This window comes from Amblyomma mixtum, chromosome 10 (assembly GCF_055824585.1).
Source record: "Amblyomma mixtum isolate Tamu chromosome 10, ASM5582458v1, whole genome shotgun sequence".
In the NCBI taxonomy this organism is placed as follows: Eukaryota; Metazoa; Arthropoda; class Arachnida; order Ixodida; family Ixodidae; genus Amblyomma; species Amblyomma mixtum.
In genome coordinates, this window is record NC_143021.1 from 135,980,388 (window position 1) to 136,052,293 (window position 71,906).

The following is a 71,906-nucleotide window of genomic DNA, read 5'->3' on the forward strand; positions in this document are numbered from 1 at the left end:
AGCTACGAAGTCCTCCGAAAATGATTGGAGTGCAGAGTTAATCCCATCGAAATTAGCGCGGTTGTAGCAATGAATTCGCTTAGTGGATGTTTTCTTTCTACCGAATGGACGAGTGATGTACCCGGTGATGATGTCATGATCGGATAGGCCTTGTAAATGCAAGATATCGAAACAAACCTCAGGGTTATTTGTTAGGACGAGATCAAGAATATTTGCCGTTGTGGAGGATTACAAGAAAGGTCTATGTAATCAAACAGAATAAAACATTTCAGTTCGTTGCGCACTCGACAAAGCTCCAAAGAACAGACAGAGCGCACTTCCACACCTTATTCCAAGTAACTATATCACTGTAGTGCTTAGTAATATTCTGTGTGCAATGCATTGAAGTGGCTCGGCGTAAAAAAGAAGACCATGACAAGTTTCTTCATGTGAAGACCCTGCTGCGAGTCATGCATGCATTGGTGCTATTTCTTTCACTCAGCTACCGGGAATTCCGTATCGGCACCAAAGTTGAGACTCTAGACGATTAGTTCCCGTATATCCCTTGAACTTTGTACCTACCTCCTAATAAGTGAGCATAGCCGCCGTCCGTATCCGTTGCTTCTAACTAGGAGAGGAGATGGAAGCCGATGCGCCGCTGTGTGACGTAGTTTCGTCCGGCGAACATGCTGAAATAGTCCTGTACATCTCTCTGGGCATCAGCAAAAGTGCTTCTGAACAGAAGATAGGCGCACGCTTTGAAGCATTCGCGTACGCGAGTTGAGTTCGAAGCTAGCCTCGCGTGGCGCAGTGTAGGCATGCTGTGTTGTAGCCTACACCCTGCTTGGGTCGCGACAGCCCCTTACAAAAATTTTTAGTAACATTCTTTAGAAAGTCTTTCGACAATTGTTAATAGAACCTATCAACATTGAATAGAAAGTCTTTTAAACGCCTTTGTACATTGTAGTAACAACCTATCAACCGTCTTCCGACAATTGGCCACCGATATCCAAAAGACTCAAGTACATAGAAAGTCTTTATACTTCCTATCATCCCCTTATCGAGTTTGTATACACTTCCTACTGACCTCTTACCGACAATGTCTACCAACACCCTATTAACGGTCTTCCGACAATTGGCCACCGTTATCCAAAAGACTCAAGTACATAGAAAGTCTTTATACTTCCTATCATCCCCTTATCGAGTTTGTATACACTTCCTACTGACCCCTTACCGACAATGTCTACCAACACCCTATTGACGGTCTTCCGACAATTGGCCACCGTTATCCAAAAGACTCAAGTACATAGAAAGTCTTTACACTTCTTATCAACCACATACCGACAATGTCTACCAACGCCCTATCAACGGTCTTCCGACAATTGGCCACCGTTATTCAAAAGACTCAAGTACGAAGAAAGTATAATTCCTACATCAACTTTTGGAAAAGTGTATGTTAACTACACAGTACAACACTTTTACCAACATAGTTTTATCACTTCAAAATCATTTTGTGAACACTATCCTGGAGTGCTTAAAGAATAATAGAAGCAAAATGCAAATTATTACATTTATTGTGCACAAGTGTACATACGCGCTACAACACATGCATGATGCATCAAAATATTTTATGGAGAACAATAGAGGAACAGAATATTGCCTTCGGCACGCTTCCCCTCAGTTCCCTCTGAGTAACAATGACTGACACACAGCAATTGAAAAACATAACAGGTTTTAATTCACGATGTTTCGGCTGGAGGACCAGCCTTTTTCGAGTATAGTATAGCATTCGAAACAAAAGCTGTGCGCTTCAAATGCTGTAGTACACTTGAAAACGACTGGCCCTCCAACCAAAACATCGTCAATTAAATCCCGTTAGGTTTTTCTTACATATATACGAGGTGTTTCAGGGAAGACTAAGTAATTTTCAAAAAACAGGTATTTTGAGATGAATGTATGGCTTTTTCAGCATAGTATTACCAGTGTTGGCAGGCACCAGAAAACTTGTGAAGAGTCTTACGTAATAAGCTGGTTAGCTAATTTTTATTAATGAACCTTTTCACTATCAGAAACCTTGTTAAAACATTAAGTTGGGCTAGTTGGTAACGGCTTGAAGGAATCATACTCTTAGCGGTAAGAACACACACAACACCAAGACACACACACACAGGACACCCGCTAGACTTCAACTATCTTTACTGGACACTTGTACGACATAAATATGTATCACTGAGCACACGCAGGTGCCTCGTCATCGGCATCAGGTCTAACTACGCCCTCCCCTCTCCTCCAAGGCATACGGTTGCGCCGATAAACAATCCCTTTTTCTGCCAATGCCAGGGAGGGAGTGCTTACACACATGTCACCCGCCTCTTGAATACGAAAGGCCTGGGAGCCGAGAAAAAAGAAAGAAAAATTATCGAAGTCTTTCGTATTCAAGAGGCGGGTGACATGTGTAAGCACTCCCTCCCTGGTGTTGGCAGAAAAAGAGATTGTTTATCGGCGCAACCGTATGCCTTGCAGGAGAGGGCAGGGCGTAGTTAGACCTGTTGCGGATGACGAGGCACCTGCGTGTGCTCAGTGATACATATTTATGTTGTACAAGTGTCCAGTAAAGATCGTTGAAGTCTAGCGGGTGTCCTGTGTGTGTGTGTGTCTTGGTGTTGTGTGTGTTTCTTACTGCTAAGAATATGATTCCTTCACTATCAGAGTTAGGCGTCTAGTTGCCATTAGAGATTTGTAGCAGTTACATGCACTGGAGGGGTTTCTTTCCCTGTGTGCTTTCAAAAGCGCATGTATTTTCGCACGATGCAGCCAAATTTTGTCGAGCCACAGCGGCGAAAGTAATCATGTTTTGTACATTCCAGAAACTGATATGGCTACTACGAACAACTGGCTAAAAGTCTCTAACTGCAACCAGTTGCAAACCTGTGTTAGTTAAAAAGTTAATTATCAGAAATTAGTCAACCAGCTTACTAAATACACCTCACCGGCTTTCTGGTGTCTGCTAACACTGGTAATATTATGCAGCAAAAGCCATATTTTTGAAAACTACTTATTCTTCCCTGAAACACCTGGTGCATATAAATACTGCTCACTTTCCTGTACAACACAGAAACGAAATAATTTCTTCTGTAACATGAAAGTTCCATGAGCCACATAACAAACCCGTGGAAAAAAACTGCATGCATACACACACATCTCTCCAAAACAGCTAAAAAATCACACACAGTGAAACAATGCTTACACTGTCTTAAGACCAACATTAAAGGCTGCAAACACTAGCGAATTAAAAGTCAAACAAATGCCAAACATATGCTAAATGTCCCCATGGATGTAGATATTAAGCTATGAGCTGATTTTAATAAAAATGCATCAGCACAGAAATGCTTAAGAGACTTTGTTGGTGCACTATCCTGACACTTGTCCTCAATATCAGGCAGCCTGCTTGTTGTTCATCATCATCATCAGCCTGACTATGCCCACTGCAGGGCAAAGGCCTCTCCCATGCCTCTCCAATTAACCCTGTCGTTACTTGTCTGCATCACCAGTGGAAGAGGTAGCGTCCTAGTGATGAGACGTGTGCACGAACAGGTAGCCTTCTCCATGGCAGAATGCAGCAGCAAGAGAACTGCACAAGAAAACATTCAAAGTATACAGTTATAGTAACTTCTAATAGAATCAAACACGGAGCAGCAACAATCAGTTAAATGTGCACTAAAATGCAGCACTCCGAGTGAGTTTGGTAAGGCTGCTGAGTAATAGCATAAGCAGCAGTCACAAGACTAGAACTAAATGTAATGCGTCCTTGAACAAGAAAAAGCTGTAACATGCTGTTGTGTTCAATTCTGCCCCCACATTCGAAGACTGAATGATATTCACAGGAACTGACATTAACGTGTTACACCTAATTAGGCAGGCTCGAGACAAGGCGGTAGGTGACTATAGGTTCTAGGAACAGTAGGGGAGAGATATTAGTAGAGTTCGCAGATAGAAATAGTTTACGGATTATGAATACCTTCTTCCGCAAACGAGCAAACAGGAAGTGGACGTGGAAGAGCCCCAATGGTGAGACTAAACATGAAATAGACTTCATACTGTGTGCACAACCTGGCATCGTAGAGGATGTGGAGGTCCTCAGTAAGGTCCGTTGTAGCGACCACAGAATGGTAACGTCTCGTGTTAGCTTAGATTTGAAGAGGGAACGGAGGAAACTGGTGAAGCGAAAGGCTATTAACGAGTTAGCATTAAGAGGGAAGGTAGAGGAATTCAGACTGTCGCTGCAAAACAGATTTTCCGCTTTAACTGAAGAAGACGACCGCAGTGTTGAAACAATGAATGATAATCTTACAGCTATCGTTACAGAGTGCGCCGCAGAAGTAGGTGGTAGGATGGTTCGACAGGATACCAGCAAACTATCTCAGGAGACTAAAGATCTGATTAAGAAACTCCAAAGCATGAGGACTTCTAACTCCACAGACAGGATAGAACTAGCAGATCTATCGAAGTTAATAAATAAGCGCAAGGTAGCCGACATAAGTTTAACATGGAGAAAATCGAGCATGCTCTAAGGAACGGAGGTAGCCTAAAATCAGTGAGGAGAAAACTGGGCATAGGTAAAAACCAGATGTATGCGCTAAAAGACAAACAGGGCAATGTCATCAGCAATATGGATAAGATAGTTGAATTAGCCGAAGAATTCTACACAAATCTATACAGTAGCGAATGTAATCATCAAGTTACTGAGGGAGGCAGTCAAGCACAGCAATGGGACATCCTGCCAGTAACGAAGGAGGAAGTAAAGAAAGCCTTAGGAGCAATGCAAAGAGGGAAAGCAGCTGGTGAGCATCAGGTAACAGCAGATTTGTTGAAGTATGGAGGAGAGATTGTGCTACAAAAACTAGCCACCCTGTGTACGCAGTGCCTTGTGACCTCGAGAGTACCAGAAGCTTGGAAGAACGCTAACATTATCTTAATTCATAAGAAAGGAGACGTCAAGGACTTGAAGAATTACAGACCAATCAGCTTATTGTCCGTTGCCTACAAGGTATTTACTAAGGTAATCGCTAATAGAGTCAGGAAAACCTTGGACTTTAGTCAACCAAATGATCAGGCAGGCTTTCGTAAAGGATACTCGACAATTGACCACATTCACACTACCAATCAGGTGATAGAAAAATGCGCGGAATATAACCAACCCCTATATATAGCCTTCTTTGATTACGAGAAAGCATTTGATTCAGTGGAAACCTCAGCTGTCATGCAGGCATTGCGGAATCAGGGTGTGGAAGAGTGTTATGTGAAAATATTGGAAGATATTTATAACGATTGCACAGCTACTATAGTTCTCCGTAAAGTCAGCAATAAAATTCCAATACGGAAAGGTGTCAGGCAGGGAGACATGATCTCGCCAATGCTCTTCAATGCCTGCTTACAGGAGGTATTCCGGGGACTGGAATGGGAACAGTTAGGGATAAGAGTTAATGGAGAATACCAGAGTAATTTGCGATTCGCTGATGACATTGCCTTGCTAAGCCACTCAGGACAAGCACTGCAAAGCATGATCAACCAGTTAGACAGGCAGAGCAGAACGGTGGGGCTAAGAATTAACATGCAGAAAACCAAAGTAATGTTCAACAGCCTAGCAAGGGAACAGCAGTTCGCAATTGGTAGCGAGGTGCTGGAAGTAGTAAGAGAATATGTCTACTTAGGGCAGGTAGTGACCGCAGATCCGGATCATGAGAGGGAAATAACTAGAAGAATAAGAATGGGGTGGAGCGCATATAGCAGATTCTCTCAGATCATGATTGGTAGCTTACCAATATCCCTGAAGAGAAAAGTATACAACAGCTGTATCCTACCGGTACTCACCTATGGGGCAGAAACGTGAAGGCTAACAAAGAGGGTTCAGCTTAAGTTAAGAACAACGCAGCGAGCTATGGAAAGGAAAATGATAGGTGTAACGTTAAGAGATCGGAAGAGGGCGGAGTGGGTGAGGGAACAAACGCGGGTTAATGACATCTTAGTTGAAATCAAGAAGAAGAAATGGGCTTGGGCTTGGGCAGGGCATGTAATGCGAAGGCAAGATAACCGCTGGTCCTTAAGGGTAATGGAGTGGATTCCAAGAGAAAGCAAACGCAGCAGGGGACGGCAGAAAGTTAGGTGGTCGGATGAGATTAAGAAGTTTGCGGGGATACAGTGGCGGCAAGTGACAAAGGACAGGGTTAATTGGAGAGACATGGGAGAGGCCTTTGCCCTGCAGTGGGTGTAGTCAGGCTGATGATGATGATGACCAAATTAGCTACCACGAAGAGATATTTAGCCATTCCAGTCATATGAAGATAACATGCAGGCCATAAAATATAAAAATTATTTTGTGTTTCTGATTTGTCTGCACGAAAATTCAGGCAGCTTTTGTTTTCAAAAGTGATGGCACAAAGACATTGCAATATAATGCACATGTTGCTGTGGATAATGTATCATTTGGAGCTATACCAGGTGTTAGGGGAAAATGTATGAACAAAGAGTACAAAGGTGAGCAAGTTCGTCAGGGCAAGAGTGGCACACTCTAAAGCAAATGAATCAAAATATTAAGGCACACACTGCGTCAGATACAATACTTGTAAGTAAAGCTGCATAGAACTACAAGCAATAAAAGCCTCAGAAACGTGCCCCTAAGGGAGCAGCTGGACTGGTAGTTTTTTATTTGTCCCGCAGCACATCCCTCTAGTGCTGAGGCCTGCTCATATCTGTTTAAGTTAAGAATACAAGGGAAACAAGCAAACAAGTGTTCCAAAGAAGATAAAAATGTGCACTTAGGTTGTTCTTTAGGAAATTACCTGTCACTAATTGCAGCAATAAATACCTCGAGAAAGAAAATAAGTTATTTACACAGCTTATTACAAACCTTGATGGCACGGGAGAAAGGCAACATAAATGCATCGGTTCAAGTAAAGCCAGGGGTCTTGTTAAGGTCACAGCAATATTTGTTGACTTAGGCTCAGCTAGTGTAATGCAATCAGTAACTGAACGTCGGCATGAATAAAAAAAAACAATGCACCAATACTCAATTCCAAATGCATTTCAACTGTACAGTGCAGTCAGTTGTGACAAAGGGAGTGTGAAAGAAAACCTCAGCAATGCTCATGACATCGAATAAGCACCTTTCTTCTGTACAGCTAAAATATAAGCTTTGCAGGGTTTCATGTAATGCAAGGATAACCTGGTAAGGTATCAATTATTGATGCTAGCAACAAATATGCTTCTAAAGCAGAGTGCTCCACTTCAACGCCAATATTCAATTATGCATTGCCCGTTAGGCCATGCCTATCACATCACTGGTTCACTTCAAACATGCCATACCTTGTAAGAGTAGGTACTGCTGAAGTAAACCTATAAAATTTATTTGCTGCTTTTAGACTGCTGTATAAAGGTCATGAAGCAGATAATTGTTTTAATTTGGTCTATACAGTGGTCAAGATTTCCAAGCACGAGAGGCATGAGGGAAAAAACTATAGAAAGCATTTCACACTATAACACAATGCACTTGACTAGGGGAGTGCTTTCATGACGCCCGCAATATCTTTTCCCTTTGTCTTGGTCCTCTTTTAAAAGAAAAAAAAACGAAAGAGAGAGGGAGCCTGGACCAGAAGATTTTTGGCAGGCTAAAAAAGACAAGGAAAATATACCCACTTGTCTACCTATCCTTTTACAAGTGGCACATGCTTGATATCCAGTGTCAATGGCTGATAGGCTGAACCAGCAGGTCTTGATGTCATTTGCCTCCGGTTGAGGTAGCATTGGCTCGATGACAGATGAAAGCTGGTGCAAAAGTAGCGTGATGATACCGGTGGAGCAGCTGTACAGGGCTTGACTGCGGGTGCATTTGAAGAAAGGCTGCATTAGAGCCATGCTTTCATAAACATCACAGAAGCCACATCCCATTAAAACCTCTAGCTGTTCAGTCCAATGTGTTCATGAGTGGAGGCTAATTATTAATTACCTATGCCTCCAATAGTTAGCAAAAAAAATGGTTTACAAAGCTTGTCATACGTTTCTTAAAGCTATTATTCGCGAATCACGTTATACTTTTATCGCTTCAGACTGAAAATGGGGGAATGCCATAAATGTAGTGAACGTAAAAAAATAAAATGACAACAAACCTTCCATTGTGCGATTACCTCAGATGCACTGCAATGGAATGGTTCTGCTATTTTTAATCGTCGTTTCGTTGACCAGAACTATCAAGAAACACAGCACTTGATGTGACTGCGACGTAGAACGGGCAATGCTCCTTGTCCAGTAAACACTCAGGCAGCAGAATCAAAAGACGCACGCCGCTACAAGCACTTTTCGTTCTTATGGTCTCCTTTTCACGCGCTGCTCCTGTTCAGTCGGAATAACGAATCAAGCAGCACCCCATAGTTCTCGGCGTGCAACCAAATTCTATCACATAACTCCTGCGCCGAGGAGCTGACGCAAACAGCGTAAGGCGGCGGGTTAAAAGTTGCATAGTTGGCAAGCGAGCGTGTCAGAACACCTTCTCTCTGCAAACGATCGCGTGGTGCCCGCATTTTGCACCTCACTGCGAACAAGACGTGAAGACCAACCCAAATGCATTCGCAGCCCTCAATCATACCCCCGACCACCCCCGACACATCGCAGAAGTCATTTTCCAGTTCTGTACTTACATTTGTCAACGTTCACGGCAAGCCGTTTCTTCTATCGGGCATCGGGCGCCGGCCGCTCTCGGCGTGGTTGCGTGCAGTACGTCAGAGCAGTTTTTGAGCACTGCGTGCGCGTAAGAACGTCTTCCGCAGCACTGGAGCCATCTGTCACCTTCCGAGTTCAGTCACACTACCACAACACTAACGAGGCCGCACATTTAACACAAACAAACTGAAGAAACGCACCCACATCACAACCGTCGCACCCCGCCAACAAAGAGTCGTTTCAGCGTCCTAAAAAAGATAGTGTAGCGCGCGGCCAACATGAGACTCGCAATCCGCCGCCAGCGAACGGAAAGGTGGCGCTAATGTCGCCTAACTTTACACGCGTTAAAAAAAGAATTGATAAAGCCCTTTTTGCCACAAACTTGTTGCATTAAACGACAAAATATTTTGTTTCAATTACAAAGTCAGCAAATTGGAATGATTGCGGTGAAAACATGCGACTACTCACAAGCATCTGTTTCTGGCGGCGCTGCGAACGAAAGCTTCGAAAACCGGGAAGCATGCCGGGCAGCTACAGGCGACACATCTGGGGCCAGGAAAGCCGCAGCCGCTGCACGGCTGCACCCTCTGCCTAGTTCTAAGGCTATAACTCAGCTCCCGGTAACTGCGTCGCAGAATAAGGAATGATGATGATGTTGCCAAACGCTACTGGTTTCGGTTTTTATTTTCGCATATTGTGTGGCTTAGCGTACTCTACACAGCTTGGCTCATGCGATTTAGTGTACGTGTGTGTACCTAGGGAACACGAGCGTTCGCACGCCGCTCTAGCGTGACGCGCGAAACTTTCAAGGCTGCGCTGCAGCATCGCCTCTGTTTTGTGTGTGTTTATATCACGTCATTGGACACCTTGCACGCTCTCTGCTCGAGCGAGCCCCGCCGACAGTCGCGCTACCGTAGTCTTTTTGTGTGCTTCCTTGATTGCTTTTTGCCTCTGCCTTATGCGGTCCTCGGCTCGGCCTCACGTCCGCTGATGGCAGTAAGAAAAGGCGAAGACTGAACACATGCTTTCGCGCGTCTACTCCGTATGACTACGTTAAAACCCAACACTTTATTCCAGGATTCCTTAGTCATTGCATTACGGGAAGATAGAAAATACAGCTCTCACCACGTTTTCCCTCGCCACAGCTTCGTACCGTGTTTGCGTTGAAGGAGATGCAAGTGAAGATGCGGAAGAGGCACTGCGCCTGTGTTTTAGCGGTGCTCAAAGTGGGGGCTGCTCTCACCCTAGCTTTTTCCATACTGGAAGCTCCGCTGTGGCTCAGTACTACCGAAAAATGTAACAAGTCAAGAATGAGGGCTTATAGTGCTCCAATTGCCGTGCACCTTCCTCATGCAAAGCCCTTGTTACCGCAGTTGAGTACAGCGGGCCGCTGTTACCTGTTTTGTTTCTCTATACTTCTCTTTATAGTATCGCCCGCCGAACATGAATAAAAATTAATATTGCCTTGCCTGAAATATCGCATGTACAGTCGCTGAGGAACGAAGCAACTTGAGTTCTCGAAGCTGTAAGCCTGCACACGTTACACAGAATTTACTCAGAGCGCGAAGCGGTGCGGCCCTTTTCGCGCGGGGTTTTTCAGTCCCGTGCGATCAGCCATTGCTGGTCGCTTTGAGGAGGAGGGTAGTGCGAGAGTTTAAATTGGGCGCTCCCACGTGGAGTGGCATAGTGTACCGGGCACCTTTGCATGGCGGGCAGTGTGCAGGGAAAGTGTGCTTGCGGTGCAGGTTCAGGAAGCTGGTGATATAATTTGGGCGCCATTTGGGCTAGCGAGAACGTGTCATTCAATGAGTGTGGAAACACATAGGTGCAATGCTAAACTTGAATTTTTTTGTAGCTCGCAACAATAATCTCTCTGAAACCTCAGAGCGAAACGCTCTTAATGCTAGTGTGTTTTAGCACCGTCGTACGGTACATCACTGTTCAACTGCACGTTAAAATATGACCTATCAAGAATTACAACAATATCAACACCAACGTGTTTCGAATTGGCAGATTTGTTGTACAGCTCTGCTGAAATTCTTTGTTAGTTCTGAAATGTTAAATCTGTTTAATGACTGCCTGAGTACAGAATTTAAGGACGAATACGCAGCAGAAAGCATTGTTTTCGTGTAGAATGAGCCATCAGCGAAACTGATTCGCTGTAACGAAGTCATCATTGCGCTTATGTAACACAATATGTCACTAGCTCCTATTTTTTCTTAAAGTTCTTTTAATTTCCTTGAAGTGCAAGGCAATAATACTTGAGTATTCTATGAATTCATTCACTTTGTACCAAAATTATTTCGTTTGCTGGTAACTTTTTTCGTAGACTTTATACAATCAAAAATTGTCACTAAATGTCTTCAATTCAAGGCACGTTTCTGAATTTCGGGATAAATGTTCTGTTATGAACTTTGCCCTTTTCCCCGCACTCGAAAATGCGAAAGCAGTAAATCTAGTATTGAGAAAATTGAACTGAAGTTTCTAAAAATCCACAGCGTGCTCGGCTATGGGAATGTGATTGCAAATTTTTGTTTCGTCTTCAAGGTTAGTTAAGTTGCCGGTTTGAAGTTGTCGGCTACAGTACTTGATTATTTTTGGCTTTTATTTGTTTATTCGCATCACCAAAATGCTTTCTCGGTTCGTAGTATATTTCTATTGACAGCAGTATATAAGCAGTAAGAAAATTGTATGAACTTTCTATCAACAAATGTTGATAAATTATGCCCTAAGAAAATGTGTCTGCAAATGTTTGTTTCGTGTTCAAGGTTGCTTTAGTTGCATTGACATGTTAGGCTAGAGTATTTAATTAATTTAGGCATTTATTCTCATTATAAAACGTTCTGTCGGTGTCTATAGTATGTTTCTACTGACAGCAGTACATAGAAAGCAGTAAGGAAATTGTATGAACTTCCTATCAACGAATGTTAATAGAATATGCTTGGCTAAGGGAATGTGACTGTAATGTTTGTTTCGTGTTCAAGGTTGTTTTCATAGCTTTGAAGTGTTCGCCTACAGTACATGATTTGAGGCATCTATTCGCATGACCAAAAATGTTTTGTCACTTTCTAGAGTATTTCTGCTCACAGCAGTCCGTAAAGAACATAAAGTATTAAAATGGAATATATCTTCTGTTTTAAAACGTTTTCCCATATCCTGATTACATTCCAAACGCATTTGCTGCGAATAATGTTGGTCGCTTTTCGATATAGTGAAATTGTTGACTAGCTGCAACAGATTCCACCATGCAATCAGGTAAGATGTCGTCACGATTATGCGAACAAGATAGCGTTAATCACCTCGAACACCATGCAGTTTGTTCATTTACTTCTTTCAACGTGTCAAACTGCACCCAGCTTTTCTAGTAACTTTCTATTGACAGGAGTAAATACAAAGAAGTAACAGTCTACCAACATTGTATTGACAAAGGTACATAGAATGTAAAAATTATTTTCTAGTAACTTTCTATTGACAGGAGTACATACAAAGAAGTAACTTCTATCAACGTTGTATGAACAATTGTTGATAGAATGTAAAAGTTACTACAAGGTTACTAGAGTCAATAGAATGTTAATACAAATTCTAAAGAAAGTTGATATCCATTTTTGTAAGGGGCAGCGCCACATTGCTTCAGAATTATGACGATATTATATGGGTATGTTCGGTGATTTCCTTTTTTGTCTAGTCTAGCAGAGTTGGACGCGCTCTCGATGCCCACAAACCGTTCTGTCTAAATTGTGAGGCAATCGTGATAGTCTTAAAAAATCCTTTCATAAAGTGAATAAGCCGTGACGTTTCTGCCCCCCAAAGTTCTCAAGAAAAGTTGTTTATTCTGTTTAAGGAGCCTGTTGAGTTGTCTGCGCATAACGTTGCTCTGGTGGCAGGTTACAGATACGAGAAGAAAAACTGATCTTTGACATTGAAATCTAAGCTCCCAATGACTATGGATGCATCAGATACCCTCAAAATTGTTTTAACCTCGACTGAAGGATGGAGAATTCAGTAAATCTGTAGCCTCCAAAAGAAGTTACAAGTCGGACCTTATTGGCATCTCATTTAATTGTGAGGCAACTGCGCCGTATTGTATGATTCTCCCATCGACATCTCTACTGGAATGCTCCAAACTGCAATGGTAAAGAAAACTAGGTTTTTAACTTCGTCCTGCGCCCTCACCGTCTAGTTAAAACTGCCATAGAAAACAAATCGGACACGCTCTTGGCAATTAACAGCATATTGTAGTGCAATCTTCACAAATGCCAAGAAATACTAGCGATGAAAAACGTTTGTTTAAAACAACCCTCTTGACTCGGATTTCAGGGTGTGTTCCTATGCTTAATGTCCTTAAGGGCAGGCTGGAGCCGTAATAACTTTAGTTACTTCATACGAAGCTTCCTTTTTTGTGGATTCAACACCTTTTTCTGAGCTTTTAAGCCCGTCATGTAGCGTATTTAGCCGATTCTAACGCCAACTTTTTACACGAAAATCGATCCTCGAGGCACCACTCCTGCAAGAGTCGAATATAAAAGCGCGCTAAGAACTACGACATAGTTTAGATAGTTTAGATTTCTTGTCTTTGTCTCTTTTGCGCAGTGATTAGTGATGATGTTGTTGCGCATGCTCTGCTGGCCTTGCTCGGACCATGTATTTTCCAATAAACTTCAGTTGTTAGTCCAGTCGTTGTGGTGTGTACACTCTTCTTGTGCGTCGTCTTGTGTGACTGGTTTTTTCTCAGTTTACAATGTACCAACTGGCCCGCATTTCAACCCTTCTACGACATTGGCGTTAGCATCACCAGACGGCTTTTAGGCTTTTCAGCGTTTGCATAGTTACCATCTCATAAATAGACGCTCAGGCCTAACTAGTATACTTCTGTGTGCAGTCATGCTTTATTTTCGAACAACTATCGCTAATCGATGGACCGAGCCTCGAGACGTACTCGCCGTACAGCCTTTTGGCCCTGCTAAAAGAAGTAGACATCTAATTGTACAAGAAGTATTTCATGTATTTATTAAAATAAGCTGCCCAAAAAAGTTAACCACGCGTCGTATACGCGGCTCAATCGATCTGACGGTTGCTTTTCCTGACGAGCGCTCGGTGTCGTGAGAGAGAACTTCCTGTTAATGAGTGTAATGTCCCCTGAAATCGGTAGCGTATATCGCTCCGGAATCTGCAGTGACAGGACCGCTTGCAACTTGGTTTGCCGCAAATCAGGCCATTGCGACGTGTCGCTGGCGACTGCAGAAAGCGTTGAAGACGCCAGAACAGCAGCTTGGGCTTGTTGTTGATCCATCTCACAGTAACGACGCAAAAACATAGACAGGACACGTAGAATAAGAAGACACCACGAGCGCTGACTTCCAACAAGTTTATTTCGAGGTTGCCTGCTATACTGCCTACACTCAGCACGTCACACAGTTACGTGACTTCTGCCGCCCGTGTCATCACTTCCCCCCAGAGTCATCACGCGTACAACAGCTCCAGTTCTTTTGTTGTCAAAAGTACAGATGGCTTGCTGATATGGCTGATATGAGATGGCTTGCTCGGTGGCGGCGTAAGCAACAAGCGTGCTCGTCAATCGTCGAACTACGAATGTCCGCTGCTAGCGGCATCGTTCAATTTAAAGCCGACAGGGAAACTTCGAGATAACAGGTCGAGATTATCTAGAGTAATCTGGAAACACGTAGATGCAGCTGTTCATGGCTGTGAACAATCGAGATTAGACCGGTCGCTTCTCGCGTCACGAACAAAAATGATAACACCCCTTTCCTGCGGTCTTGCGCGAACGAACAGACACTACAATGATACGTGGCATTACCCCCCTCTCAAAGAAGCATCGTCTCGATGCTTTAAAATGAAAATGAACACGGAGAATGAAAACTTCGAGTCCTTTAGCGTTCATAATATGGCTTCAGGCGTACGACATGTACGACTTCCGGGCGTGTGCGGCGTCGCTGAGATGCTGTCGTTCCGTCGGGGATGACTTCATAGTCAAGGTCACCGATGCGGCGGAGAACCCTGTACGGGCCAAAGTAGCGTCGCAGCAACTTTTCGCTCAATCCACGGCGGCGAACTGGCGTCCATATCCAAAACCGATCACCTGGCTTGTAATGCGTGTCTCGTCGGCGCAGATTGTAGCGTCGGGCGTCGGTGTGCTGCTGGTCTTGAATGCGAAGCCGTGCATTTATTTCTGTTTTATTTCTTTATCTGGTCTGACTAGAAAGGCTAATTGGTTAAGTAAGTCCCACTAACTTAAAACATCACTATACGATCCCTTTAATTGGTTGCATGGTTAGTAGCCAAAGTGCAATTGGCCCCCTTTCAAATTCGCGCACAGTGACGTCACGACCGTTTCGACCAACTGAAAAGCGTGACATTTTCTGTCGACAACTTCTGCTTACAACGATGAGGCATTAAAGGCTTCCGCCTTAAAATTTTTTGTCGAACAAATTCTCCTGCGACACGGCGCCCCCGAAGTGCTCATCACAGACAGAGGGACGGAATTTACAGCGGAGCTGACGCAAGCCATTTTAAAGTACAGCCAGACAAGCCATCGGAGGACAACTGCCTATCATCCGCAAACCAACGGACTGACAGAGCGTCTGAACAAGACCATCGCAGACATGCTCTCCATGTACATCGACGCCGAACACAAGACGTGGGACTCTATTCTGCCCTACGTGATCTTCGCCTATAATACTGCCGCCCAGGAGACAACCAGGTTTACTCCATTCCAGTTGGTATACGGCAGGAAGCCCACGACAACACTCGACGCAATGCTCCCGCACGTTTCCGACGAAGACAACCTCGACGTCGCTGCCTACCTTCATCGCGCCGAGGAAGCCCGAAGACTTGCGCGGCTTCGCATTCAAGACCAGCAGCACACCGACGCCCGACGCTACAATCTGCGCCGACGAGACACGCATTACAAGCCAGGTGATCGGTTTTGGATATGGACGCCAGTTCGCCGCCGTGGATTGAGCGAAAAGTTGCTGCGACGCTACTTTGGCCCGTACAGGGTTCTCCGCCGCATCGGTGACCTGGACTATGAAGTCATCCCCGACGGAACGACAGCATCTCAGCGACGCCGCACACGCCCGGAAGTCGTACATGTCGTACGCCTGAAGCCATATTATGAACGCTAAAGGACTCGAAGTTTTCATTCTCCGTGTTCATTTTCATTTTAAAGCATCGAGACGATGCTTCTTTGAGAGGGGGGTAATGCCACGTATCATTGTAGTGTCTGTTCGTTCGCGCAAGACCGCAGGAAAGGGGTGTTATCATTTTTGTTCGTGATGCGAGAAGCGACCGGTCTAATCTCGATTGTTCACAGCCATGAACAGCTGCATCTACGTGTTTCCAGATTACTCTAGATAATCCCGACCTGTTATCTCGAAGTTTCCCTGTCGGCTTTAAATTGAACGATGCCGCTAGCAGCGGACATTCGTAGTTCGACGATTGACGAGCACGCTTGTTGCTTACGCCGCCACCGAGTGATCCAGTTCTTTTGCGGGCGCAAGTCAGTCCAAATAAAGAGCTTCGTTTTCAAGTCTTTCTGGTGTCTTCCTGACCACTGGACTGCCGTCACTACAACGTGACAATATACTGCCTACATTCAGAACGTGACAGAGATACGTGACTTCTGCCGCCCGTGTCATCACTTCCCCCTAGAGTCATCGCGCGTACAACAGCTCCAGTTCTATTGTTATCAAAAGTGCAGATGTCTTGCTGATGCACTCGTCTCCAAGCTTCATTATTTCGGCTGCCTCAATTATCTCGCGAACGAGCTGATCGGTGTGCTTTTCTATCACATTGCACTGTGCATACTCAGCCGAGCAGGTTTTTGATGGGCAATCTCTTAAATGAATTCCAATATGCCTGCGTGCTTGTTCGACGTTAATTTTATGTTCTTTCAGCCTTTGGTTGGGGCATCTGCCTGTCTGGCCTGTGTACTTCTTCCCACATTGCGTGTCTCGTCGGCGCAGATTGTAGCGTCGGGCGTCGGTGTGCTGCTGGTCTTGAATGCGAAGCCGCGCAAGTCTTCGGGCTTCCTCGGCGCGATGAAGGTAGGCAGCGACGTCGAGGTTGTCTTCGTCGGAAACGTGCGGGAGCATTGCGTCGAGTGTTGTCGTGGGCTTCCTGCCGTATACCAACTGGAATGGAGTAAACCTGGTTGTCTCCTGGGCGGCAGTATTATAGGCGAAGATCACGTAGGGCAGAATAGAGTCCCACGTCTTGTGTTCGGCGTCGATGTACTTGGAGAGCATGTCTGCGATGGTCTTGTTCAGACGCTCTGTCAGTCCGTTGGTTTGCGGATGATAGGCAGTTGTCCTCCGATGGCTTGTCTGGCTGTACTTTAAAATGGCTTGCGTCAGCTCCGCTGTAAATTCCGTCCCTCTGTCTGTGATGAGCACTTCGGGGGCGCCGTGTCGCAGGAGAATTTGTTCGACAAAAAATTTTAAGGCGGAAGCCTTTAATGCCTCATCGTTGTAAGCAGAAGTTGTCGACAGAAAATGTCACGCTTTTCAGTTGGTCGAAACGGTCGTGACGTCACTGTGCGCGAATTTGAAAGGGGGCCAATTGCACTTTGGCTACTAACCATGCAACCAATTAAAGGGATCGTATAGTGATGTTTTAAGTTAGTGGGACTTACTTAACCAATTAGCCTTTCTAGTCAGACCAGATAAAGAAATAAAACAGAGTAGGAAATTTTCCGAGCTTGAGAATCGAACCCCGGTCTCCGGAGTGCGAGACGAGCACGCTACCACTTCGCCATGCCAGCTCGATGATTTGGAATGAACAAAGGCGCGTCTAGTGACTACGGTGTCTTCGTTCACTCCCATCTTCCTCCCTTCCCGTTACGGCGAGGTTGAGGTGTACACCGAGATATGAGAGACAGATACATTTCCTTTCCTCAAAAAACCATTTTCAAAGGCGAGTGTACTGAATATGGTGTCTTCGTTCACTCTCATGTCCCTCCCTTCTTCGGATGAGGTTCAGGTGTCCACCGATATATGCGAGACAGATACATTTCCTTTCCTCAAAAAACATTTTCAAAGCCGCGTGTACTGAATACGGTGTCTTCGTTCACTCTCACGTCCCTCCCTTCTTCCGGTGAGGTTCATGTGTCACCGAGATATGCGAGACAGATTCATTTCCTTTCCTCAAAAACAAATTTGCCGACGAGCACGGCCAAGTTCCGCCACGGCTTGACTAGCAACCCAAACCGCAGCCTCATGGACGAGTTCAGGCGTCTAAACGAGCATCGCTTGACTACAATCACACAGCGGTGCAATGAGATCATGGAAGCATCACAGCTTCCACTAGCTTGTGTGAATGTACGTTCACTGTCGCTACACTGTCAAGACGTCGCACATGACCATAACTTGGCTCAATGCAAGGTTCTCTGTCTAACTGAAACATGGATGAATCCCTTGGTGGCACCAGTTGAGATCAAAGGCTTTCACTACGTTACAGGAGCAAGTCGTGCTTCCAACCAAGCAGCGGGAGTTGCCATTTACGCGCACCCAGACGTCAACCTAACACCGCTACAGTTTGACGACTTGCACTTTGATGTGGGGGAAGTGTGCGGTGTCAAGCTCGAAAGTGGGCTTAACGTGGTGTGCGTCTACTTGTCACCTCACATATCTCAACGGGCTGGCCATGAATTCATGGGACGAGTGCTACCAAGCTGGTTCAAGTTTGGCCCAATGATAGTGGTAGGAGACTTCAACCAGGATGCCACAACGCATCAAGACTTCCTAGATGGAATGCAGAAATCTCTGGGTATGCACTTGTCTACTCCACGGGACAAAGCTACCACCAAGTACGGAAGCTGCTTGGATTTGGTCTTCAGAACCCACCCCAGCGTCAAAGATCTAGACTACATATCACTCCACTTCAGTGACCACAAGGCGGTAGTAGTCGACGTAGACCCGATCAAACATAAACAATTCACCGGGCATGAGCCATCTGCGGAAATCTCCCCCGACCTAAACTTTGAGGAAGTCGTGGATACAGCCGAAGTCGAAGCAGATAAAGAGACGCACTAGGGGAGAAGTGAAATGCGCCTCTGACAGTGTGTAGTTTTAATGCGCAGTTAAAGTATACAGCCAAATAAAACACTAGTCAATAACAAACAGTCTCTCAGTCAATGCCTAACAGTGCTCCAGGAAAGGCTTCCGCCTTGAAGCAGTTTAGTGTGCCAAAGTGCCCCCTGAACTTTTGCTCTTGCCAATTGTGTCAAACGCAGAAAAGCAGTGCGGTCTATGACCATTGCAGTGTTTCTTGACTTGAAGGGAGCATTTTACAATGTCACACATGAGGCAATTCACTCAGCTTTACAATCAATTGGCATTACCGGACGAATGTATAACTGGCTGTGCGACTAACTTCACGAAAGAGAAGATATACTAAGAGGGGTATACTAAGTCCCATCCTTTTCAATCTCTCACTTGTTGGCTTGAAAAAATGCTTGCCAACGACAGTTGAAATCTCCCTTTATGCAGATGACATCTGTATGTGGTGTTCCGGACGCAATAGGCGCATTGTGCATGCCTGTCTACAGAGGGCAATAGGCTGCATTGAAGCAAGTGCTGTCTCGCCATGTCGTCAGATAAAATCTCAGCAATTGCATTTTCAAGGCGTGATCTCTCGCGCTACGTGCTGAAAGTTGCTGGCACTCCAATACCGTACGTCACAACCCATAAATTTCTGGGGGTAGCGTTTGACAGGTCACTCTCCTGGTCCCCACATGTGCAACAGATGAAAGTCAAGCTCTGCTCTTACGCCTCTATTTTTCGTATGCTTTCCACCAGCAGAAGAGGCTGTTCTACACAGTCATTACTACGACTGTATGGAGCGCTCAGTGAAGGCCTTTTGCGCTACAGTCTCCCAGCTCTAGAGGGTATTTCGCGATCAAATATTAAAATCATTGAAGCCATGCAAGCTAAAGCCTTGCGTATCTGTCTCGGCCTTCTTAAAAACACCTCCACAATGGGTACTCTAGCTGAGAGCAGACGTCTATCGGCATCAGTGCTCTTAACCCAGGAGCTCCTCCGTGCCCAGATCCGATTTGTGGCTCGTGTACCAAACCATCCACTCGCTGAGTACTGCGTGGAGGAAATTTCCAACATTCTCCCATCACAGTACCAGCGTCCTGTCACAACCTCCACCGCAGTTTGGAGGTATGCAGCATGGCAATTTAAGATCACAATCCCTGGCATTAAAAGAAAAAACAAACACCCCAATCCTGCACTTAAATACTTTGCGCTTGAGCACATTCATAGTTGCTACAATGCGTACCACCACATATACACTCATGGCTCTGTCACGTCCTTATCCTCAGCGACTGGCGTCTTGATTCCGTCAACATGCACCACAACTTCAGCGATACTCAGTCACCGCGCCTCGACTACTGCTACCGAGCTGGCTGCTCTGCGTGTTGCATTTACTCACTTCCTACAACAACCGCCAACAGCGTGTGTTATCTTCAGTGACTCTCGCGCTGCACCACAGGCGATAAATTCACCACGAAGCCTTCAGGAGCATATCGTCGATGACATCAACAGGTTACACACCTAGACCTGTGAGTTACGTCACCGTGTTGTGCTTCAGTGGTTACCCGCTCACTACTGCGGCCTCGCAGGCAATGATCGTGCTGACGGTGCAGCAAGATCAGCGCATGGCGACACCTCCTTGTTCCTACCCATACCCTTTTCTCGTAGTGATGGCGCGAGACTTCGCTCACTACTAAATCCTGGCAGATGCAACGCTCTTCGGGGTGCCATCCGCGGCGTCAATACATACCCCTATTTCGCATCGACCCCTCTTGTGAATTCCGCATGCCCCGCAATTTAGATAGACGTGACTGTAATTGTCTGCACCAGATTCGTCTGGACGTTGCCTTTACTAAATTCTATCATTAAAAAATTGCTGCATTAAGTAGCCCTCTGTGTCCGAGAAGTGGTGTGCGCGAGGATATACAACACTTAATCTGCCACTGCCAAATCTTTGATATTCATCGCAAGGCACTGTTAGGTGCTTTAGGACTTCGTCAGGACGACATCGTGCACCTGGAGCATGTCCTTGGAGCCTGGACTGATGCGACTTCGGCTGAGCGAGGCACAAAAGCTTTCTTAGTTTTTCTAGGGGACACGGCTTTAGTTGATTGGTTTAGGTTGGTTTATAGGGTTTAACGTCCCAAAGCGACTCAGGCTGTGAGAGACGCCGTAGTGAAGGGCTCCGGAAATTTCGACCACCTGGGGTTCTTTAACGTGCACTGACATCGCACAGTACACGGGCTTCTAGAATTTCGCCTCCATAGAAATTCGACCGCCGCAGCCGAAATCGAACCCGCGTCTTTCGGATCAGCAGCTGAGCACCATAACCGCTGAGCCACCGCGGCGGACACGGGTTTAGTAGACATACTTTGATAGTCATCTAAGGGACACGGTTTTAGTAGACATACTTTGATAATCATGTGTATTTGTGAGTACGTGAGTGTTGAGTATGTTTAATGTCACTTTTTTAAGCATGAAATGCTTTTAGCTCCCTTTATCGGCAGTGGGGTGACGTCACGCCGAGACCGAGAGCCAACATCCGGGCACTGAATTCCACTCATCCGGGCACTGAAACGAGAACATCCGGGCACCGTACGAGATTTAACGAGATTTAACGAGACACTCTAAGCCCTCCTACAGAACCGGCATACAAGCACCGGTAGCTTCGCGCCGAACGGGTGGCGGCTTTCCTCCCTTCCTGTACGGTGCGATTCGGGTGTCCACCGAGATGATAGAGAATTACTGCGCCATTTCCTTTCCTCAAAAAGCGTTGCGTTCAAAGGGCAAGGCATCGCGCCGAACAGGTGGTGGCGTTCCTCCCTTCCTTTACGGTGCGGTTCGGGTGTCCACAGAGATGACAGAGAATTACTGCGCCATTTCCTTTGGTTTGGTTTATGGGTTTAACGTCCCAATGCGACTAAGGCTATGAGAGACGCCGTAGTGGAGGGCTCCGGAAATTTCGACCACCTGGGGTTCTTTAACGTGCACTGACATCGCACAGTACACGGGCCTCGAATTTCTCCTCCAAAGAAAATCAACCGCCGCGGCCGGGATCGAACCCGCGTCTTTCGGGACAGCAGCCGAGCACCATAGCCACTGAGCCACCGCGGCGGAGGCTTTCCTCAAAAAGCGTCGCGTTCGAAGGGCATCGCGGCGAACGGGTGGTGGCATTCCGTGGACTGCCTGGCAGCGCTACAACATGCTGTCGCGTTCCACTCCTAAAAGCGAAGCTTAAGCGTAAATAATTAGCAGTTAATTAGTATTTTGTCATTAATCAGAAATTAGTCACCAATTAGTAATTTGTCATTATTTCGTCATCAATTAAATGTGACGTAATCCAGTGGTGACGTCACCAGTGTCACATAGGCAAAGTGGTGCGGAAAACGCTTTCGCCTCTACGCACTTTAGACAGTTTCGAACGCGCTGCATATACATTCTTGTCAGGCCTGCGTCTCGTCATGTCCGCGTACGCTTCTGCATCGTTCTGCATTTCATGCTTGCCCTACTCTCGGTTACGGGGGAGGCACAGATATTTTTTTTTCTCTCTCTCTCTTTCACCTCTTCTTTCACCCTCATCTGGAGTAGCATGCCAGGCCTATAACCAGGCAGACCTCTCCATTATTCATTAAAGTCTCTCTCTCTACCACCTCGAAGCCTTTCTCGAGGCTTAACTGCTTTATCTCTCGATTAAGATTCACAACGTCTTTAGCAACCTCTACATTCCTGCCTTGTACCTCCGGCACTGTACACACCACGACCTGCGCTTGCTGTGCTATCGCCCTTATACCTTCAACTCCCTCAGCTAAGCTTTTCCCTACTTGTGCGGCGTTACCATTCAGGACATCATTTAGCCCCGCCGCTACCACTACCAAGTTACACCTTGGAACCTTCTCGGAATGTTCACTTTTTGTCGCTCTCAGAACATCGTCCATTATCCTTCCTGGAAACACCCCGACTGCTACCCGCCTGTCACCCTTCACACGGTCCAGAATAGCTGTTTTGCAGCGCCTCATGTTTGAGTCACCAGCGATAAGCCCTAGCGCACTCTGCCCCTCCCTCCTACCTTCCGGATCTTGCTGCCTCTTATCAGCGACTGTGACCTCATTTCCTGGAATTAGCTCGTTCCCATTCTCAGTATCGCCTCTCGACTTCCCAGCTGCCACCTGTGCGTAGCTTTCCTGCCTGAACATGTCTGACCTACTGGCTTATCGCTGTCCATGCCAGTGCAAGCCCCATCCACGTGGGTGGCGCTGGAATGCCCGCCATTGTGGCTTCCAATGGCGGTGTCAGCCGTTTTTGACTCCAACTGACAAAGCTGTTCTTGAAGCTTGCGTTTCTCTGCCCTCTCTATCTGTAACTCTGTTTCTAAAGCATCCACCCTTCGCACTAGTTTTCAGTTCGCATGTTCAGCCCTGTCCAGGCGTGCACCTAGTACGCAGAATTTGCAAATAAAATCTGCGCCTTCGGCTTCCTCCACTGAATAGAGCCGCGTTTCTTTTAATTTCACCGACGCCTCACACTCCATACATCGAACCTTCAGTAGCTTAACCATCTTAGCAACACTCGATTATTGTTTCCACCAAATGCTAAGATATCTACAGGCTCAAGACAAAAAAACACTTGAAAACACGTGCACAAATAAAATAAAATTCTGTCCACCGCAAATGCCGATCGATCCCTTAGAAAAAAAAATAGCTATCTCTCTAAAAGTTAACGCACAAAAAAGCACTGAAAAAACTGCTGGCCAAATAGTCCCGGCCGAATATAGGCCACTGACCCAAATTGTATTTCTTAACCTGCACTTCCCCTAACAGCCTAAACTTAACCCACTTTTAAAAATATTAAAGAATGTACTCATCTATTTTACGCAGTCGCTCTCGCAGTCGATCCGGTCCCGGTACGGAGTGCGCCGCAGAAGAAGGTTGTAGGATGATTCGACAGGATACCGGCAAGCTACCGCAGGAAACTCAAGATCTTATTAAAAAAAGGCCCAATAATTTAATAAATAAGCGCATGCTTGCTGACATAAGGAAGTTTAACATGTATAAAATCTAGCATGCTCTCAAGAACGGAGGTAGCTTAAAAGCAGTGAAGACAAAAATAGGCACAGATAAAAACCATATGTAGTGTTGAAACAATGAATGATAATCTCACAGCTATCGTTACAGAGTGCGCCGCAGAATTAGGTGGTAGGATGGTTCGACAGGATACCAGCAAGCTATCTCAGGAGACAAAAGATCTGATTAAGAAACGCCAAAGCATGAGGACGTCTAACTCCACAGACCGGATAGAACTCTGCAGAGATAGATGCATGGATTTAGAAAGGTTGATAGCTATGGGTAGCCAGTTGGGGGTGACAAGCGCTGAGCTTAGAAAATGGGTCGAAGATAAGCAGCGCGAAGAGCGGGCGTTTGCCCGAGAGAGAGCGGAGCAGGAGCGCGCAGCCGCGAAGGCAGCTGACGAACGTCAGATAGAGATTATGCGTTTGAAAATAGAGTGTCTGCGTCTAGAGAAAGAGACTAGAGAGAAAGAACGGGAAAGCCAGCCAACAGAACGCGTGTGCGACGCGATCTGCGGCGTCACCGAATCGGACAGCGAGGGAGCCATTCCTGTTCCGGCGCTTGAACAGTCAGGATTTTTGTGGGAAGGACAAAAATCGTGTGCGGCACTTCCATGCGTGGTGCGAACAAGCGAAGAAACACACCGAGTTCCTTTGGTACTCCGCCCGCCCGTGGTTTCCCTCCAGTACAGCGTCTCCGTGCTCCGAAGGAAAGCTCTTGGTCCTGGGTGATCAGCCGGTGCCAGAGAAGTTTCAGAAGATTCTCAAGTTGGGTCCAAAATTCGGTGTCCAGCCTTCTTTGGGAAAAGAAGAAAAGTTGGCTCTTGGAAGGACTATCGCGCGCCAAGCACGGAAAGAGGAGCAACCTAGGTGCGTTGTGGAATGTGTTGAGGCCCTCAAGAAGAGTGGTGGAGGGCCGGTCAAAAGGTGGGATTTTGCGCACCTGACCGATTTCTTGACGTCCGCAAAACTTCGCGTGGTTGTCTCGGATAAAGAAGGTTATTTCGTTACGCTGCCAGAGAAACTTTTCCGCGAGAAGGCTAGGAATTCAGTCGCCAAAAACTTTAAGCCTGTGCGTACCAGTGCAGTTAAGCAAAAAAGCGAGGCGTTAAGGCTGGTAGGTGGTATGAATTTGGTTGGCCTGCAAGCATCCGTTAAGAAGGCGAGAGGCAACTTTTTAGAAGTGTTTTTTGCTGCCAAAACTCACAAAATTGACATCCCCTTCCGTTGCATTGTTACTGAACGGGGAACTTGGCAACATGCTGTTTCATGTTTTTTGCAAAGTAATTTGTGTTCACTGACTGTAGAAGACCCGTTTCTTGTATCTAATTCCGTAGCGGTTGTGGAATATCTTAAAGTAAATAATCCTGGTGGGTGTGATATGTTTAGTATTGATGTGCAGGATTTATTCTATTCATTGCCACATGATAGGCTCCTCCAGTGTGTTAAGAAATGTATAGTAGACGATAATGATGAAGAAGCATTCATTTCAAAGTGTGGTGTTTCTGTGGGCTCGTTTTTGGAGCTGGTGTCATTTTATCTTAAATCCACATTTGTTGAATGGGAAGGCAGGCTATATGTTCAAAAAACAGGGGTGTGCATCGGCTCAAAAGTGGCTCCAGTACTTAGCAATATCTTTCTTTCCTATGCGGATAGGAGCATTAAAGTTAACTTAGACAACCGTGTAAAACAAATCTTCCGGTATGTAGACGATTATCTTGTTTTTGTTGAATCCCATGACTTCAAAGAACAGGTGGATGACATTTTAAGGACTTTTGAAAACTGCGGGTTTGGTCTGCAATTTACTTTTGAATTACCGGAAGAAAATCAGCTGCAATTCTTGGATATTAGATTGGAGAAAAAGGTGAATCATGTTTGTTGGTCCTTCCTACAGCGGTCGGAAAAGCCGTTGCTAAATTATCAGTCTGGGCATTCCAAAATAGTTAAATGCGGCATAGCAGTGTCTTGTTTAGGATCTGCACTTACTAAATCATGTATTCATACTTTACGCAGCAGTTTCGATACGCAGGTTCAAAGGCTAAGGTCAGCGGGCTTCCCCAAAGATGTGATAGCGCTTGCTAGCAACAAGATCCTGAAGAAGATGAAGTCGTTTGGTAGACATGAAGCACAGGAAAATTCCGGTAATGATAGAACGAAGTATGCGGTAATACCCTACATTCATCAGTTATCCCACAGGCTTAAGCAGGTTGGCACTAGATATGGGGTTAAAGTGCTCTTTTCGGTCCCTAATAAACTAGGCAAGGTATGTGCTATTGTTGACAAAAGAGCCCGGGAACATAAGCAAATAAGAGTCAAAAGAAAAAATGCATGCCAGGTGGATCATGAATCACCCTTTGTGCCATGTGCAGAGGGAGTGGTATATGACATACCTTTTAAATGCGGCAAGAATTACATTGGGCAAACCGGGAAATGCATAAATACACGCTTACGTCAGCATAAAACCTCTTTGAATGGTGTTCCTTCATCTAATCTGTCCCTTCATTACAGAGATTGTCATCTAAACAAACCCGGTGTGTCTAATAAAAAAGCATGTTTTCCACTGCTTAACAGGGCAAAGATTAAATTCAGACATCCAGATCAGCTGACTAGGGAGTTGTGTGAAGCCTATCACATTCACAAGAACAGCGACACGTGCGTTAGCGCACCATCTGTAAACTTACATGAATGTGAAATTTTGTATCTAGATTCTTAACTTTCTTTTGCGTGCTTTTTGCGGGAAGCGCAGGCGCTTTGGGTTGTCAGTTGTGTGCATATAATCTGTGTTTTTTCAAACAAACTTTCAGTTGTTAGTAGCGCTTGTCCTTGTCTTCCTTCTCTGTTTCTTGTTCCTAGTCGCAGCGCTGGTGAAATTTTAAAGATGTACCAACTAGCTCAAACCACCATGTTGAACAGTCAGAGGGCGAGCGAGATGTGAAGCTTTCTAATGATTTGACGGCGAATCAACGGAGACAGCTCCGAGAAGTGATTTCAGAACAGTCTGGCATCTTCTCCGACGTCCCGGGCAAGACGGACTGGTCCGAGTGCCGGTTAAAGCTCACTACCCGCACTCCGATCAACATAAAACAATACCCACTTCCGTTTGCGACGAGAGAAGCCGTAGAAAGAGAGATGCAGCAGATGGAGCGACTGGGAATAATCGAGAAGTCCCAGTCACCCCACAATTCACCGGTCCTCTTGGTGAAGAAACCTGACGGAACGAACCGGCTTTGCATTGATTTCCGACGCCTGAATGACATCCTGGTTGCCGATTCGGAGCCAATGCCCAGAGCGTACGCGGTCTTCGCTGCAGCTGGAGAGAAGAAATACTTCTCAAAGGTAGACTTTGCCAAAGGATATTGGCAAATCCCATTGACAGAGGAGTCCAAGCCCAAAACGGCGTTTTTAACGACATCGGGTCTCTTTCTATTCCGTTTTATGCCCTTCGGCGTAAAGACTGCCCCGGCAGTATTTTCAAGATTGATGCAAAGAGTGGTGGAGGGAATTCCCGGAGTGCAGCACTATTAGGATGATGTCCTCGTTGCCAGTGCTACGTGGGAGGAGTACCTTTCTTCGCTGAGACAGCTGTTTGCGAGAATCGAGATGGCCGGCCTGACAGTACGACCAAGCAAATGCGAATTCGGGATGGAAAGCTTGGGATGGAAAGCATCGAGTTCTTCGGGCACCGCATTGGCAGAGTTGAGCTCACACCACGCGGGAAAACGCTCGACAAGATACAGGCGGCGCCAACTCCTCGAACAAAGCGTCAGGTACGCGCTTTCCTTGGCTTGTCGGGGTATTACCGCGACTTCATACCCGACTACGCAAGAATAAGCGAGCACCTCACATAGCTGACGAGAAAGGGAGAGAGGAACGTCGTAAGGTGGACGCCGGCCCATCAGGAAGCCTTCGAAGAGCTCAAGCGTCGGGTCTCAAGCCCTCCGATACTACGGCTGCCAGAGTTCTCCAAAGAGTTTGTGCTGCGCACGGATGCCTCTGATACCAGCCTTGGCGCGGTACTAATGCAGCGGTATGACGGAACGCTTCACCCGGTGACATACGCGAGCAGAAAATTGCTCCCCATGGAAGCAGCATACAGCACAATCGAGAGGGAGATCTTAGCGTTAGTTTGGGGAATACATACGTTTTCCACCTACCTGTATGGGGTGCCTTTCTTAGTTCAGACGGACCACCAACCACTGAGCTACATCCAAAGAGCGAAACAGCTAAACAGCAGAGTCCTGCGCTGGAGCTTGCTGCTCAAAGAATATCAGGTCACCGTCGAGCATATAAAGGGCAAGGACAATGTCGGTGCTGATTTTCTTAGCAGGCTCTAGATTTTCAAATGAAATTTATTTCAGCAGAATCGCTATTAATTTATTCATGTATTATGGTGCATGTGTACACGCTGACTTGAATTGTGTGCTAGTTTTATATAACTGGTTATGTCACGCGCTGCATATCTGTGCACAGGCCTGCTCGCCGACTTCAGTGGGTCTGGAATATTATCAGATAATATTCCGAAAGTGGGGGGCCGTGTCACAGAAGTGGCGGCAGCCTGTAAATTACTTTTGTTTGTATAAAACTGATGCGTCCACATTTCTTTGTATGTGTCTCGGGAAGAGCAAGAATGCATGCACGCTTTTTTCAGTTATTTAGACAACCCCCTTGCATTGCTAAAGCGGAGGCTGCTCAAGGTCGACCCCGATCTGCCGAGGTCTTGAGCTGACCATTAGCAAGAAAGGAGTTGCGGCCTACGTGACTGGCTTTTTCGTTGTGTTTTACTTTTTTGCGTTTTCAAGGTCACCGAATCCAGAGTCGAAGCCTAGGGCTCCTCTTTAGTTGTGCGTTAATTTTTTCCTCCTCCAAGATGGCGGCAATGCAGAGCCAAAGTGTACGTGTCTACGTGCTCTTGTTGCGCTTTTTGGTGTTTTGTTTTTATGCGAAGCATATAACTAGAGCTACACTACAGCCCGTCGAGCGCGGCGGTGGAGCTACCATTGACCACGTGACGGTTAGCGTGACCACGTGACACCACGTGACAGCATGACGTCACAGCAGAGGACAGAGGGGCTGCCGGCTCGCGCGGTCGGCCGCGGCGGTGGAGGCTCCACATCAGAGGCGCGGCGGCTGACCACGTGACGCTACAGCAGCGGTATAAAGCTGAGCTTGCCTCGCTCTCCGGGCACTTACGAGGCGGCCAGGTGTTGGGATGCCGCCTAGAAGCACGGCTGATTTGAACGAGAAGCGAAAGCTTCAGCGTGCCACAGAGACCGATGAAGAGCGGGATGAACGTCTGGCTAAGCGGCGTGCTCAGTATGCGGCTCGGCGTCAACGTTCTACAACAACTGAAGAACAAAGCGAGGAACTTTACCAAGCCTAGCCATCAATATGCTTCGCATCTGGCTAGGCTTAACCTTAGCTAAGCCTCAGCCATTTTTTTTTTTTTTGACGCCGACGCTGTGGCGCCGCGAGTGCTCGCTCGCTAGCGCCCGAGGGCTTTAAAAGGGGGCCGTATGGAAACGAACTTAAGTCCGCTCGTCGGTGGATACGCTGCCTGCGCGAACTCCCGGGTCTCCGAGCCGCCGCACTGCATCCTCGAAACCGCAAGCTGCCCTGGACGGACGTCGCCTTCGGGGGCCGCACTGACTGTGTGTTTGTGGATGGACTGCAGCCGCGCTTCCCGGTTGACTGTATGTTTGTTCACCTTCCAACTTTTGATCGACTGTATCTAATTGGCCTCTCACTTGTATTCTGACCTGTGTAGAAATATTCAATGTATAACTTAATTCAGTGTATTTACTGCTATGTGCTTACCGCAATTGTTTTGTAGAATGTAAATTACGTGTCTGTGAAAGCTGCCGGATTGTTCAATCGAAGCTATAAACGTTGTTTTGTTGTTGTTGCCTCTTAACACGCCTCGGTCTCAGTCACTACGTTTGCTTACCGGCTACGCCGGGCATCAAACGGCCACCCCCTCATTGTCCGGACTCGGTGATGATGTCGCGTAGTCACCGAACCCGTGACAGTGCTCCTTGAAAATTTTGCCAGCGAGTTGCAGCATCTCTCGCCAAGGGCATGGCTGCACCAGATGCTCCCCTACGTTACCTTTGCTTATAACAAAGTGACTCAGAGAAGAGCCCGCTTTTTCCCGTTCCATATTTTTACAGAATTGCGGATGACGTCGATCCGATGCTTCTGTGTGCTGTTGACGACATCACACTACACGCGGGCAGCTACGCCGAAAAAGCCATTAAGCCCGTCAGCTCGCTTGCTTGCGCATCAAGACACACGAAAGCACGGGCTCCCGAAATTAAAACCTCCGCCCTTGGGCACTGCCCTATAAAGAGGTGAGGGCGTGTGGGTGTAGGCCCCTGTAAGCCAAAAATGGTTGTCCGAAATACAGTTTCTCCGCTATTAAGGACCGTATAAAGTCTTCCGGCGCGTCGGAAACGTGAATTATAAAGTCGTTCGTGATGGAAGTGCGCCCGTCGGCGACTACGAACTGATATTGTTCCTTCGGGTGGTTGAAAATCGCAGCTCTCGCGTGGCTGCAGTGCTCTTCACTCCGTATTTTAAACTGCGCTCTCGCTCTCTGCATGGTATTCTTAACTTTTCTGGGCTTTCCCGTCCTTATCGACGGTATTTTTCAACTTTCCTCTGTGGTCTTCCTGTCGACATTTGTTTTTTTTTTTGCTTTTCTCTTTATTTGTAAATACTTTGTTCCTCATCAACACGATGCTTTTCTTTTACGGTGGAGCGACTACTCCCATTCGCCTCACCAGGTCTACCTTCGCGCTGATTCAAGACGACGACTAAGAGGAGAAAGTCGCCTTAGAAGCGGTTGGGCTGGGCTAGGTTTTTGGGAAGGAACTCGGCCGCTTAAAGGTTTCCGTCTATGTCTGCGGCCGCCATTCTTCTGCTTCGCCACAATATTGATGACCACGCTTTTGCACACGTGCCATAGATTGCTCTGTCTTCCACCCCCAAGCTTGCATGTTTTGAACATATGGGGTTCTATAAAATGCACGCTACCAGTATATACCTGGGGAACCCGCGCTGAAGTTCGACGCGTCGATTGCAGCGCCGTAAAAAACACCCATCGAGAGCAGCAAGCAGATTTCGTTGCGCTCGGTGAGGTACCTGAGCTGCGCCGAGACAAGCTAGGCAATAAATGCTATCTGCCGAACGCGGGCCTCAAATTGTTTAGAGTGTGTTCGAGCGTTTGTAGCCGAGCGAGCGGCTGAGATCACCAGTTTTTAGTCGCCAAATAAAACAACTGCAGTGCCGCATGTGCCACGCGGATTCTCTATACCTTTATCTCACCTTCCCCCCAAAACAGCTACAAGAATGACTTGCTTAAGAGACTGAGACGTGTGCGTCGATCGATACGGCCAGTAAAGCACCCGTTTTGAAGAATGGCATTGTCCTCCAGCTGCCGTCGTGAACACGTGCCGTTTGTTCCTCTCAGCTAGACCACCCGATAAGATTATTTTTGCGCTCCCCCGACACAAGAATAATCCCGTGAAAGGGCAGGTAGTTAGCCAGCGAGCATTAAAGAACGAAGAGTTATGAGGACAACCAGCCAGTAACTTGTTATAGAGGCGCTGGTAAGACCTTAACGCATATGCTTCTGAAAAATGCGGCATCTGATTTCATATTATCTGATATATTTTTGTACGCATTTTTTTTCCATTCTGGGCGCGCTTGACCGTGCTTCTTCTGAGATAAATACTTCCGCATCTTTGATAAAATCTATGCCGGATGACAAAGCATAGAATGATAGAGTGCCTCTGAGTGACGCCTTGAGTACATTGCGCCCGGCAGAGGGCTTGACGCCAGTCATTAGACGAAACCACCCATAAATACGGCCTGAATGGGATGAGATGTATCAGCAGCAGCACTCGGAAGTGCAATTTTAAGCCGCCCATCTACTTGTGGGCAACGGAAACAGCTGTGCCAGGGAAGTGATTGCGTTTGTTAACTTATCGAGAGGGGTGTGCACTTCCTTACGCCGACGAACGACGGCTAACCATCGCCGCTCAGTACCACAACTCGGCTCCTCAATGGCGGATATCCAGATCTCAAACCTGCAATATCTGCTGCGTGGATTCCCTATAGAGCAACTGCTGCCCTTGGACGAAGAGAACTTGCCGTGGTTGCCGCGACTTCGGGAACTGCCGCCCTCCAATGTTCACGGTGCGTTATGCGAAGCTGTCCAAGCTGCTGAGAGCGACGAATTCTGTCTCCGGCGGATAGCATGCCTGCGAAGCTGGATGGCGCAGCGCCAGCGCTTAGTTGTGTGGCGGGTCTTCCGTCTTTGGACTGCGCCTACTTTTGATGAGTGTCCCGCGCTGCTGAGGAGCATTGCGGCTGCCATGGCAGTTGGCGAACGCGAAGCAACTATCGAGTGGACAGTGCACGGGGATGTGTTCACCGCCTGCTTGCTCACCAAACAGCCAGACTGCCCGACAGAGACGTACTGCGACGTGTATGTAGCTCTGTGGCCGGGGGAGCCTTTGCTGGCCGTCGACTACCTGCAGCTCTCCGTTCGATTGATGACAGCTCTACACGCAGCGCTCGGATACGATCCATGGTTGCTGGTATGCGTGAATCAAGACGACATTTACAACGTCTACCGCGCCGGCTGTCGTGCCCTGTGTGATGTATCTGGCACGCCTCCACCTGTGATTCCATGAAACATGTAATTCTACGGCCGATGCGTGCGCTGGAAGTTCTGTCTCCTCGTCAATTGAAGAAGGCAAGTGTACGACATAATTTAGATTTTTTTCTTCTCAAGAACCTTTCAGCTATGAAATAATGTTAATAAAGTTTAGAAAATATACATTACGGTTTAATATAATAGTTACTATTTTAATATTAATTATTACAGAACTCTTTGGGGACACTTTTGAACATGTTGATGTGGAATTTAAAAAAAAAAATTCAGAAATATACACAGTCGTCCACATCCAGCCTGAACATTACTTCATGCCGCCGCCATAACGCGGAACGCCTCTCGCTGATTCTTGTGTCTCGCTGATGAGAGCCGGTGGCAGGTACTCTGGATTCGTCGTCGGCTTCAGCCTGCTACTACAGCTGCTAGGTGCCGAGGCAAGTGCAGCGACCGACTGTAGCGGCCGACAATGCTGGTGCATCCGCCTTCTGATTTCCCATGACCACCTGGATTTGATGGCATTTTGGAATTTTTTTTTAGCCACAGACTCAGGTTGTTGTTGTTGCCTGTATTTTTTTTTGTTCTCTTTGAGCGTTTTCCTTTGACTCTACATTCGCTTAGCCGTGTTTTGCTGTGAAATAAAGACTCATTTTGTACTTATAAACTTCGTTACTCCCTTCAGCGTTCGGCTGCGTGACAGTGAGATTTTACTGGTATCTGGCCTTCAGTGATAAAGTTCAGTGTTTGCGTCAGCGCTCCTTGCACTGTCATGGTTGTTCATGCCACTGGGCTCTTGGCGTTTTGGATTGTACATAGTATGGCCCGTTTGAAAATAAATATTTTTCGTAGTTGAGCCCTGGTCCTGCGTTCTTGTGTCTCTCTTTCTTTCTTCTTGGTTCGCCCTTCTGCTTTCCCCGATTGTGCTGAGCTGGGCGATTTCGGCTCGTCTGTGTCTTCTTCCTTTGTACTCATCCCTTTGTTGCGCTGAATTTTCCAAGGTATCCAAACGCTATGCGAAGAAATTCGGAACGCCCCGAGGTGCCATTAGCAGAGGCGAGCGCTTGGGAAGAGTCAGCCGAATGTAGTAAAAGCGCCTGGTATCAGCCGGTCGAATGTGCAGCGTGTCTATTAGCGCACAGAGCGCTCTGAAACGAACAGCATCAGATACTATCAGCCTCTCTAATAAACGAACAAGCTTCGCTGCAAACGCTGAGCATACTGCATGCAGTTAACGTCACGTGGATCGCTCTGAACATTCCAAACAAAGCGATAACTGCAGAAAACAACCGCCGGCCATGCGCAGCTTAAGGAACATACTTGGAGATGACGGTGACCCAGTCGTGTGCTTCGTGGGCATGCTGCCACTGTCCTGGAGTTTGCCGACTCGTTCCATGAGAGCGCACTGCTCTACTAAGCGAACAGTTGTAGCTCGAGTGATGTTATTAAAATAACAGAGTACAGTTTCTTGCTCTCTGCAAACTGTTGAGACCACCGATAATATTTTGCCTCATTGTCTAATGTCACGTGCGTGATCACAGCCTGAAAAAAACATCCCCGAGAGACCCCACTACAAAGCAATGAGTGGGCTCGGCTGCACACTAGCTGGTCGCTAATGAGGAACTTGTGTAGCAGCGCACACCCCCGACCTGCCTTGTTGCACGATAACTTGAATAGGCCTGCGCGCTAGAGTAGCGCTCTCTACCACTGCTAGAGCTTCTGCTGCTCTGATTTCGTTTCGTCAGCAGCGTACTTCGCGCCGCAGCCGAATCGCACGAGCAATCATATTTCAAAATTCCAATTGTTCGGATGGAACGGTGTACGTAACAGAGAAACTTGACAATATTGCCGATGAATGTTGGCAGCGAACAGCGCTCGAGGGGATCAAGGGCCAAGGTGGATAACACCGTCATATTTGACGTGTAGCATGTGTCATGCATAAAGGAAACACGGCAACGCGCAGCCAGCGCTTCTGTGAGCGGAGGCGTGGCCAGATGGCGAAAGTTTGCGCATGTGCGGAAAGCTCGAGAGGCGGCACCTACAACGCCTTTTCTAGTCCGTCGTCGCGCTCCTACTTGGCAGTTCACGCTAATTTTATATAGCAATATCAGACAGAGAAGCAGGCGACGGCGCACAACAAAACAGTGGATGACATTCCAAAACCAGGACCATAGGTAATGCAAAGTAAAACGTTCTTACCAAAAGCAGTGTCAAGGGTAAAAGGATAAATACGAAAAAAATAGAACCATTAGAAAACGGCAGCAAGAACAAAAACATTCCTGTAATTCACAAAATCTTCCAGAAACATTATTTCCTCCTATGATAACGAAACAGGGAGCGTGCCAACCTATCTGTCACTGGCCTTCGAAATATTGCAGGCTTGAATGACTTCCCTGCTACATTTTTTTTGTTGTTTTTGAGTAGCTTCCAGCCTTACATTTGCAACCTTTGCTGCAGTAGAGCGGCAAGCTGGGCTACTCGACGGATGCGCGTCTTGAATATGACGTCACTGCGCCATAAAACACGCACAACCCAAATAGAAGTGACGAGAACGCGCACTCACAACTGAATTTTATTCGATGATATGTATGCGCGAAAAAAAAAAAAAAACACGTGGTCATTGCTGCCAAATACTTGCGGACACATCCTCGCGCCAAGAAATTGCGCTGCACAATATGAAAGTTCAACGGAATGATAGCTAGGACACACGTGTTATTTTTTTCTATATAATATAGGCTTCGAACACCTCTCAGGTACGGCGTCACTGTGCCTGTAAAAAAATTCGTTCTTGTCTAGAAGCGGAAGGCGCAACTTCTCCACTTTTTTTTTTCACGCACAACAATGCTTTTCAACGCGGGAATACTCACAAGAAGACTGTAAAATTCTTCCTTTACCATCTTTCATACAAAACAATTAAGTTGTCAGTCTGTCCGCGTCCCTTCCACTTCTCTTTGTGTTGTTCGTGTTTTTCTCTAGTTACCTTGTTTTCAATAGGAACGTCAGCTCTTTCGCTCTCTCTTTGAAAGACCAATCCACATTGACCAATATAGGCACTGCACTGCTGTGTGACAAATAAACTCCGTGCACAATGCCAGTTGCGCCTTTCTTGAGAGGCGCAGTTCGTCATTATCTGCATTTGTGGTTATTTTTCTTGGACGGGATAGGGAAGAATCTTGATAACTTGCATGGTGCAGGAGACAGCATTTTCGTGATGTCTCCTGGTCGCCTTTCTTACATTATTCAAAAGCTTGTGACGCAGAGGATCTCATATAGACGCTGAAGTTTTAGTATACAGCAGGTGATTATTTTTGTTCCCCATCAAACAATCGCTTGTGCCTCAAAGCTATCTTTTGCTTAATGATGACAGCCTTTTTTTTCTTTTTCAAGCAACTTCAAGGCTGTTTAATTGTATGCGCAGTTGCAAAAGCTTGTACGAGAAAAACACTTACAATCCCAGGTACATAGGGATACAAAAGCAACAAAAACTCGCATAAAGAATATAAATATCAATTCTTTTTTCTGTCGCCCTATTGTGAACAAAAGCATAGAGAGAGAGAGAGAGAGAGAAAAGGACGGAAAGGCAGGGAGGTTAACCAGGCGATGCCCAGTTGGCTACCCTACACTTGGGGAGGGGAACAAAGGGGAAAAAAGGAAAAAGAGCGGCAAGGAAATGAGTTTTCTAAGTGTCCAGCGACCACCATGTCACAGGGACAGAGGGCGCGCACTGAAAACTTAAAGATTATAGGCGGGAATGCAACCCCGAGTCTTTTAAGAAAGTCAGGAGCGCTTTCACCGCTTTCCGTTGTCTGGAAGGTTGAGTCCAAGGCCCCAGAACGTTAGACTCTGTTAAAGGACGCGAGTCCAAGCGGAGCAGAGAAACACTTAGGACACCGCGCTCTCGCTCAAAACGAGGGCAGTCACAGAGGAGGTGGCTGATCGTTTCGTCACAACCGCACTGGTCACACGCAGGAGAGTCAGCCATTGTGATCAGATGGGAATAGGCGTTTGTGAACGCCACTCCCAGCCACAGGCGGCACAACAGCGTAGTATCACCGCGGGGGAGGCCGAATGGTATGTGATGTTGGAGCAAGAGGTTGAAGTGATGCGAGCGGGGTGACCAACCTCCAGGGGCAGACCACGACGTTACAGTAAGGTTTCGGGCGAGCAGTTGAAGGTGCCTTGCTGCGTCAGCTCTTGTCAGTGGTATGCGGACAGTGTTGGTTGTATCGTGAGCCGATCGAGCAGCATCGTCAGCTAAGGCGTTACCAACAATGCCGCTATGGCCTGGTACCCACTGGAAGATGATTTCATGATCTTGTTCGATTGCCTGGTGGTGCAGATATCGTATCTCCACATATGTTTTGAAACTAACAACGCAGATGCATACGCAGCTTGAAATACTTTAGAAAGGGTAAGGCGTGTTGATTCCAAACGTTAACAACAACGCGTAGTTCTACTCTTTTTCGTGTCTAATTCTATGAGTATTTTCATTACTACTTGGTCAGCAGCGAACAACTATGACCATCCATACAAACTTGTGCTGGAATGTTTTTGCAAATTCCACTGCCAGGATGTAATAAAAGCTAGGTGGTCGCAGTAGCCTTACTCTGCAACTAGAGCGATTGTCTCTCATATTCTTTTTCCTGGCTGCTGCTTATTTATCGAATCCCTGGGCGGAGGTATCCACCAAAAGTGAGGAAATTTCTGCGCCACTCATTTTTTTTTTTTTGCATACGAACTACTGCCAGCTGTCACTGAAAAATATTTGAAGCGTCGCAGACTGCAGCGTCGCAAGCTGTTGGTTGCAGATTGAGAGCACTGAAGTCTTCAGTTTTAAGCTCTTAGTTGCGTGCCAACGTTTGCAAGGTATTTTTTCTTTATCCTGCATCATAGATGCCTCCTTTGTATGCTCTACCTTTTAGAAGGAACGATTATTAGTTTAAAAATCCGTTTGCACCTGTAAAATAACAAAAAACATGCGCTGACACAGCGAAAAGCTGATTGTCCCCGTAAATACCTGCATTAAGTAAAGCAAACTAAACATTTTAAAGACGATTACGATAATAAATAAAGCAAAGTTTGAGCGCGGCTTTGTAAAGTTTTGACCTTGCAATATACTCAGGTCCCCTTTAGACGCACGTGTAGGAGTTTACAGTTCCAAAAGTTTCTTTATTTTCAGCATGAACTCTTTTGTAAAAAAGACAAATGTCCTCTGTTTGGGATGCTTTTATTGCTGGTTATTTTTAACATGAATAGCCAGAAGATGGAATTCAGAAAGATTTTCAGATGGCAGCCGTTTTCTAGAAAAATCGAAACTGAATGACGGAGAACACAACAGGCAGCTGGCATCTCCTCACATATCTCCCGGTTCTTTTCGAAACCGCATAGTATTTGGTGATGACGATGATGCGCAATGCATTGAGCAACTGTGTGTTGTATATGCCACTCGAACAGAGCTCAACAACGAGCGTGTTGCAGTTTAACACCACGTATGATCGGTTGTGAGAATGTATTATACAGTCGTATACAGTACTATGCGGCGGGCATGCATTGTGCAATCGTGGATTAGCGGACAGACGACAGACGAGAACTAGGTGTGGGATTTTTAAACAATGAGTATATTGCTGGCAACATGGAGGAGTTGAACTGTATTAACGGGAGATTGGCAGTTATCGCAATTAGGCTTAATGAGAGGTACAAGATGAAGGTGGTGCAGGTCTACGCACTGTTGTGACCGTACTTCTGACCACGTGGGCCCGATCAAGCATCTATCGTGAAAAATCAACGAGGCCGACAACCCCGCGACGGCGGTGGGAAGTGGGATGCTTGGAATGCCCCTCCGAGCCTCAGCGGATTAGTGTAGCAGTGTGTAGTGTGTAGTGTAGTGTAGCGGATTAGTCTAGGGCCATTGTCAGCAGTAACCCCAGCGAAATTCCTTGAGCGGAGGTGACCACTATAGCGGCGAAGGCCGGGGACGCGCCGGAGGTATTGTCCGAGCGACCACAGCAGAGGCGACGTGCCGGCGCCGGTCACGCTGGCGGATAATTGAAGAATTCTGTGTCGCCGACTCGCGTTCTGGGCATTCGGCGGGGAAGCAAGTTCATTCACCTGCTGGAGGACTTCGGGAGATTCCTTTCCCGCAGGGCGGGATGAGTCAGCATCTCCCCCTCTCATCGACCCAGCTGCGAGAGAGTGGAAAAGCCCGCACCTGCCCAGCCGTGGGTGGTAACAAGAACGTCCCCTACGGTCCATCCGATTGGACAGTGCTCGTCGACCAGTATTCCCCAGCCAGGGATCTGGGGAATCCGAACGATATTTAACTCGGCCGTGAGTGTGGCCGAGAGAAGCCTGCTAGCTCCAGTCACTACGGTTGACGAAGACGTTCCCCTTCCACTGAGAGCCATTCTCAGTCCCGCGCTATGTAAATAATGTAAATAATCATGTAACCATGTAAAAAATTCAGGGGCACTTTGACTGTCTAAAGTGGGTAGAGGCGGAAGCGTTTTCCGCACCACCTTCGCTGTTTCTGTGGCACCGGTTGCGTCACATATAATTGACTACTAATTACTAAGTGATGACAAATCACTAATTAATGGCTAATTACTGATTAATGCCTGAATATTAACTGCTAATTAATTACGCTTAAGCTTCGCATTTAGGAGTGGAACGCGACAGCGCATTGTAGCGCTGCCAGGGAGTCCATGGAACACCAGTCGTTCAGCGCGATGCCTTGCCCTTTGAACGCAACGCTTTTTGAGGAAAGGAAATGGCGCAGTAATTCTTTGTCATCTCGGTGGACACCTGAACCGCACCGTAGAGGAAGGGAGGAAGTGGGAGTGAAAGAAGATAAAGAGGAGCCGTAATGAAGAAAATGAAAATTGTATTTGAGGAAAGGAAATTACGCAGTAACTGTCTCACAAAATTCAGGAGGGGCACGTTTTTGACCTAAAGTGTGGTCACTGATGCCCCTAAGAGTGGAACACGACAGCGTCTTGCAACGCTGCCACGGAGTCCATTGAACGCCATCGCCCATTCGGTTCTACGCCTCGCTCGTCAGTAAATTGGTTTTTGAGGAAAGGAAATGTATCTGTCTCTCATTTGTCGGTGGACACCTAAACCTCGTGGGAAGGGAATGGAGGAAGATGAGAGTGAGTGAAGACACCGTATTCACTAGACGCGCCTTTGTTCATTCCAAACCATCGAGCTGGCATGGCGGTGTGCAAAGTATTGGACAGGACAGGTCAAGGAGATACGGGAGAGAGCGGATAAGTGGAAAGGAATGACCTTGTCGATTTTCGCCAGAGTCACTGTTTGCAACTTGTTCTTTATCAGCAGGCTCTGGTCCGTAATGCAGGTGTTGCACTGTGCACGGTTAAGTATTCAAAAGCTACACAGAATTTTCGCCGTCTTCATCTGGTCGTCTGAATGGGAGCGCTGCAGCCGGACCAACCTGTTCCGACGGGTACAAGACGGCGGGCTGGGACTGGGCCATTTGTTTTTGAGACAGCTGGTCAATCGTTTTTTGTTTTTTCGGGACACAAGAGACCCGTTTTTGCGTACCGTATGCCAAGTTAGGCTGCGGCATCTACTTCCAGAGTACATAGTCGGAACTGCTGAGGTGTATAGTAGGGTCACTGGTTTTTACTGGGAAATCGTTGCCAGTGTAAGGTTTCTTTCCGCGAGGTTTTCAAAAGACTTTCTGTCCACTGTGAAACGACAGAAACTGTACCGTGCTTTGTGTGATGTAGTTTTCCCGGTGCCCTTGTACAGGGCCTTGTACAGTGGAGGCCCAGGCAGAGATGTCTTAAAGAGGGTGAAAAAAATGCAGGTGCCCCCAGGCACAAAAACCTTCTTTTTTAAGCTGCACACCGGAACCTTACCGGTTAAAAAATTTTTAGAGGGAAAGGAATTATTTTTACCCTGGGGATCCCATTGTTTGATTTGCAGGAAGCCTGAAACAATAGACCATGTATTTTTACACTGTTGGGAAGGGGTTTATTTTTGGGATGTATTGCAGCGAACGCTAAAGAAAGAATTTCCACTTGACCCGTACGGCATCCGGTACTTATGTGTTGAAAATGAGGATGGGGTGCCTTTTGACTTAATAATGCTTACAGGCCTCCACTGTATATGGCGCTCTCGAATGGCAGGCTGTCATTGCGACAGAGACGCAAGACCTGCCAGAATCTACTTCCGTGAATGTATGGACATGTTTCTGGCCATTCAGAAAGCCGCTGCGGAGCCTCCGGAGTGGCTCTCAAGACTAGAGCCGCTCTGTACTCTGCCTGAATTTTAAGTGGACGAAGCCAGGTTCATACTGGCTGAGCACGAATCGTATGTACATAGCGTATGTAGTGTTTTGTTGATTGTTTGTCTTGTTTAATTTTCTGTGCAAAAGCCAGGCAATAAAGAAAAAAAAAAGAGCTGGCATGGCGGAGTGGATAGCATGCTCGTCTCTCACGCCGAAGACCGGGGTTCGATTCCTGAGCTCGACGAATTTCTTAATCGGTTTTATTTACTTATATGGCCTGACTAGTAAAGATAATTAGGCTAATTGGGTAATTACGCAATTAACTACGCTCAGTCCCACTTAATTGAAGCATCACTATACGATCCCTTCAAGTGGTTGCATGGTTACTAGCGAAAGTACAATTGGCCCCGTTTGAAATTCGCGCACTGTGACGTCACGACCGTTTCCACCAATTGAAAAGCGTGACATTTTCTGTCGACAACTGCTGCTTACAACGATGAGACATGAAAGGCTTCCGGCTTAATACAGTTTTTTCCTTCACTTCCCCTACGTTTCACTACGTTTCCGGCCCACGTTTCCTTCCTCCTTCGGCACAGCGGCGGTGCTCTTGGTCCCGATGCCTGGTGGGACACGCTACTAGTACGGCAAAATATATCAACTGGTTGGCAGCGGCGGGATCTTCCACGCTTGGTCCTGGCTTCAGCAGTGGTGAGCGCTTGACTTTCTTTGAGAATCTGCCAGGCTTGATAACTCTGGAAATTTATCACTACCTGTAGATTGTTTTTAAGGCGGAAGCCTTTCATGTCTCATCGTTGTAAGCAGCAGTTGTCGACAGAAAATGTCACGCTTTTCAATTGGTGGAAACGGTCGTGACGTCACAGTGCGCGAATTTCAAACGGGGCCAATTGTACTTTCGCTAGTAACCATGCAACCACTTGAAGGGATCGTATAGTGATGCTTCAATTAAGTGGGACTGAGCGTAGTTAATTGCGTAATTACCCAATTAGCCTAATTATCTTTACTAGTCAGGCCATATAAGTAAATAAAACCGATTAAGAAATTCGTCGAGCTCAGGAATCGAACCCCGGTCTTCGGCGTGAGAGACGAGCATGCTATCCACTCCGCCATGCCAGCTCGATGGTTTGGAATGAACAAAGGCGCGTCTAGTGAATACGGTGTCTTCACTCACTCTCATCTTCCTCCATTCCCTTCCCACGAGGTTTAGGTGTCCACCGACAAATGAGAGACAGATACATTTCCTTTCCTCAAAAACCAATTTACTGACGAGCGAGGCGTAGAACCGAATGGGCGATGGCGTTCAATGGACTCCGTGGCAGCGTTGCAAGACGCTGTCGTGTTCCACTCTTAGGGGCATCGGTGACCACACTTTAGGTCAAAAACGTGCCCCTCCTGAATTTTGTGAGACAGTTACTGCGTAATTTCCTTTCCTCAAATACAATTTTCATTTTCTTCATTACGGCTCCTCTTTATCTTCTTTCACTCCCACTTCCTCCCTTCCTCTACGGTGCGGTTCAGGTGTCCACCGAGATGACAGAGAATTACTGCGCCATTTCCTTTCCTCAAAAAGCGTTGCGTTCAAAGGGCAAGGCATCGCGCTGAACGGCTGGTGTTCCATGGACTCCCTGGCAGCGCTACAATGCGCTGTCGCGTTCCACTCCTAAATGCGAAGCTTAAGCGTAATTAATTAGCAGTTAATATTCAGGCATTAATCAGTAATTAGCCATTAATTAGTGATTTGTCATCACTTAGTAATTAGTAGTCAATTATATGTGACGCAACCGGTGCCACAGAAACAGCGAAGGTGGTGCGGAAAACGCTTCCGCCTCTACCCACTTTAGACAGTCAAAGTGCCCCTGAATTTTTTCTGCACGTGCTCGCTTAAGCATTTCACGTAGCAGCTTATTTTTGAAAGTCCTCGTTCGGGAGTTGCCATGGATTTGGGCAAACTAAAGAAGCCAGAGTTGATGTTTCTGTGTGAAAAGCTGGGTATTGAGGCCAGGAAAAGTCACCGAAAGCCGCAGCTGATTGAGGCTATTAAGGAATGTGGTGCTAAGGAGGAGGGAGACAAAATTTTGGAGACCTGGGAAGTCATTCAGGAGGGAATCAGGAACGCTAAGGAGGAGGCCGACAGGGTTGAAAAAGAACGCAAGGAGGAGGCCGACAGGGTTGAAAAGGAACGCAAGGAAAAGGCCGTCAGGGTTGAAAAAGAACGCAAAACGAGGCTGACAGGTTAGATAAAGAAATTGCTCTAAAGCGTTTGGAGTTGCAACAAATTTTAGAGGCGAAGCGCGCCGACAGGAATTCGACATTAAATCACGACGTTTCGGCGCGAAAAGAAATTAAAGTCGGCAATGAAAACTGCGTGTCTTTGCCTATTGCCCGCGTCGCGATCGAGAGCCCGCTCGGGGTGCGTCTGACCGAGGCAGCCATCTCCCAAAACCTGCCTAAGCAGCATCCCTCGATTTGCTCAAATCACTTGGATATGCTGCCCAAAGAAAAAGGCCTTTGTTTTGGAGATAACGCTGCGAAGGTCCTTACCACTTCGAAGGCTCGTGAATTCGCAGCGCCAGCAGAGCACGTAGTTGAAGAGGGCAAACCTGAAAGCGACTGTGGAACTCCAAGCCAGAGCGCGGCATTAGCTGAAAAGCGCGATGCCGCGCAGATTGTCCTTCCAACCCAGAAAGGCGTAGGCGCAGAGCAAAAATGTAGTCCTCCAGAAAGCAGTCGCGCGCTGAAAGCGGCAAGTGCAAGTTCTATTGTAAGCGAGGAAGGCGCCTCTGCGCTGCCTGGAAACAATGATCAGTTTAACGATGAGGGAACGACAGCCGCTCGCGACCAAACACCCGAAAATGAGTTATGGTCCAATGAAACCAGCGTCTCTTTGCCAACTGGCCGAGTCGCGATCGAGAGCCCGCTCGGGGTGCGTCTGACCGAGGCAGCCATCTCCCAAAACCTGCCTAAGCAGCATCCCTCGATTTGCTCAAATCACTTGGATATGCTGCCCAAAGAAAAAGGCCTTTGTTTTGGAGATAACGCTGCGCAGGTCCTTACCACTTCGAAGGCTCGTGAATTCGCAGCGCCAGCAGAGCACGTAGTTGAAGAGGGCAAACCTGAAAGCGACTGTGGAACTCCAAGCCAGAGCGCGGCATTAGCTGAAAAGCGCGATGCCGCGCAGATTGTCCTTCCAACCCAGAAAGGCGTAGGCGCAGAGCAAAAATGTAGTCCTCCAGAAAGCAGTCGCGCGCTGAAAGCGGCAACTGCAAGTTCTATTGTAAGCGAGGAAGGCGCCTCTGCGCTGCCTGGAAACAATGATCAGTTTAACGATGAGGGAACGACAGCCGCTCGCGACCAAACACCCGAAAATGAGTTATGGTCCAATGAAACCAGCGTCTCTTTGCCAACTGGCCGCGTCGCGATCGAGAGCCCGCTCGGGGTGCGTCTGACCGCGGCAGCCCTCTCCCAAAACCTGCCTAAGCAGCATCCCTCGATTTTCTCAAATCGCTTGGATATGCTGCCCAAAGAAAAAGGCCTTTGTCTTGGAGATAACACTGCGCCGGTCCTCAGCAGTTCGAAGGCTCCAGAATTCGCAGCGCCAGCAGAGCACGTGGTTGAAGTGGGCAAACCTCAACCTGTAAGCCCGAAGCCTGTAAATTCTCACGGTGATGAGCTAGAGCAGGCTTTATTGCAAACAGACGATGAGACGAACGCCGGCGACTTAAGCCGTGACGGCTCCGCGCTACCTAATGACGAGCCAGCCCAGGACTTACTCACTACTAGCACAGGGGTAAAGAGTACCGATAGTAGTGCAGGCGATAGTGAGTCTTCCGAATCAGGCGCAAGTGATGAGCTGGGGCTAGGTGAGGAATTGAATACCGATCTTGTGTTGCCCCACTCGGAAGGCTTTCTCGAGCTCCTTCGTGTGGACAGAGAAACGTTCACCACTGAGCAAGAGAAAGACCAATCTCTACGCAACTTGAGTCACCAAAGTGACATAGGTGTGTCACGGAAGAACATACCTTTCCAGCTCCGTTCTGGCCTGCTGTACCGCCAGTATAAGGATAGGAAAGGTATCGAACACGACGAACTTACTGCCTGTGTCGCGATCGAGAGCCCGCTCGGGCTGCGTCTGACCAAGGCAGCCGTCTCCCAAAACCTGCCTATGCAGTATCCCTCGATTTTCTCAAATCGCTTGGATATGCTGCCCAAAGAAAAGGGCCTTAGTTTTGGAGATAACGCTACGCAGGTCCTCACCAGTTCGAAGGCTCCAGAATTCGCAGCGCCAGCAGAGCACGCGGGTGAAGAGGGCAAACGTGGCCCTGTAACCCTTATAAATTCTCACGGTGGTGAGCTAGAACAGGCAATTTTACAAACTGATGATGAGGCGAACGCCAGCGACTTAACCTGTGACGGTTCCGCGATGGCTAGTGACGCGCCCCGCAAACCAACAGCGAGGGTTTCCACGGAGCGGCAGCGTATAGAGGTGGCCAAACGGGAAGAGTTAATTAAGGGGAAAGTGCGGCTCTTGTTGACTGCTCGACTGAAATCCGAACCGCGTGGCCGCCCCAATTTGGCACCTCGGTGCTCAAGAGTTCGCACCCGCCCCGTGGGAACACAGGCCAAGAGAACGCAACGCGCGAACCCGATCCGAGAGAGACGGATACGCTGGCACGGCATTCGCACTCGTCCGTTCCCTTCTCGCGTTCTGCTTTCTGAGCGTCAGCCAAACTTCAGAACCACGAGACTTGGACGAGGAACAGTTAAGGGTCCTAAGCTGAAATTCCTAGCCTTGTGTCCTGTTGCACCTGCTAGAGCAGCTATCGGACCGCGGCCGCGAAGGGGGCGGCTGAAAAATAGGAACCAGTAAATTCCTCTGATCGCAACGCTGTTTGTAGACGGATTCGAGGAATAATCCCGTCTTGAGTTGAATGCTTGTTTCTTTTTGTTCATTTAACTCTCCTGTACTGAAATGCAAGCTGAAATTCCTAGCATTATGTAATGTCTCATCTGCTAAAGCAGCTGTCGGACCACAGCCGCGCAAGGGGCGGATATAACGCATAATCTCATATTGAGTTTAACGCTTGTTTTTTGTTTTTGTTCATTACACTCTCCTATGCGAAACGAGAGCGAAATTTTGGAGCTTGGCATTGCGGGACTCAGTTCACATGCGTTGCAGAAACGTACGAGATAATGGCAACGCTGATGGCCTCAGCCGAAGCTTTCCCGTGTAATGCCCTTTCCTGACTCCCCAGACGTTATTCCGCTATGCAAATTTGTATTTTGTTTTTTGCTTTAGCGGGAATCATTTTTGTCTGTTTTGTATGTGTGTTCAGCAGCTCCACCTTCCCTTTGTGCTCTCACGGGAGGTGGCTTTCTGTGACAAAAACCGTGCTACGGCACCCCCCCCCCCCCCAAAATTTTAGGAAATTTTTCCCTTTTGGCTAAACAAGCTCTGTGTATTCTGGTTTGGTCAAACTTGGAAACTTTCGGAGGAGGAAGTAAATTTCACGCGACAGCTCATTTTCTCTAAAGAGACTTTGTTGACCGAAAATAGCTTGGCAGTTCTTAAAGTCGGTTTGGCGCTTTCTGCTTGTTGGGTTTTGGACTTTGCTGGTTGAGATCGTTACAGCTGTCAACGAAGCAAGAAGAACCTTTGGGGCCCAGCTGTGACCAAAAGCCGAACGGACACAACTCCAGGTCTCTGCGCGCAGCAGCGTTGGCTGCAACCACTACGAGACCTCTTCGGGCGGCGGACGAGCTGTTGTGACCGTACTTCTGACCACGTGGGCCCGATCAAGCATCTATCGTGAAAAATCAACGAGGCCGACAACCCCGCGACGGCGGTGGGAAGTGGGATGCTTGGAATGCCCCTCCGAGCCTCAGCGGATTAGTGTAGCAGGAATGTCTAGGGCCATTGTCAGCAGTAACACCAGCGAAATTCCTTGAGCGGAGGTGACCACTATAGCGGCGAAGGCCGGGGACCCGCCGGAGGTATTTTCCGAGCGACCACAGCAGAGGCGACGTGCCGGCGCCGGTCACGCTGGCGGATAATTGAAGAATTCTGTGTCGCCGACTCGCGTTCTGGGCATTCGGCGGGGAAGCAAGTTCATTCACCTGCTGGAGGACTTCGGGAGATTCCTTTCCCGCAGGGCGGGATGAGTCAGCATCTCCCCCTCTCATCGACCCAGCTGCGAGAGAGTGGAAAAGCCCGCACCTGCCCAGCCGTGGGTGGTAACAAGAACGTCCCCTTCGGTCCATCCGATTGGACAGTGCTCGTCGACCATTATTCCCCAGCCAGGGATCTGGGGAATCCGAACGATATTTAACTCGGCCGTGAGTGTGGCCGAGAGAAGCCTGCTAGCTCCAGTCCACTACGGTTGATGAAGACGTTCCCCTTCCACTGAGAGCCATTCTCAGTCCAGCGCTTGTAAATAATGTAATTAATCATGTAACTATGTAAATACAGTTTTGTTCCTTCACTTCTCCTACTCCCCGTCTCCGGCCCACGTTTCCTTCCTCCTTCGGCAATGCGGCGGTGATCCTGGATCCGATGCCTGGTGGGACACGCTACTAGCACGGCGAAACATAACAGCACTTACATCCATCCATGATGACCAGAATGTTCGAAGATTCTATGAAGACGTGGCATCGGCAATGAACAAAGTAAATATCCAGGGGGCACTTTGGCTCTCCGAAGTGCTACAAGGGGAAACGGTTTCCTGGCGCACTTTGTTTTTTTTTTTAGTTCTCATATATTATTTTTAATTTTGGTTGTTTTATTCTTATTTTTACTTTATTTTTATCTTTGTTTGTTTTCTCTTTTCCTTCTTTAGGTTTTTTATTTTATTTAGGAAGCCCATGCATTCACTAGATGCGCCTTTATTCATACTCAAACCCTGAGCCTTCGTGGCGGATTGGTAGCGTCTCCACTTGAAATGTCAAATGACCTGGTTCGGTTCCTAGCCGCAAAAGTTTTCTTTTTAAGTACTGACGCCGAAATGCGGAAACATTTGCTAACATTCCTTGGTCACGACAGTATGAGGCATTAAAGGCTTTCGGTTTAAAATCACAGTACACTGTACTAATGGGTGACTTCCGTGCGAAGGTTGGCAAGAAGCTGGCCAGAAACTATGGGGTAGGCTACTGTGGCATAGCCTCCAGGAATAGCCTGGAAAAGTTATTAGTAGAGTTCACTGATAGAAATAACTTACAGCCAAGTTCGCGGTGCTGTACATCGTTTGCCGCATCCGGTTCGCGTTAGTGGAATACCCATTACGTTCTTTCTTGGGCCCTCTGCACAACCGCATAGAAGGGGGTGGGTTCAACCCAGCGGGATACGGGGGGCGCCGGATAGCGCAGGATTAGGCCTGATTCTCACAGCCGGTCTCCTCTCCGGCGCGGCGGCGACGGACCCGGGACCCGCGGCCGCAACGGAACAGATTTGTGTTCTAATCGAAAGATGCGCCGGACACCGGCAAACCAGTTTGGGCGGGCGCTCGCTGCTCCCACGTGACTCTACGTCAGTGCCTTTTTTTTTCTTCCACGCGAAAAAAAAAACGCTGCTAGGCGGTGTCCGAACGACATGCCGAAGTAGCGGTGAAAGTCGTCTGTCGTCTGCTTGCGCTTTGGTTCGCTTGGCTCTTATCGCAGAAAAAAAAACGATGCGATCTCGCAAGCAGTGGAAAAAGTTCGAAGTTAGTTTATTAACTCTACGCAAATCCCCAGTTTATTTCATCGAAACACCACGTGTAGAGCACCAAGACAAATAGATATGAGTATGGCAAGCTGTTTTTAAAGCCGCTGCAGAAGTGAGTGCTGCAGTCACAGTATTCAGGTCAATGTGCACGAAATTGAACATATGTAGGGTGGTAATGAACTCTGTTATCCAGTGGCTTGAGAGATTGGTCTTTATACAACCATTCAAGAATTAAGCTAGCAAAACAATTTAAACGGCTAATAAAAACAATACGGCCTCAAAAGCTAGCAACGGGTAAACGGAATTTTGTTTTTTCTGCTCCTTTTGTTATCTCCGCAGTTACCTCTCTCGCCTCTTTCTCCTTTCTTCACCTGGATGTTTCCCATTTGCATCAGCCATCCCCTTCACTTCGCTTTCAACCTGGCAACAGTCTTTTCGTCCCCCTCTTCGTTACCCTCCCGAAAAAAACAAATCATTTATCGTATATCCCACGCCTAGTGCAAACACAATGCTCATTCGGAGACCCGTTTTGGCTCGAACACCTCGTATATTGCCATATGAAATAAATATCATCCGCTCTCTGTTCCTCGACAGCGGGCGCTTTTCGGGGCGCAAGACGCGTGCATCTCCTAACGCACAGTACAAAAAAGAGCAGGCTTTTTGTTTCTTCTCCCTGCCCTCGCACCCGCGAATCGCCGCCGCCGCCGAGGATAGGGTGCCTCGATGCCAGCGCCGCCGTTCGGGGTGGAGACAACATCGCGGGCGCCGCCATATTGAATCACACGGGATCAGCTGCGCTAGTGTGTGTAACGGCGCCACTCTTACTCTCCGCGGGCGTGAGAGTGGTTTTGGCTCGAGCAGTCTTTTTCATCAACATCGCACTGCGTATCTTCTCACTCATAACAGCCATTTTAACATCCGTGGGTCGAAGACGTAATTGCACGACTTAATTTTACAGCTCCTGGTAGTCGAGGTTGAACATTTACTGTTCCGTCTGTTGTTTTGAAAAATGCGCTAATATTTTAAGGATCTGTTGCCGGGCAGGTGCTGCTGCTCCATGCGGATAGAAGAAATTGCTGCCTCTTTTTTTTCCACGATATTCTGGATTTTAATTTCCACGTTCTGTTAACGCCCGCGTGTCGTCAGCCGCCCGAGCGCTGCGGCTGGTTTCGCTATCGTCGCGCGGACTTTTTCCATTTCTTCTGCTCGCAAAAACTGGTGTCTGTCTGCTTTCTAATCTTTCAAAGGGTAACTGGGAGTTGCTCGCCCGTTTATTGCTCACAAGGGCGCAATTACATCTGCTTATGGGGCGGGCGCTGGTATATACAAATGATGCCGCAGTACACCGACTTTGCTACTGCTCCTGCATTTTCTTTCTCGAAGCCAAAGAAAACGAATCACCCCTCTTTGGCGATAGCATAAAGGATTACTGGAAGTTTCTCACTCGTTTCATTTTTATGAGGGGCGCACAACCACCGAATGTTCTTGCGTGCGCTCGCATGCACACTTCGCTTGCGCCATGGACATACGCACCGGTTGCTCTCCTGCGATTCCTCAGTTTGTGAAACACAATTGTACACATATGTCTTCATATTAATTTTATTCAAGCCAATCGGTATTCATTAATAAACCATGCATGTAAACCTGCTCAAAAAATGGTGAATATTAGTCATTAAAAAACTGCAGTAATTCTGGAAATTTTAAATTTGAAATCGAATTCATCGACATTGAAAAGTCACGCTTTTCGAAAAAAATCGACCATACAGGGCTTTGTTAAAAAAACGCGGTTTTTAACGTTGGCTATCTGTGTATTTCCTCTTCTGTCTACAAAATTGTGTGCTGATGGGTTAGGCTGCTCGAAAAATAACTCCTACCTAAAAGTTGAACTTTATTACCGATGAAGACAAATATGTAACATAGCTTATAGCTTGTCAGCCTACCCTCTTGCAGATGGTACAGAGAACAAAACAAAAGACAATGCAAATTATTCATTTAATGCCAACTGTAATTGCAGGTCATGAAAAAAAACACGAACTACAATATAAGTAAGCAAGACATTGGGACAGAAAATTGGGACATGTACCGTGGTTTGTAACCATAAATAAAAACATAAAAGCAAAACATGAAAAAAGGTTGAAACCACGAAATAAGTCAGCAAGACTTAGGGGAAACAATGTTGTTGTGCACAGCGTGGTGTCACCTTCGGCGCAAACATGAAAACAAAGTATGAAAAAAAAGGATGCAAACCACGAAATAGCTGAACGAGACAGAGTGGTAAAAAAGCACAGTGAGGTGTAACATGTAAAGCAATGTGCTCTATGGCAAATTGACGCCAGCCACAGTCTTGCTGCCAAAACCGTCGCCTGAATCGTCAGGCTCGCTTAACTAGCGGAGGTAGATACGCAGTCGCATGACAACAAAACGGCACAACAGTTTTCTCATAACGCTTGGGTGTTCAGTGCACTCGCTCGGTGGCAGAGAAACTCATCGCTCAATAAGGCTCGTCAACGTCAGTCAGTTGCTGTCAGTGAGCTGTCAGTTGCTTTCCACTGATCCCGCTTTACTTAAGCTTCCCATTTTTTCCTTCGCTCGGAGTCTTGGGGGAAGCGAAAACAGCGTAGGCATTTATGCGTTGACCCGGCGTACATTGGCACACAACAACCCATCATGCTGCCTCGGTGGACTTGACAATTGCCTCAGCCAGGCGGTAGAGCACTGTCAAACAAATAAAGCCACCAGCGATCGTCCGCAGCCACTGGGCCTCGAAAAACGGAAGCTCAGCTGCGTGCACCAAGCAACTCAGCCCGACCGACCGCTGTGATTCAAAATGGCGCCGCAGAGAGAGAGAGGCGGCGTTAGAGCGGTCAAAGGATGGCACCACCCTGAACGGCGGCGCTGGCATCGAGGCGCCCTAGCCGAGGATAGGGTGCCTCGATGCGCGCGCTCCTCCCGCCGCCGCCGTGCAGGGTGGAGACAACCGCGTCGTCTGCTACGACGTCCGCCATTAGGATGCCCGCTCCGTACGCAGCCAAGGGCGGCGAGCCAGCCAGTGTCACATTCACGGTTTTTGTAATTTCGCGACATCGGCTGTTATGAAGCCGTGGTGGAGGACATCGGGAATTTCGTCCACCTCAGGTTTTTATTAACATGCACCGATATCGACCTAGTACAAGGCACTGTGTTTTTCAGCTCTATCGAAACTCGGCCGCCGCGGCTGTGTTGCGCCCGTGCAGCCGAGCGCCATATACCGCCCAGCGAACACATCCGGGCCACTTTTAATGTTTCTTTGTAGTTTCAAACGTGATTTATAATTTTTGCGGAGCATTACTCGCTAATACTACAAAATAAACGACTTCTGGAACATTTTTGTGTTAAGCTTGAGTATACATATAGGCATGTTCTTTCATTTTACATTACACAATATAGTACTTTACGGCTATTTTATGCTCAGAAAAGCATTCCCATAGCTATTCTGAATTTCGTTTTCCTTTCTTTCGCGTTACTTTCGATATGCAGATGGAGATAAACAAACTTTTTAATACATGCCAGATTACTTGGTGCTTCACACATATGGTTTCTATAGCATTAAATTTTGACTCACGCAGTCACGGACTATAAGCCCTGTTTAGCATATCTTATGCAGCAATATAATGTAAACTGCTCACTACTATAAATCAGATATCGATGCCGCTAAAATAAAGCAGCCACACGGTTTCTGAACAATGAAAAAAGAAACTGCATCCGATAATTACCGATTTCCGATGTGATAGCTTGTTTATTTGGTCGGAAACCTTAAAATGTCAAAAACAAGCGCTACAACTCACTGCAAATTAACTGCAGCGCATGTCTTGCTTCCATGCCCATTGACTCTCGCAGCTTCGAGCTGACGCAGGTGAATGCGTAGCCGTACTCTTGCATAACTTGATATCAGTATGTTTGCCAGAGAATCCTTGTGTTGCTGACAGGCCTCCATAGTGAATCGTGTGTTCTTGTTTAAATATTCTGTGACAGCCTTTAGAGGGGACTTAAGGGTGAACAGATTGTCTGTCCAGGACGTGATTCCTTTAAAGTGCTCTTCGCAGGATTGAAGAAGGCTCATAACCGCACCACTCGGATAACACAAGTTCTCACCATCTTGGACGTACTCTTTCAGTGCAGTTAAATATGCATGCTCATGGTTCGTCGAGCCAAGCATTGCAGCCTTGCACTGCTCGCAGTTCGTTTTCTTCAAAATTCCTTTCACAACAAATCCGCCAATATGATGCAAAATACTGCACTCAATTGAAGTCAGTGCTTCAATGAACAGAATTTCCCCATCGTCAATTTCCTCTTCAACATCTCCAACGTACTCTTTTTTTCCTTGTGAAATCATATCAAGCAGGTACTCAGAATCATCCGTTTCATAGCTTGAGGTTGCTGGTGTGTGCAAAAACTGACTGACGCATACAAGTTTCAAAGCACATTTCATGTCATACGCGTTTGGAACGGGTTTCCTGTGACGCACAACAGAAAAAAGATTCTCCAGGCAGTCCTGTAGCAGTCTCCCGGTGAGAAAGAATTTGTAGCCATCCATTTTAAGCACAATATCTTGCAAACGAAGGACAACTGTTGTTGCAATCATGAGACCTGCCTGTGAGGGCTTCCACTGGGATGTGCTGCCCATCTGCATGCCTTGAATTGTGTCCACTGCCAGGCGCAACATGTGCAAGGCTTCATGGTACTTTGCCATATCTTGCCAACTAAGTGCAACTGACGGATGTCGTGAGGACATCAGTTTGTACCATTTTGCGATGAGCTCCAGGAACCATGCTGTGGTTTCAGCTTCTGGTTCGAGCACTTTCTCTCTTATTAGGCAACGAATGGCGGCTGGGGATTCCTTGAAGAACTGAACTGCTATGCCGACCTTCATTTTTGTGAAGTGGCCTTTGCTGACATGAGCTTCAGAAAGTTTGGGTGCAATTTTCAGCTCTTTGCTAGAGTCGTATTCTACGACAGCGCGCACGTGCTCCAGCTTGACTTTGTTTGAGGGTAAGCTATGTTGGCAGACAGTTGCATCGCTCAGCGTAAAGTCAATAGAGTTTAAAAGCTGACCTCGGATATTTTTTATCACGTGAGCCGCGTCCGCAGTGAAAAAGAGTTCCTTTCCCTGAAGCATCGGATGAGGGATTGAGCACACAGTGTTAGAATTCCTATGGCTAGAAAAACCTAACTCGCGCCACATAGCTCTGTTGGACGCTCCCATATCAGAGGTTACCACAAGCACTCTAAGAGAAATGTCAGCGCAAAGCTGCACGATTTCCAGAACAAAACTCTTAAGCAGACCCCCGTCGACAGAGCTTCCTGTAAAATGGTATGCGATTACCTGCTTCCACCTTGTGTTCAATCCTCCGACCATAAACACTAAGCAATGACATGCAGGTTCATCTGGAACTGCTGGAAATGTTTTCCCTCCAAACACAATGTCTTCAGCACGATCGAGGTCATACCCTTGTGCAATTTCCATTTCATCGAGATAAAGCACACAATCTTTTTCAATATCTTCCATGCCCTCTGCTTTTACTCTGAGAACGTCAATCACTTCAGTTAAGATTCCTGGTAGGAACTTGAGTCCCTGAAGGCGACGGACAAGAGTCCTATTAGAAGGCAGTGGGTACCCAAGTCTTCTTAGGGTTTCGTAGCCTGAAGTTCCACTCGCAAATTTGATCTGAAGGGCTTGTTTAATTGTTTTGGACGACCAGGTGGAACCTTTGTTGCTGTTCCGAGACAGGGCTCGCATTTGGTCTTGATTTAGGAACTTCAGTTTTTTTCGTAACATTTCGCTGGCCTTTTCCATTTTTTGAAGCTTCCTTTTAATTGACTTATTTGTAGCACTTGTTTTGCTGTGAACTTCGCTAAGTTTCGCGTATTTTTTCTTCATGTCCTCTAGCTGTTTATTAAGTGTAGCACATGAGCTGTTACTGCACTTCTCTGCACGGGTTGCACGAAGTGCGCAGGCAACTTGCAGGGAATCATCTGTGGCGGGTATTGAAGTTTCTGGAATGGAACTTGGGCGAGGTGAGTTGTTCATCTGACTTTGAGCCGTCTCCCTGTCGTCACTGGGCAATGGCTGCAGTTCTTGATTTGCCGTGTGTGGCATATCAGCCATGTCGTTGACGTATTGGTCCTGAATTTCTGTTGATGTGGTATCAGAAGCACTCTGTTGATGCTGCAGAGTGCCCCTTTGCTCTGCTGCCGCAGGCACCCCTTGTAACCTTTCCTTTGGCGGCTTCCTGTGCTTAGGCATCGCTGAAAAAAGAGAGGCCACACATGCTGCAAATCAGATGGTGCATTATTTTATCATTACGAACGAGCATGCTCCAAGTCTTGCTACGTTTAGACATAAAATTAAATAAAATGCAAAATTGTCAGCATCATGCTTCTGGGCGGAAGGCGCGGCTGATTTACCTCCTTGTAAAAAATGAAAACGAGCTATTCTATTGACCGGAAGTATGAAGAGTCTTACTGTAATGTGAGCCGCCTAATTCTCTGAAGAAACATTTGTGTGAATTTTATGTTCGTGTTTTTGCACTTTATGCTTTTGTGTTTTGTTCTGAAATTGTTACCCCTCTTGCTAGGACCCTTCACTGGGTCTGCAGTATGATGAAAAAAAAAAATAATCGCTCCACGTGAGTCTACAAATGGCCGGTCATTACAGTACTAAGTTAGAACAATCAGGCTAAGAATGAAAGAAGCAATAGGATTAGGAAAGAAGCGTTGCAAACTTTCGTTAATGTAGAAATATGTGGCTTATTATACCTCTGAAGGAAAAAAGCGTTGGCACAGCATTGGGCTTCAATTTTTTCCACCCGTCAGCCCTATTCTGCTCAAAGGCGCTTTCTTCAAAATGTGCCTGTAACACAGAAACATGCAATGATCAGACAAACTTATTAATGTTTAAATTGAGAGGGCTTCACACTAACATTCTAAACAGCTAAAAATAAGTAACACAAACAGGGATATGCCCAAACAGTTATAAGTGAAATTCAGGTGCTTGTTAAGATATACTAAGAAAGAGGCAAAAGACCGTCGACTTCTTTCTGAAAAAAAAAAAACGGGGAGAGTGCGAGGAAATTATTGGACACTGAAGAGATGTGTGCTTCCCATGTTAAGATACTAAAGGTTCTTGCCTTTGCTGCTAGGTGGAACATGGGCAGTGAGCTAAGAAATTCCTTTAAAAATAAAACTTTGCACTCATATATGTGCGCGCAAGAAGGCAATGCTGTAAGTCAATCCTGGATTTTTCACGACTTCCCGCTTTCGATCATGCTGTCCACAAATTTTGTGGAGCTTCAATGAAACAGCTTTCTCTTCCGTCTGATCCTGTCATCACCATTAAGAAATTTCCGTTGTTAAAGGGCTCCGTAGTCATGAAATCCTCGTCACTCATCTCCAGTCAGATGTTCAGATAATTCACCGGTCATCGAATGGGGAAAGAAAAGCGAATGTCTAGACAAGCGTGATCACAAAACACATATCGATCACCAAGTTAAGCGTGCCTTTATACATGCAGTAACTACCAATTAGCCGTTAGTAAACTAGTCATAACGAGTCCTGACATGATTGTCATGGCCACACATGCGTCTTGCTTGGTCATACGCCTCATTTCTTTTTCTCTCTCTCACACACACACACACACAAACGGGCGCGCGCACGCACGCACACCGTCTGAGTTGGACAGCGGCACAAGAATACAACGCCGAGAAAATTCCTCAAAGCGCTCTGTATGTCATAGCATAAAAGGTAACTTAGAGCTCCCCTTACGTTCCACTGCGCACAAAAAAGAAATTGCACAAGGATCCGGTAGCAAAGAGCGCACATCTTTACGCGCTCGCAGTACTACATGTACAACAAGAGATTATAAGAACTAAGCATGTCGTGTTGCCCAGAAATAAACGAGTTAAACACGCAAGCATATGCGCCAGATATCTAGGATACAAGACTGACAAACGCTACGGTATAAAGCATGCAAATGAAAGAATAACTACGAATACAGAAGAAGCATAACTTACGCTGCATACACACGAGCGGTCCGTGGGTTGCCACTTGTCGCGCTTGATTTTTACGAGCCAGAGAAGCCGTCTTTTCGGTTCTTTAGGGAACCGGTACATCTTCCACTCATTTCGTGAGTGGTTCGTGCACTGGGGCACGCAACACCCGGGCATTTTGTCCCAGAAAACGCCGCGCACGTGCCTCTCCCAAGCAGCCGCGGCGACGCGTGGGGAGCGAAATGGCCGCTGCCGCTCCGGAGGCGGCGTTCGCCCCTTCAAAGAATGGCACCACCCTCCAAGAGGGCGCGCGCATCGAGGCACCCTAGCCGAGGACGCTCGCCAGCGCCATCTCTTGGTCGCAGCAAGTAAGCGGTGGGTCACGTGAAGCGAGCTCGCGCTGTGACTGGCGGGCTCTTCGTGGGGCCGGGCTCCGTCGCCGCCGCTCGGCGGAAACGTAGAGCTGGACCCGGTGGCACCGGCCGCCCGATTTGGGGGGGGGGGGGGGGGGGGACGGTTCCAAACCAGCCCCCTCCGTCGGCTGCCGGCGCGACGGAGGCGACGGAGCAAGCCAAAAACCGGCTGTGAGAATGTGGCCTTACGGGAAAGGTCAAACTCCCGACAGGGACAGATTCATTAGGTCGCATCCTGTGTGCACGTGCTTGCGGCGAGGCGGACCCGCGTCACAGTGCGTGGCTTTTGTGCCATGTCTGCAGCGGCGTGCTTTGACAGCTTGAAGCGCGGTCAACAGGTTATTGCCACGCTAGCTGCAGGCATGAGGAGCGACGATGCGGAACAGGTGGGTTGAAGTGGCTTTCTTTGAACTTGGGGCAACCGGGCGTTGGGAAAGTGAGTGTTCGCGAAGCTCGCAGCAGGAAAGCATAATTATCCGAAATCGTGATGTTAGAAAGTTTACATATGTGTACGGTGTCGCGACGAGTTACCATCTTTCCCCAATCATTGATTCGTGGTGTTATCCTTTCTAAATTGCTGATTGGTGATGTTTTCCTTTCCCCAATAAGTTATTGGGTGGATGTTTGTACAGTACCTGATTGGTTATTCTCCCCACCGAGGGCGCGGACATAGGGTTTAAAACCAACTGTTTCGGCAGGACCGAGGGCTGGTTTCGTCACGTCAAGTCAGTCAAGTGTAAATAGGTTTTCTCCTTGCTTGTATCTTCCATTGTGTTTTTAATTGTTATTAAAAGTTAACCTCTCAAGAAGTGAATGGGATTGAGCAATTCGAATCTGCAAGACGTCAAGAATCCTTCAACAGTTATCATCAACCCAATTTCCCTCTACGTGATCTTAAGAGAGATTTCAACTGGAGCAGCCGTAGAGGGGACAATCAACTCTTACTGATCATCAATGCCTTCTTCCTGAAACGAAAGAACAGGAAGTGGATGCGGAAGAGCCGCTATGGTCGAAAAAAATGAAATATATTTGACACTATGCGCTCACCCTGCCATTGTAGAGGATGTGGTGGTGCTCGGAAAGGTGCGTTGTAGCGATCACAGAATGGTAAGGTCTAGGATTAGCATAGACCTGAACAGAGAGAATAGAAGAAATCGATGAAGCGAAAGCCCATTAACGAGTTAGCGGTAAGAAGGAAAGTAGAGGAATCCAGAATGTTGCTGCACAACAGATATTCCGCTCTATCATACGAAGGCGATATTAAACTTCAAGCAATCTACAGTAATGTCATGGTTATCACTATGGAGTTAGCAAGAGAAGTAGGCGGTAGGACCGTTGGACAGCATACCGGCAAGCTATCTCAGGAGAAAAAAAAGCGTGATATAGAAACTCCAGAGTTTGAAACGACTAACCCTATGGACAGAACAGAACTGGTAGAGCTATGAAAGTTAAGAAATAAGCACAAGGTAGCCGACATAAGGCAGCTTAATATAGAGAAATAAAGCATGCTCTCAAGAACGGAGGTAACCTGAAAGCAGTGAAGAGAAAACTAGGCATAGGTAAATACCCGATTTATGCGCTAAGAGACAAAGAAGGCAATGTCATTAGAAATATAGAGAAGATAGTTAATGTAGCTGAAGAATTATAGACAAATCTAAGCCGTCACCAACATAATCAGAACATTAAAGAGAGTTGCAGGAGTGCAGAGCAACGGGACATTCGGCCAGTAAAGACGAAGTAAAGAAAGTCGTATGAGCAATGCAAAGGCGCAAGCAGCTGGTGAAGATTAGATAACCGCCGATCTCTTGAAGAACGGAAGGTAGGTTGGGCGACAAAAACTAGCCACACTGTAGACTCAATGCCCTATGACCTGGAGCATACCTATGCTTCCTATGCTACCTACAATGTAGTAGTCCTAATCAGCGCGACAGTGTGTTTTAGTGTTTAAGTAGGTTTCATTGTATAGGAAGAGCAGGCCATTGTCAGGTGCGAAACTACCTTTTGCTTCCTTTTCCTTGATTTGCGAAATGTAGGTCAGAAATAAACGAAAACAAAAATACGAAGAAAGCTAACTATATCTTAATTAATAAGAAAAGGACGGTCACGCCTAGGAAAACTGTAGACTGATCAGCTCATTGCCTGTCGCCTAGGAGGTATCTACTGATGATGACAGTGAATTTTTATGGCGGAAGGGCATCTGCAAGGTATTTACTAAGTTAATGGCAAATAGAATTACGGCAACCTGAGATTTCAATCAACCAAATGATCAGGCAGGCTTTCGTAACAGATACTCGATAATAGACCATATTCACAATATCAATCAGATGATAGAGAAATGCGCAGAATATCACCAACCCCTATGTATAGCGTTTATTGATTACGAGAAAGCATTTGGCTCCGTGGAAACCTCAGCTGTAATCCAGGCACTGGGGAATCAGGGTGTAGAAGAGTTTTATGCGAAAATGCTGGAAGATATCTCTAACGACTGAAGTCAGCAATAAAGTCAGCAATAAAATTACAGTAAGAAAGGGTGTCAGGCAGGGACACACGATCTCGCCAATGCTATTGACTGTCTATTACAAGGACGTGTTCCGAGGCCTGGATTGGGAACATTTTGGGATAAGTGTTAATGGAGAATACCTAAAAAGTTTGCGATTCGCTGATGACATTTCCTTGCTAAGTAACCCAGGAGATGAGCTGGAAAGCAGGAGCAATGAGTTAGGCAGCGCGGAACATTGGGTATAAAAATTAACATTCAGAAAACCAAAGTAATGTGAAACAGCCTCGCAAGGGAACCGCGAGGTGGGCGTATATGGCAGGTTTTTTGAGGTCATGAATACAGGTTACCAATATCACTCAAGAGAAAAGTATAGAGCAGTTGTATGTTACTGGTACTCACTTATGGGGCAGAAGCGTGGAGACTAACAAAGAGGGGTCATCTTAAGTTAAGGACAATGCAGCGAGCTACGGAAGGATAAATGATTTGTGTAGCTTTGAGAGCCATGAAGCGAGCAGGGTGGGCCCCGGATCACACGTGGTAATGACATCCTAGTCGAAATCAAGAGGAAGAAATGGGCTTGGGCAGGGCATGTAATGCGAAAGCAAGATAACCGCTGGTCCTTATGGGTAACGAAGGAAGAAGTAAAGAAAGCCTTAGGAGCAATGCAAAGGAGGAAAGCAGCTGATGAGTATCATGTAACAGCACATTTGTTGAAAGACGGAGGAGAGGATGTGCGAGAAAAAATATCCATCCTGTATACGCAATGCTTTGTCACCTCTAGCGTACTAGGAGTTTGGAAGAACTCTAACATTATCTTAATTCATAAGAAAGGTGACGTCAAGGACTTGAAGAACTACAGAGCGATCAGCCTACTGTCCGTTGCCTACAAGGTATTTGCTGAGTCAGGACAACCTTAGACTTCACACACCCAAATGTTTAGGCAGGCTTTCGTAAAGGATACTCGACAATAGGCCATATTCACGGTATCAATCGGGTGACAGAGAAATGCGCAGAATATAAGCAACCTCTATATATAGTCTTCATTGATTACGAGATAGCATTTGACTCTGTGAAATCCTCAGTTGCCATGTAGGCATTGCGGAATCAGGGTGCAGAAGAGTGTTATGTGAAAATATTGCAAGATATTTATAACTACTGCTCAGATACCATAGTCCAGTATAAAGTCAGCAATAAAACTGCAATAAGGAAAGGTGTGCGGCCAGAAGACACGATCTTGACAATGGTATTTACCGCCTGTTTACAGGAGGTATTCCGGGGCCTGAAACGGGAACAGTTGGGGATAAGAGTTAATGGAGATTACCTAAGTAATTTGCGATTTGCTTGCGACATTGCCTTGCTAAGTCACTGAGGACATGAGCTGCAAAGCATGATCATTGAATTAGACAATCAGAACGGTGGGGATAAAAATCAAGGTGCAGAAAACCAAAGCAATATTCAACAGTCTAGCAAGAGAACAGCAGTTCGCAGTTTATGGCGCTGCGCTGGAAGTAGTAAGAGAATATGCCGACTTAGGGCAGGTTGTGACCACTGATGGCGACCATGAGAGGGAAGTAATTCGAAGAATAAGAATGGGGTGCAGCGCATATGGCAGGTTCTCTGAGATCATGAATGGCAGTTTGTCGATATCCCTGAAGCGAAAAGTTTACAAGAGCTTACCGAGCTTACAAGAGCTTAAAGTTTAGAAGAGCTTACAGCTTACCAGCACTCACCTGTGGGGCACAAACGTGGAGACTAACAAAGAGGGTTCAGATTAAGCACAACACAGCGAGCTATGGAAAGAAAAATGACAGGTGCACGTTAAGAGGTCGGAAGCGAACGGAGTGGGTGAAAATACAAACGCGGGTTAATGACATCCTAGTCGAAATCAAGAGGAAGAAATGGGCTTGGGCAGGGCATGAAAAACGAAGGCAAGATAACTGCTGGTCCTTAAGGGTAACAGAGTGGATTCCAGGAAAAGGAAAACGCAGCAGAGGGCGCCATAAAGTTAGGTGGACAGATGAAATTAAGTTTGCGGGGATACGGTGGCCGGAACTGCGAAAGGACCAAGTTAATTGGAGATTCTTGGGAGACGCCTTTGCCCACCAGCGGGCATATTCAGGCTAATGAAGATGAGGCTCTGCGATTTGTTGACGACGGCGTAATGGTGCCACCCGGTCCAGTGGCCTCGTTCTCGTGAGGAATGATTTTTTTCCACGACTACGATTGTAGCACTGCTAGCAACGTACAGGGTTGGTCAAAAGTTGCCAGGCCACGTGGTCCACTTTTCATCAGTATATCCTGGCACTTAAGATTCCGATAAAGCGATCAAGGTTCTCAGATGGTAGAACGATCCTTCTTCGATTCTCTACAGATATTTTGAGCTTCGAGGGTACCTCAACGGCCCGACTATGCTAGTGGAAAGCAAACCCTGGGGCCTTGGAACTTTTGACTGACCCTGTACCTCTGCTGCTCAAGAATGGAGTAGCCGTCGCTCGCGGGTTCGTCCAACTACAAGACGCATGAGGTAATGGGCTCCTTGCAAAATTTGTCAACGAGTTGCAGCATCTCGGCAAGGGCACGGCTGTCGCCTTCCTGAATGACTCGCTATGTTGCCTCTAGTGTGCGCCTTGTGAGAGCCCTTCAAGACCGGGCTCCACCATTCCGTGCCCTTCCGCCCGTCAGAATCAATCCGGACTTTGCGCCTGAGGAGAAGCCTCTTCTCTCGGTGCTTTGTGCGGATTGCTTATCAGGCGCGCCAGTGGACCTGGCTTCCCCGGAAATCATTGAAGACTTTACATTTTTTGGTGCTGTTAGCACAAACGATATGGCGCAGCTCCAAAGGGCGGACGCAGAGGTACGCCGCTCATCACGTACCTAGAAGGCTGCGATGGTCCCCGTGTTCTTCGTGTTTTCATTCTAGGGCTGCATTCATTCCCTCGACAAAGCGGCGTTCTCTTCAAGGGCAACCTTGAGAGCAACACCGTGACAATTCTACTCGTAGTGCCGTCACAGCTGCGACCCGATATCTTGAGCGCTTGCCACGACGAACCATCTGCCAGCCACATGGGAGTCAGTCGTGCCTTAGCAAGGATTGGGCAGAGGTACTACTTTTACAGATTACTTCCATCAGTGCGGTCATGCGTCAAAACCAGTCGTAACTGGGCCGTAAGTCGCCACCCTTCAAAGCCACCGAATTTCTTCACCCCATAGCATCTCCGAAAACGCGTTTCCAACAAGTAGGAATGTACGTACTCAACCCTTTCCCGCAGTCACCCACCGGAAAACGTTGGATTGCTGTCGCGACAGATTATCGAAGCGGTACGCTGCGACAACGGCCCTTGCGAATGGAGCTGCTTTCGAAGCAGCCAAGTTTTTTGTTTGCAACATCGTGCTGTGCCATGGTGCCCCAGCGGTTGTAATTCCTGACCACGGAGCTGCTTTTACGGCCCGCTTGACTAAGGCAGTCTTAGATCTGCCCCACACCAGCCATAGGCGTACTACGGCGTACCACCCACAGACAACTGACTTGGTAGAACGCCTTAACAGAATCTTGGCTGGCATTCTCTTGATGTATGTGGATGTGGAGCATAAAACATGCGGCCAAATTCTCCCATACGTATCATTCGCGTACAATAAGGCCCTGCAAGAGCCAACGCGGCTCATACCCTTCCAGCTTGTCTTCGTTCGTCGAGTTATTACTTCTTTCGATGCCTTGTTGCCTGTCGACCACCAGTGTGACCAAGGGCCTGATCTTCACGTCGCCGCTTTCATTCAACGGGCAGAAGAAGCACGTCAACTGGCCAGGCAGCGAATACACCATTAAGAGCACGTCGACGCTGACCACTACAATCTCAGACGGCGAATTGATACGTTCGAGCCAGGCTACCATGTATGGGTTTGGACACCTCTTCTTCACCGTGGGCTGTCTCAAAAATTACTGCGCGATACTTCGGTCCTTACCGTGTTCTCAGCCGCATTATCGACGTGACATACAAAGTTTCATCGGCAACCCCAGCCCGCTCAACGCGCAGACCACCACGTCCGGATGTTGTGCACGTCGTTCGTACGAAGCCGTACGACGGCCGTCCTGCTGATTGTACTTGGATCTGAGTGCTGCCGGTTCTGTGTCGTGACAACTGTTTAACCTTGCGCTTCTAACCTGTTTTTCCTACTGCGAAAGCAGGCCGCATCAAGGTGATGCTGCAGAGGAGGGAGAAATGATAGAGCTCAGAATTGGAGGAAGTAGAGGAACATCGCCATCTTGCTTGCAACCGCTCGGCAGCCTGGAGCAGTTCTTCTGTCTCCGACTGTGTGGCGCCTAATATTCGTGACAATATAATATAGGTTTTGGCCACTTCCAAAGAGCCCTTCACTGCAGTTTCTATGCGAAAGAGGCTTTATCCTAGCGACGCCTAGCGAGCGCCCTGCAGCCAGTGCACCCGCGGTTGCGCATGCTTATAAAAGCTTGTCACTAGCGTGCGTAGAATGTATTCATACTGCTAGGTTACCTTCAGCAAAGCGGAAAGTTGGGCAAGTTGGATAACGTTCATGATGTAAAAAAAAAAGCGCACAGGGAACACACGGGACGGAAAGTAAACGACGCAGACAAGCGCTACTTTTTTTTTTTACATCATGAATGCTAGGTTACAAATAAGCTTATCTATCGCGATGTTTTTATGCCGAATTATTCATAGCTGAAATTATTTGGCGATTCCCTTAAACCCCGATATTAGGGGATCGATTGTATATATGTTAATGTGTTTGTAAAGCTTCTGAGCGATTATTCCTTTTGGATGCGTTATTTTAGCGCTGCCTTATTCATGTGACGAACAATTCTCTTTCACCTATGTACGCCGTGAAACTATTTTGCTGAGAAATGGGGACGTACAAAAGACAATTCAAGCCACACCAAAATGACTCCTCCCAAGGCAATGGTTGCTCAAATGCTTCAGCGGAACACCTTAAAGACACTGGCCATGCCATGAATTGGAACGAGGCATGTGTGACTGCCAGGGGAAAACAAATATCAGAGATACCGCGGTGGCCTCTTATCCAGGGGGGTGCAGCTCAAAAGGCGCCCGTGTGCTGTGCAATGTCAGTGCATGGGGACCGCGTATCCAGGTCCTCAAGTGTTCGAAATTATTCCGGAGACTTCCACTACTGCATCTCTTCTTCCTTTCTTTTTTTCATTACATCATTTATCCCTTCCCTTACGGCGCGGTTCGGGTGTGGGCCGACATATGTGAGACAGACACTACGTCATTTCCTTTGCTCAAAAAGCAATTTTCAACGATCGCCCACAGCACCGCTCAGCATTCAGACGACATCAGATACGATTAATAGGACACGAGATGGCTAACCAACCTGGCGGCCGCACCCACGAACGCAGACGCTCTTGCCGAGGCTACCCAGACCTTTGCCGAAATCACCAGCCTCCACAGGTAGACGAGACGCCAATTCCCGCCTCCCCAGCCCTACTTAAATTGACCGCGAGTCAACATGCTCCGCAGGTTCCAGACACTCGATGCTTAGCCATTCTAGACTTTCACTCATCACAGACGGGGAAAATTGTAACCAGGGAGAAATGGACACCCAGGCGTACATCCTCTGTGGTTGGTCGAGAAATCCGCCGCCACAAACATTACTGCCAGCTCCATCCGAGGAGGGATGGAACCAAGTCCTCAGAAGGCCTGACAAGACCATCCAACTGGCACTCCTTCCGTGAGCTCAGCAAGTCGCCCCCACCTAGTGGTGGTGGTGGAAAACATTTATATACACATACACTTAAAGCTGGGGGCAAAGCAATCCCAGCTGCCCTAAATCTGTACATGCTATGGCAATGTAGTTTTTTTTTCTCTCTCTGCCTAAAAAACTATCGCGACGTACGGCAGTGGCCCGCTTTCTCCTATTTTGACCAATGTATCATTAGAGGCGCCCAAACGCCAATAGCTTTGTTAAGTGCGAGTGCACTATTCCGAAGGGTAAATCCCCAGCATGATCTTGCGATGTTTTCATGCTAGCGGTCTTTGTATTTATTTATTTGTTTGTTTATTCAATACTGCAGGCCTTTACGGCCCAAGCAGGAGGGGCATACAAATAACATCAGTGTACAGAATGAAGATAGCAAATGATAATTTTAAAACACTTGTTCTTTGTGCAATACAATATGAAGAAAAGGGCTAAATGAAATGCAAACCAAGCTGTTAACTTGGGAAGGTCATAAACAAACAAACAGAAGTAAGCCAATTAATGAAATATTCAAAAATGAAATGTCAAACATACAGCAAGGAAACAAATCTCTGCCTCTCGCGTAACCGAGAGTAGATTAAGCATGAAATGTTTACGGGCATAACACATTAGTTGTAGATGGTACTAGTCGAAATCTTGAAATGGGTCGAGTGTTCAACACACCACACCACACTCTTCTTGTTGCGTCGAAGCGATCGCCTGCAATAGTGCGGGCTTAGTTAGGCAGCCGCGAACCGTGGCGGCCTTGTAGCTTTCAGGAGCGGCCGCATAAGCATGGCGTTGTCGGCAGGGACGAGCAGTCTTCTGCTGTGGCGTATCACTTGCTTAGCGATCGCTTTCCGCAAGACGTTTCCTACCTCTCCTTTCATCAGGCTCCATTGCTTGGCTTAAGCAAGCAGCTGTGACGGTAGTGGTATTGGAATGCAGGACGATGCAGAAGCATACGCGGACACGATGAGACGCAGGCCTGACGAGAATGTATATGCAGCGCGTCTGAAGGCCAAGCGGCCGGTCTTTTACATGCGTGAGTGTGGGACCGCAGCGCCATCCTTGGGGGTGGCGCGGAAGCAGTTTTTCAGCCATAAGCCTTTCTCGCCCTGGAGCTACCCCCTTGCTCTCGTCTTCTCTCGTTAAATCTCGTACGGTGCCCGGAAGTTCTCGTTTCAGTGCCCGGATGTTGGCTCTCGGTCTCGGCGTGACGTCACCACACTGCGGACAACGGGAGCTAAAAGCATTTCATGCTTAAAAAAAGGAATATAGAGCAATACGCTTTGTCTCTGACAACTTTGCTGCGGATATGGACTCTGCAGAATTGGGTAAATTAGCATTGGCGACGAAAATATTGGAGGGCGCTTAAGCTTCGTCTTAAAGGGACCCAGAAACACAATATTAGTTGACTGTTTTGCCTGTTGATGGCATACAGTGAGTTACAATGGTGCTATTAGCGTCGGTAATACCACATATATTCCGTTTCTTTAATATTTTAATGTCATCCCAAAAACAAATTCATGGCTCTGATGGTGTCCCCACACAGTGGCGGGCTTTAGCAGCGGATATGACATCAACTGGCGCGAGCTTGATGATTGGACAAACAATAAATATACTGCAAATTGTGTGAATAAATAGACACACATGTTGTCACCTGTCGGTGTTTTATATTAGAACAACAAAAACAAGTTGTTCGACTAAGATAAAAGCCCTGCAAAGTAAGTAATATAAAAATACAGCACCAGGGGCTCCGGCAAGGAAACGACGCTGCCAGTCTCAGCAAGAACGAGTTACAGAGAGCAGGCAACCATGGAGTGCAAACTTCCGCGACGTGCTCTGGCAGGCTGTTTTGATTGGTTGCGCAGGTGTCGTCATTGGGAGAGCGAAAGAGGAGTGGGAAGCCACGCCAAAATCGAGTTGAGGGCAGCGTTTTGTTTGCTTGTATTTTGAAATTTCTTCATGGAATAACTCCCGTTCCTGTGCATATATTCCTGTAATTCTTTTAAGTCAGCATCTGTGTGACATAAAGAATCCACCTGAAGTATAGCCGGTATCCTCCCGAGCAGTGTTTCGCAGCCCCTTTAAAGAATGGAACGCGACACCGTACTGCAGCGCTGCCAGGGAGTCCACAGAACGCCATCGCCCGTTCTGCGCGACGCCTTTTCCATTGGATAAATCGCTTGGAGTCTCTAGGAGGCCACTGGGAGTCTCTAGGTGCGTTGAGTCAGCGCAGCCTAAGTAGCGCTTCCAGGTACGTGGTGTCGGTGTCCGCCTGGAAAAGGCTGCGCAATCGCGCAATACTGAGCGCAAAGCAATGCTAAACCACAGCAGCTTTAGAGCGTTGGCTCCACTGGTCGCAGTTCGTGCCTACCAGTTATACTGATTTCACGGATAGAATTTAAGATAGCGGCCTTCATACCAACGATATTCTATTAGAGCATGAAGCTATTCTAGGGTTGTAGGTCTCAGTGTTATGCGTTATAAAGCGAACCGTAACCGTGGCTGCATGGTAACCGGGGCGGTTACATAATAGAAAAAACAATCACACGCTGCAGCGTGATGCCCAAGCACCAAAGCACAGTCCTACGTGAACCCGGTATAGAGATCCGCCTAGCAGGCGTCAAAGTCGGCCACTTAGTCCGGACATTCGTGTAAAATTTGGGGGCCAACCGTTTGCCGCGAAATGTTCCGGTTAACTTCATACCGTTCAGCGTTTCATGCTGCTGAAACTTAATGGTTAATTTAGAGCCTAGCTCATGGCAGGGATTTCAACCGGTAACCTATGTACCCCCAAGTCCACGTCTTTACGAATCTTGATATGAAAATTTCGGTTCAAATGGTTGTCGCACAGTGTTCGGGTGGTGGCATCAAGACAGGGAGGAGGAGGAGACCAACCACGGATGACTGGGCCTTAAAAAAATTGGCTCAAAAAGTCGCTGGCGGATATGATTTCCATGCACGTGGATGTTGGACACAATACATGGCACCAGGTACTCCTATACTTTACCTTCGCGAATAACACCGCGGTTCAGGGAACAGCGCGCTTTACCCCGTTCCACATTTTTTTACAGAAGGGCGGATGACATGGAACCGGTGCTTCTGCCCAAGCAGCACAGGAACTCGGCCCAATAATGGAAATGGATGGGCTCAGAAAGGTGCTCTGTAGCACCGGCCTTTGCCACTATGCTTCCAATATTGGTCTGATTATCTGTGCTTCCTTGGTGTGCGCTGATGGCGACGTCACACTAGATGCGGGCAGCTTCGCCGTAAAAGTCATCAATCCCGTCAGCTGGCTCGATTCCGCATGAAGCCGCAGGAATACACGGGCTCCCGATATTACAACCTCCGACTTAGGGAAGTCCACTGAGCGCCTATTATCAACTGAGCGCAAATGGGTGTGGGCCCCTGTAAGCCAAAAAATGGTTGTGCGAAACACAGCTGCTCCGCTTTTTGGTTTGGTTTGGTTTATTGGGGTTTAACGTCCCAAAGCAACAGTGGCTGTGAGGGGCGCCGTAGTGAAGAGCTCCGGAAATTTCGACCACCTCGGGTTCTTTAACCTGCACTGACATCGCACAGTACACGAGTCTCTAGAATTTAGCCTCCATCGAAATTCAGCCGCCGCGGCCGGGATAGAACCCGCGTCTTTCGGGCCAGCAGCCGAGTGCCGTAACCACTGAGCCACCGCGGTGGGGCGCTCCGCTAGTAGGGCCGTATAAAGTCTTCCGCCGCGTCGGCAACGCGAATTTTAAAGTCGTTCCTAATGGAAGTGCGGCCATCGGCGGCTACGAACTGATACTGTTCCTTTGGGTGGCTTGAAATCGCAGCTCTCGCGTGACTGCAGTGCTTCCCACTCTGTATTTTAATCGACGCTCTCGTTCTGTGCATGATATTCTTAACTTTTTTTCGGTTTCCTGTCCTTATCGACTGTAATTATCAACTTTCCTCTGTGCTTATAATGTCGACATTTCCTTTTTTGCTTTTCTACTTATTTGTGAATACTTTGCTCCGCATCAACTAGAAGCTTTCGTTTTACGGTGGAGGGGCTTATGCCACTCGCCTCACCAGCGCTACCTCCGCGCTGATTCAAGAAGAGGACTAAGAGGACACAGTCGCATTAGTGGCGGTTGGGCTGGGCTAGGTTTTTGGGAATCAACTCTGCCGCTCAGAGGTTTCCGTCTGCGTCTGCGGCCGCCATTGTTCTGGTTAGCCACAATATTGATGGTCTCGCTTTTGCAATCGTGCCATAGAATGCGCTCGCTTCCACCCAGAAGTTGGCATGTATTGAACGTATGGGCTTCTATATGAAATGAACGCTACCAGTATATTGCCACGTATCATTGTAGTGTTTGTTCGTTCACGCTCAAGGCTGCAGAAAAGGGGTGCTATCATTTTTGTTCGTGACGCGAGAAGCGACCGGTCTAATCTCGATTGTTCACAGCCATGAACAGCTGCATCTACGTGTTTCCAGATTACTCTAGATGATCTCGACCTGTTATCTCGAAGTTTCCTTGGTGGCTTTAAATTGAACGATGCCGCTAGCAGCGGGTATTCGTAGTTCGACGATTGACGAGCACGCTTGTTGCTTACGCCGCCACCGAGTGAGTCAGTTCTTTTGCGGGCGCAAGTCAGCCCAAATAAAGAGCTTCGTTTGCAAGTATTTCTGTTGTCTTCCTGACCGCTGGACTGCCGTCACTACAACGTGACATCTGGTGGAGGTGCTGGGTAGCCTTCCAGGTACCGGACAACCCCTGCACGTCGTGACGCCAGCCCTTTGAGTTATTCGCCGGAAGACCTGATTCCAGTCCACCACGCAGCCTCTGGACTTCCAGCCATGACTTACGCCGCAGCAGTGCGCCGTCCTGTACCTCGACGACGGGACCCAAGCCCCTATCGCCCTTAGCCAGCTACGCTGGAGCGCCGCCCTCTCGCCCCAACTCGCCCGTCCTACGAGCGTCGTACACGGCCGAGGAAATGCGTCGCGTGGAGAACACCCGACCAGCGCCGGCCACAATGCTTCCACTGAGGAGAAGCCGGTCACATTCTCCGGTACTGCCCATACAGGAGAATGGGCATACGAGGGTTCCCTTACGACGCCCCACGACCCCAACCCGGCCAGCGACCAGCCGAAATCGAGGATTTTTTGCGTCGGGAAGGATACTCATCGCCGAGCCGCCTATCGCGTTCTCCGTCGCCATCGTCACCGCGCTAAGTATCTCCTAGCCGAGGCTACGCAGTGCGTGGACGCTTCCCCAGCCCCCGAAGGTTAAACTGAATAAAGCAGCCTCTGGAGGTGAGATTGCTTCTGAGCGCAAGAACTAAGATCTTCCATCGACGAAAACAGAAGACCATGCCCCCTACGACGACGACGATCCCTACGACGACGACGACTACTACGACGACGACGACGACGACTACTACGACGACGACGACTACTACGACGACGACGACTACTACGACTACGACGACGGCGACTACTACGACGACAAATACGACGACAACACCGATGACAAATACGACGACAAAACCGACGACAACACCGACGACAACACCGACCACGACGACGACACGGCCAGACTTGAAGCTTTTACCGCTGCCCTTACAACTTATTAGGAACGCTAAAGGAGTCTAAGTTCTCGAAGCATTCTCCGTGTTTAATTTCATTTTAAGGCATCGAGACGATGCTTCTTTGGAAGGGGGGTAATGCCACGTATCATTGTAGTGTTTGTTCGTTCACGCTCAAGGCTGCAGAAAAGGGGTGCTATCATTTTTGTTCGTGACGCGAGAAGCGACCGGTCTAATCTCGATTGTTCACAGCCATGAACAGCTGCATCTACGTGTTTCCAGATTACTCTAGATGATCTCGACCTGTTATCTCGAAGTTTCCTTGGTGGCTTTAAATTGAACGATGCCGCTAGCAGCGGGTATTCGTAGTTCGACGATTGACGAGCACGCTTGTTGCTTACGCCGCCACCGAGTGAGTCAGTTCTTTTGCGGGCGCAAGTCAGCCCAAATAAAGAGCTTCGTTTGCAAGTATTTCTGTTGTCTTCCTGACCGCTGGACTGCCGTCACTACAACGTGACAATATACACGGGGAACCTGCGCGGAAGTTTTCCGTGTCGATTGCAACGCCATAGCAGACACCCAGCGAGAACAGCAAGCAGATTTCGTTGCACTCGGTGAGGTATCTGAGCTGCGCCCGAGAGAAGCTAGGCAATAAATGATATCTGCCGAACGCGGGCCTCAAATCTTTAAGAGTGTACTCTCGCGTTTGTAGCCCTGCAAGCGGCTGACAGCACCAGTTTTTAGTCGGCAAATAGAACAACTCCAGTGCCACCTGTGCCGAGGCAGATTCTCTATACTTTTATCTTACCTTCCCTGAAAACAGCTATCAGAATGACCTGCTTAAGAGACAGCGACGTGTGCGTCGATCGATAAAGCGAGTAAGGAACCCGTTTTAAAGTACGGCATTGGCCTCCAGCTGCCGTCGTGAACGCGTGCCGTTTGTTCCTCTCAGCTAGACCACTCGATAAGATTATTTTTGTGCCCCGCCGACACAAGAATAATCCCGTGAAAGGGCAGGTAGTTAGCAAGCGAGCATTAAAGAACGAAGAGTTATGTGGACAACCAGCCAGTAACTTGTTATAGAGACGCTAGTAAGCTCTTAACGGATATGTTTCTCAAAAACGCGGCACCTGATTTGATATTATCTGATAAATTTATTGTACGCATTTTTTTTTCATTTTGGGCCCTTTCACAGAGCTTCTTTTGAGATAAATACTTCCCCATCTT

The 71,906-nt window shown here is 47.4% G+C and overlaps 1 protein-coding gene and 1 long non-coding RNA gene across 3 annotated transcripts; both read right to left on the minus strand.

The window, feature by feature from the left end:
- Positions 1–2,620: 2,620 nt before the first annotated feature.
- Positions 2,621–9,122, minus strand: LOC149327033 (uncharacterized). The gene is made up of 3 exons (XR_016286488.1): positions 8,670–9,122; positions 7,672–7,852; positions 2,621–3,610 (listed from the first exon to the last, which is right to left on the minus strand). It is a non-coding gene; the product is annotated as an uncharacterized LOC149327033 (long non-coding RNA).
- Positions 9,123–52,220: 43,098 nt separating this feature from the next.
- On the minus strand, positions 52,221–56,787 carry LOC149327034 (uncharacterized). Of its 2 annotated transcripts, none has more exons than XM_089563679.1 (3): positions 56,493–56,787; positions 55,240–55,333; positions 52,221–54,729 (listed from the first exon to the last, which is right to left on the minus strand). In XM_089563679.1, the coding sequence occupies exons 1-3, from the start codon at positions 56,643–56,645 to the stop codon at positions 52,265–52,267; spliced, it is 2,712 nt and encodes a 903-aa protein (XP_089419805.1). In that variant the 5' UTR covers positions 56,646–56,787; the 3' UTR covers positions 52,221–52,264. The 2 variants fall into 2 exon arrangements, with proteins under 2 accessions (XP_089419805.1, XP_089419806.1); XM_089563680.1 differs by lacking the exon at positions 56,493–56,787 and having other exon boundaries at positions 52,221–53,205; positions 54,624–54,729; positions 55,240–55,526.
- Between the last annotated feature and the right edge of the window lie 15,119 nt (positions 56,788–71,906).

Coding starts and splice junctions, on each gene's coding strand:
- LOC149327034 (XM_089563679.1), bottom strand. CDS start 56,645: ATGCCCGGGTGTTGCGTGCCCCAGTGCACGAACCACTCACGAAATGAG. Junction 55,334..56,492: donor ACCGCTCGTGTGTATGCAGC/GTAAGTTATGCT, acceptor TCTGTGTTACAG/GCACATTTTGAAGAAAGCGC. Junction 54,730..55,239: donor AACGCTTTTTTCCTTCAGAG/GTATAATAAGCC, acceptor CTCTTTTTTCAG/CGATGCCTAAGCACAGGAAG.